This window comes from Mesocricetus auratus, unplaced genomic scaffold, assembly GCF_017639785.1.
Source record: "Mesocricetus auratus isolate SY011 unplaced genomic scaffold, BCM_Maur_2.0 Super-Scaffold_100026, whole genome shotgun sequence".
Taxonomy (NCBI): domain Eukaryota; kingdom Metazoa; phylum Chordata; class Mammalia; order Rodentia; family Cricetidae; genus Mesocricetus; species Mesocricetus auratus.
The window spans coordinates 4,043,138-4,115,226 of NW_024429207.1; positions in this window are offsets into that span (position 1 = coordinate 4,043,138).

A 72,089-nucleotide genomic window follows, 5' to 3' on the forward strand; every position below is an offset into this window, starting at 1 on the left:
TAATAAACGATCAATTTCATCATTGCCTTGTGCCAGAGGACCTGGCAGACCTGTATGGGATCTGATGTGTGTTATATATATAGGATGAGTCCTGTTTCTGATGGTTTCCTGTAATTATAAAAACAATGAGGTTAATTTTGTGCCATCAGGAGCAAATTCTGCAGTCTCAATGTGTAAGACAACCCTCTCTTCATACTGAGAATCTGTGACTATATTGAGAGGCTCTGTAAAATTTTTAAGTACCATGAGAATGGCATGTAACTCTGCCTTTTGTACAGAGTTGTAAGGGCTTTGAACTACTTTACTTATATTTCCTGATCTATACCCTGCCTTACCTGATTTTTTTGCATCCGTGTAGAAGGTAAGAACTCCAGATATAGGTGTTTGTCTTACGATACGTGGATGAATACAAATTGTTTTCTTTTTGAATTTGATTCTCTCTGATTAGGAATAGCTGTTACTAATAGTTCCAAAAAAGTCACTGTAAGCTATTTGCCAATGCTCATTATCCTTCCATAAGGAGGAAATTTCCTCATTGGTTAAAGGTACAATAATTTCAGCTGTATCTTTTCCAGTCACCTGATGAAGCCTTAACTTATCCTTTAATATCAAATCGGAGATCTTTTCTTTATATGTATTCAATTTTTTATTCTGTTTATGTGGCAGAAATACCCATTTTAGTATGATGTCTTCCCTCTGCATTAATATTCCTGAGGGGTATTCTCTAGATGGTAAAATAACCAGAATACAGTCCCGTTTTGAATCACATGGTCCACATGTGCATCTAATAATTTCTTTTCTACCCATTCTAATTCCTTTTCAGCCTCAGATGATAGTACTCGTGGGCTATTTAGGTCTTTATCTCCTTTTAAAGCCATTTTCAGGTGTTTTAAATCATGCACTTCTACACCAATAATTGTCTTAATTGAGAAATTTCTCCTAATAGATTTTGAAGATCATTAAGAGTCTGGTAATGATCTCTTCTGATCTGTACTTTCTGCGGTCTAATTTTCTGAGAGTCTATTTTATAACCTAAATAGTTAATAGAATCTGTTCTTTGTATTTTTGGGGGGGCAATTTATAATCCCCAGTGAGCCAAAGTTTCCTTTGCTTCTTCAAACACCTTTTCCAAAGTATCCTTATTTGAATCAGACAGTAATATGTCATCCATATAATGATATATTAAAGAATGTGGAAATTAGTTATGAATTATTTCTAGAGGTTTATGCACAAAATATTGACACAAAGTTGGGCTATTTAACATACCTTGAGGCAGCACTTTCCACTGGAATCTTTGTACCAGTCGGGAATTATTATAGGTAGGTACTTTGAAGGCAAACTTTTCTCTGTCATTTTCTTGTAACAGTATAGTGAAGAACCAATCTTTTAAATATATAACTGTAATTGGCCAATCCTTAGGTATTACAGAAGGTAGTGGCATCCCAGGTTGTAGAGACCACATAGGCTGAATTACCTTGTTGATGGCTCTAAGATCAGTAACCATTTTCTACTTACCAGACTTTTTCTTGATAACAAAAACAGGTGATTTCCATGCACTAGTTGATTCCTCAATATGTCCTGCATCTAGCTGTTCCTGAACCAACTTCTACAAAGCCTCTAACATCTCAGATGTCATAGGCCATTGACATACCCAGACAGGTTCATCTGTTAGCCATTTAAGGGTAGAGCTTATGGTTGCTCTGTAGGTTTGGCACTAGCCTCGTGTTTCTGTACAGCCTGTATGTTCTGTATCTGTTTTCTGTACTGCCTTACTATATTCTTTCTACCATCAAGAGCTTGTCTATAATTCCTATCTGATATAGGAGTAATGTTAATCTGTAATAGATCATGACCCCAGAGATTTATAGCAATATCTGCAACATATGGCTTTAACCTTCCTCTCTGTCCTTCTGGCCCAATAAAGTCAATCCTTCTAACAATCTGTTTAACTTGATATACGGTTCCAATCCCTAAGAATTGAACATTAACCTCTTTTAAAGGCCAAATTGGGGTCTAAGACTTCTGATTTATGTTGGTGACGTCAACTCCAGTGTCTAAAATGCCATTAATCATCATATTATTTACTTTAACTGGTATATTGGGTCTATGATATTGTATAGAATTTTGCCAAAATACATGCTTTGTATTTCCTCCTGATATAATTGATTCATCCTCTGTAACTAATGTATTATCCAGTGCTGTATTATTTACAATGGGCAGTGGAACGTCTAATTTTCCTGGGAGAGGCTGTCCTCCACTGTCACTTTGAATGACCGGACTACCCTGGGGTTTGGGCCTTTGTAAGGCCTCTTGACCAGTTTCCCGGCTGTAAAGACATCATTCCTTTGTCCTGCAGAGACCAGAAGGCTGAGGCCTTCTGTCTGAATCATTCCTGGTAGAAGCATTATTTCTAGGAATGCTTTGTCAACAGTTCCCACTTAGATGTCCTATTTTACCAGAGTTATAGCACGTGGCATCTTTATGTCTGTTGAAATTTTAGATTTCCTCCCCTACCCTGGCCTCTATATCGTCACTGGTAGGGTATTTGCCATCCTGGTGCCTCCTCAAACCTGTAGAAATCGCTTCACCTACCCAACCTCCTGAATCCTGACTTTTACATTCAAGGTTAGCTGTATATAGTAACCATTCCTCCAATGGTGCTGATCTTATCTTTAATGGCCAAAGTACCTGCTTGCATTGTGGATTTGCATTCTCATATGCCAAAGATTCTATAGGGAGTCGCCTAGATTCTGGATTTGTTACTTGTACTTCTATCACTCTGGACAATCTCCTAAAAATTCAATGAACCTTTCCCTTAGACCCTGTACAACTTTGGTATAGGGTTGCATTGTCTCTCCTGTTTCACAAACCTTATCCAAAGCATTCAAAGCAGCTGTACTGCACAAAGACAACATGTGCTCATCATATGCGGACTGAACCTGCGGGTCAGTGTAAGCACCCTCCCCAAGAATCTTGTCTTGGGGCACTTCATAACCAGTCTTTAATGCCTGAATCTCTAGGGATTTTGTCTCTTGCCTCCATAAAGCTCTCCATTGAATTTGACATGAATTTTCGAGCACTGCCAATGCCAATTGGGCCCAGTCTCTTGGGGTTACTCTATTTGCAGTGGCCCATGAAGTAATGAGCTCTCTGACATAGGGAGAATGACAACCATAGGAAACAATGGCCTCCTTGATTCCCTTTAGGTACTTCATCTGTATAGGTTCCCATTGATAAGCAATGAAACCTTTTGGGTTCTTTTTCATTGCTGCATTTTTGGTTACACATACTGGGAAAACTATAGGTAAGGGCATCACAACCTTAGGAAGATCTTTCTAGCATTTGAGAGGTGTAGGGAAACCCCTGTCCTGACCTGTTGCCTGTATGTCTGATTCTGAAGTATTAGATTGGATGTCTTCTAAGACTTGCAATGTATTTATCATTGTTTCTCTGAGCTCTTGAAGTTCTTGGGTCAGATAATTTTCAAAGGATGTCATGGAATCATTCACTTTTTTTGCATTCACCATTTATACATTATTCCAAATATTTAATATTGTCATTCTTGGAAAGTATCTCAATAGCATGTAAACTGCCTTCTAGAAATAACGGTCTAACAGCTAGTTTCTCATTGCTCTCAGACATGGAACAAATCTTTTCTGTTAGCATTTCAATCTTATGTTCTAGTCTTTGTAGTTTGCTAGTGAAATCATCAAACACAGAAAAGTTTTTGTTGGTTAGATGTTTCAACATTATTTTCCACTTTTTCTATTCTGCCTATTGAATAGATAGATATAGAACACATTTTTCCTGAAAGTAATTCAATTTTATGTTCTGTCTCTTTAAACCTATTTGTCATTTGTACATTATCATTTGTAATATCCTGAATATTTTTTTACCAAACCTTCCTTACTATCCTGCAAGAAAATTTCCATTTCCTGCATTCTTTGTCCTAGGATTTCATAACCATCCTGCAATGACTATATGACCTGGATAAGTTTGTCATATTTCACCATATTTTTGAACCATTTCTTTGGCAAAATTATATGGATTATGAAACTAATAATCACCCTTTCTAATATTCCATCCATACAATAAACAAGAAAATTCTTAACATCCTGCATTGTAATGTTAGTTGACATTGTATAAAGCAGTTAAGTTTGTTACCAGTGGAGTTTCATTCAGGCACAATTCAGCAGGACTCCAGTGAAAGAGAACATGGCCATGAGAGAAATGTCAAGACCACTTAACTTTATGAGCAGGTAGAAGGTGCTGATACCTGGTGGCAGGAATCGTGCCTTACTGAGCAAAAAGGTAGGGAACTTAGCAAAGGAGAATTCACGTGTGCCTGGGGCCAGCAGTAGTCGGTCCGAGGAGCAGCCACTTTCCGGATGCCTGGATCCAGGTTCCGGAACTTCTGACACCAAAATGATGCTGCCACAATAAACAGCACACTTATTGAAAGTATAAGTAAGTATTTATTGTAGAAATTACTCACTAGAGAAAAGCAAGCAACCCAGATGAGCTGAGTATTTTTCCACTGCCTAACTTGAAGCTGGAAATAGAGTGAGACGTTCTGCTGCTCAGTCTTTTATTCCTTCCTCCATGCATGGCCCTGGCCATGCCCAAAAGTGGGCCTGGCTAGTGACGTAGTTTACTGCGTACATCTGTATATGTCTTTAGTCACGCCTAAAGTGGGTGTGGTTAGTGGTGTGGTTAACTGCCCTTTTATTACCTCACCCGTATGCGTCCCTAATAAGTCACATGGCTAATAGCGGAGTACTGTTTCCTCCTACAATGCTGTTTATTGGCCCTTAAGTAACCTAACAAAGAATGTCACTCTTTATAGCTTCCTATCTTATAAACACTCATTCTCACTGATCTTCCCAACAACAAAGTATGTTCCTCAGCCTCTAACTAATACTCCACTCTTGAACAACATCCGCATCAGTGGGATGTGTTAGGAACATTTCATTTCCTAACTCTTAATTTCCTTCTGTCTCTGATGCTTAAACAATAGACCACCATCTCAGTGATGTACCAGCAGTGCAGACTTATTTCACACACTAAATAAAACTAAGATGTCCACAATCAAGATACTAATATATGATGGAGATATTGGTATTATGTCTTTAAATGGTAAAAGACAGAATGCAAAATGGGGAATTTCTTTCTTGACCAAACACATTTAGGATGAGGATGCCTAATCTCATTGATGAATCGAGTGGAATCATGGTCAAATCACTTTTGAAAAAAGCCTTTACTTTCTATATTATTATGCTGGTCATGTCTGAATTATGGGACAGTGGGGAGACACATTCACATCATAGCAGACCATTATGATATCCTCCAGGATCAAAGAAAATTTCTTCAATTTTTCTCAGCTGAATAGTCAAGAGAGCCTTTCTCAGCTAATCAGCCTGACAAGTTCTTTTTATGAAAAAATCAGTCATCTTAGGCATCCTGAGACCTGTGCTATGCATATTATAAATATGTAAAACAAGGATTTGTGGAGGGAGCTTTTTTTAAAACTCATTATCAAGTTCCCTATCGTTTTCTACTCTACCATGGAATCAGCTCATATCAATGGCAATCAACTGGTTATTTCCAGACGATTTCAGATAGTCCAACTGAGTAGGACAACCTTGCAATTTTACCACAGAAACTTGGCATGGTGTTTCTTATTTCTGTTCCTTGTACTCTTTATTTTATTCTTAATGGCTTATAGTTGTATAGCAGAGTGAATGTACATAACATACAACAGCAAGAATTTCTGGATAATCTTCCTTGTGCTAAATTTATAACTCATTTTTTTCATAAGTCACTGACCTTCCTCATTTCACTTTCAAGGAAACAAATAGATCTCTAAAATTACCAGATTTTAAACAATTCTCCTCACAAAGATATTTCTTAATAATTATTAAATCATTATTGTTTCTATGGTAACACATTGGGTCACTTAGCATTAACATATCTCTCCTCCATCCTTTAAATGTTTCTCTTAACAAAATTTGTTCCCTTAGGGCTAGCTAGCTATTCATGTAAGACATTGATATCTGAAGCCACAAAAACAATACTAATAGACCAACTTTCAAAAATATGGAAAATGAAAGTATTTCTGATAGACACACAAAAAAAACACAGTATTTATTGACTTACAAGGAAGAAACAGTCCTAACAGAGCATTGGAATATTTTCCATGTAGGTGAACTATCCAGAAGAATGAGAAATAAAGGGCTTAGATTACAATAGTCAATTGTTCCCAAACACATTAGTCTGGTAATTCCTCTTCCTCCTCTCTTATAGACTTGTGAGGAAGATGATAGACAGCATCCTGGTGATTATGAATATATCTGTTAATGGAAAGATTTTCCACTGAGAAGCACAAAGAAACGATTATTTTCATTTGATAATTGATCTACTATGGGAAAGAAAGCAGATCAAACGATCATAAAATTCTTCCTTTTTACATCTGTTTTTGGTAGTGCTGAGGATCTAAATAGCCTCACACATTTCAGACAAGGTGCAGAGCTTAGATACACTCCCATGCATGGTGAAAGAATGACATTATGGAGATGTGACTCCAACATTAATAAGGATGGCAATTGTATTTTAAGATCTAAATTAACAAAATGCTAGGTCACACAAAAATTCTACTTGGAACTCTGTCAACTACTGTTTCAGAGAAAGGATTCTATGGTATTTCATAACTATGTCTCTGTGTTCAGTAATGTTAATTCATTTTGCCTAACATGTAATCACCTAATATTGTTTTATTCTTATTTTTAACAACTCTTCGGGACGTCTTCACGGTTTGTCCTTTCCTTGTAATACTGGAAGCAACTTGCACAACTGTCCTCCTTTGAAGTTGAATATGGATGACATTCAGATCAAGGAAGTACATATTGGTAGACAGCTCTAAGTCACATGTGTATTTTAGGTGCTAGATTTGGAGTGAAGAAGTGGCTTAGTATTCTTCCAAAAATAATCAATCCCTCCTAAATCAGCAGTAACTCAATACGCTGGAATAATGGGTGCTACTGGACATGAATACCTCTATTTTTGTTTCCTCATGAATTAAGCAATATCTGCAAGGAATATGGATCTATATTTGACTACCAAGTTCCAACTGACAATATGGATATTGATTTTAGGTGTCTCCAGTTATCATTGCATGATAAAAAAAATTGCGGCATGAAAAATTTCTGTGAAATATGTGGTATAATTTCAAGAATTAACTGGTTTCTTTTTAAGAGCAGCAAGTGCTTTTAACTGGCAGGCCATTTTTTATGCCCCTCACTTCTGTTATTTATCATCTATCTATCTATCTATCTATCTATCTATCTATCTATCTATCTATCTATCATCTATCTATTAATCTATTAATCTATTTATCATTTATCTATCATCTATCTATTTAGATATCTAACATCTCTCTATAATCTATCTATTATCTGTCTGTCTGTCTTACTATATATTCATGTGCCAACTTATTTAATTGTATACCTATCTGGAAGATGTATAAAGACATACCATCATCATCTCAATCATCTCATCATCATCATCTTTTTCTTTTCCTCTCATTCATTATATCCCAACTTCAGTTACCCTCCATACACTAATCCTGATACTCCCTTATCTCGCCTCTCACAGATCCACTCCCTTACCATTTTCCTTAAAATAAAGAATAGGCTTTCCAGAAATATCAACCGAACATGGCATAACAAGATACACTAAGAACGGGCAAAACCCCTCATATCAAGCCAGGCAAGGCAACCCAGTAGGAGGAAAATGATCCTTTTCCTCCCTTTCCCTGATTCCAATTTTAGAAGTCACACACACAAAAAAACAACCTGCACAAATATAACTCATTTTCAGGTGACCTAGCTCAAAACCATACAGGGTTTGTGATTCTTGATTTAGTCTCTATGAGCCTGTATGTGCCCTTCTCAGTTAATTTCATCGGTTGTGTTCTACCAAGTCCTCAAGCCCTCTGACTCCTAAAATCCTTCAGCAGCATATTCTTAAAATAACAAAGCATCCCTCCCAAGGCATAGCAGGTTTATGGATGTTGTACTGATTTCTCAATAGTTCACCTGAACATAGAAGTAGTTGGAGTGCATCTCAGCTAAGGTGTTTAAACTGTTTTGTATTCTGACTTCCAATGAAGACTGGTAACAAGTTAATGATTTGTGTTTCAAACACTGTGGGAAGTTGGTTCCCACAACATCTGCACAGGCTGATTGCCTTGGGGAAGATATAAACGGAAACTATGTTGGTACATCCATATTGTAAGTGATTTTAGAGGCTCTCACCCCCTTTTGATAGTCTCCTTTGGGGAAGAAACTGTGTGAAAGCATACATAAACACACACAAACAATCACACAGAGAAAGAATTGTCGATCATGTCAGGAGAAAGTGAAAGTGCCATTTACCCCTGAGCATTACTTTAAGTGACATTTTTCATGTTTTTATGTGAACTGTGTGACAATAGAGAATCTGAAATAGTTTATATTTTAACCAGTTAAAATGTCTTCCCTATATGGTTGCCCATAGCTAGAATAAAATGGTATGACATTGGGATTTATTTTCAAACATTTATTTTGCTGAAATAAAACTTCCCTGAAGGTATTGATACACAGTAGCTGTATACACAGTTATATCAGAGTGAAGGAGGGAGATACACATTCCTATGTTATAGTTACAAAATTCTTAGGTGGATAACTCGGCAGAGCTAAATAGCATTTTAGTGGATGCTTAGCTTTGACTGTTTAATTTGAGCCCAAGTTGTCTTTGAATTCTTGGCTCTCACCCTGGACTCACTTCCTATGAGGAATTCAGAAATGTGAACATGACTCAACATTATAAACATATTTATAAATGTATAATAATACTGAAATATGCCATACCTTGATTGAATTAGTCACTATTTTAACATTGAAATTTTTTGTGTTTTCATTAATTTACTCCTTAAGATATGAGGCTAGTGTTTCCTTTACTACAGATGTATCTGACTTGCTTGGGATGTATAAAACTATTGGTTAACTAAAAAAAGTCTTACAGAATAATTTTTGGTTACCAACATTAAGCATTTATTGTAGAATACATTACTCCTTGCTTTAACAAACTATAAGCAGAAATTAATAGAATTAGTGAGTAAACTTCACAAATTCAGAGATTGGAGCAATATAATCACTTAATGCTTGGTCAGTTTTATACTTGGTTTTCTGTTAGAACTTGATGAACTGACTTAGTAGCGTAGAATTAATGATTTCATGTTTTTAATTAACATGATAAACACTGTGAACATTTAATATATTTCACTTGTGATTTACAATTTATGGGCTGAATATTTTTCCACTTATTAGTGGCTTGTTTTCTCTCTATGAAATTCTCTGCATACTTGTGTGAGTTTTCTAATATTTTCAACATAATTTTTAAATCCTGAAGCTTTTGCCACGCAGTCACATTATGGTACATATGGCAAGGATCTTCTAATACTGAAAACACGTTCATAGAATTTAGTGGCAATTTAAGGCAATAAACACTCTATTATTAGAATATTTACATTCTGTCACTGAACATTTTGCTGTAACTCATGGCTTGTCACTTTCAGAAACAATATCTTTAAGAGATCTTGTATGAATCTTACTTCCAGAATACAGTGTATATTATGTTCTAAATTGTAAAGAATTTAATTATTCCTGACATGTTCATACATAATTATGAATATTGTAGAGTCACCTAACAATATATAGACTATTAACTAGTGTACTTAGGACTGATCCTACTTCATAAAATGCTCAAACAATTCATTAGATCAAAGATGATACCACAGAATCTTACCTACAACAGTTACTGCAGAAGTGCAACAAGTTATTGATGTTTTGAGGAAACAAAATCTTCTGAAACAATATATATATATATATATATATATATATATATATATATACTTGTTTTTTCTAGATAGGGTTTCTCTGTATTGCTTTGGAACCTGGAACCAGGCTGGCCTCAAACTCACAGAGATGCACCTGTCTCGGCTTCCTTTAATGCTGGGATTAAAGTGTGGGCCACCAACGCCTGGCAAAACAGAACTTTTTAATGGAAAAATGGGAATAAACAACTGAATAACAATAGCAAATTAAAACCAAAGAACCTGCTGAACTAATTAATGTGATAGGCAATCATTAAAAATATGGCCAGGTGTGCTAGCTGGATCAATGGACCACTGGCTGAATATGAACAGAGGGACAGTCAATATGAGAAATTTCTCCTGTAAGAGTCTCACGCAAGGCTTTTGTTTCCACTGATGAAACTTCAGCGTAAAATATTTACTTAAACTAAATAATAGATCAAAATTTAACATACATGTATAATTTAGAGTTTGTACATGTATGGGGTGTGTATTTGAGTGTTTGAGTGCAATTTGATGCTGGGGAAGATGAGGGTGGCTTCTGTGTATTTATGTGGGGGATGACATTGCGTATGTGTGTGTGTGTGTGTGTAAGATTGTGTGTGTGTGTGTGTAAGAGTGTATAAGGTTGTGAGTGTGTGGAAATGGTCATGTCTCTGTTACACTGAATCACTTTCAGATAAAGGAATTAGGGCAATTATTGGAGAATGGACTAAGAACCTGGTTAGATGCTGTGGGTTCACAACAAAAAGAAACTAAAACCTAAGTGTCTAACTCCTAAGATGGAAGAGATACAAGAAGTAGTTTTGAAATACATTGCATAAATTCATCATATGTAGACAAATAAATTTAGGTCAACCTAATAAGATCTATTTGAAACCAGGTCAAGATGTTGAGATGAACACTATGGATGGGTCTCAGTGGTAAGATATTTACTCTTGTAATGTATTCATCCAAGTGGATCCTAGGGTAGCATAGAATAGGGAGTGAAATAAGGTATGATCAAAGAAACACTAAATTCTAGCAGAGTTTACTGTGCCAAAATCTAAGTAAGCATATCAATGCTTAGTGACAAAATATTTTGCCAAAGTGTGTTAAATATGACCTCACCAATACTTTACAATGAGTGTTATCTTTCACATTTACAATTCACTTTTTGCTATATCTGCTGTATGGTATACTATGAACGTAAATTGAGCTATTCACCCCTCTTTCCCTGCCTTTGCCATCATAAATATCTTTGCTAAGTCCCTCAGATCCTACCACATTGGTAAAGGTGTTTGCTTTTGTTTTTAATGTACATTTTTAGTCTGCCTGCTAGTTTATGTATAACAAGTACGATGCTACGTCCAATTTATGCTCTCTGATATTACTGTGTTTGATTCATGTGTGAATTATGTCTCCCTAACTAGAAGTACAATTTTTATGGAAGGGACCTAGTTTTTGAAACCCCTTGCAGCTTTTTTCACGGTGTAATGGCAGAATACCACAAGCTAAGCACACAAATTCAAACTCCTATATTTTCCTTTTTTAGTTTGCAACAAAAGATGAAACATTAAGAGAAGTGGTTCATTGTCTGATTTTTCACATAGATACCCCGAAGCAGATAGTAGGCTATGCTCTTTAAATAAGGAAAATAACAGCAGTGGGCTAGGCTCCTGACAATCCGATCTTCAGTCATCTCAGTTAAACTCTTAGTAGCTCTGTTTTCTTATCTGTAAAATTCTGTGATTCTATCTCCATCATTTCTGCATAATTGGATTTAAAGAATAACTGAATCATTGCTGGTATTAAGAGTTTTTTTTCAATTATCTATTTATTCCAATGTGTCTATTACTTGCCTCCTCAAACTCATACACTGGTCTAGGTTCCTAATATTTTACAGACAGGTTAGTGGGTTGCCTAACTAAGGAGTCCATGTTCCAGCCCTTAGGAAAGGTACAGGAAGGTGGGAAGGAGAATCTCCAGATAGCATGTTGTGGCACGGAGATCCTAAAGTGTGGCACGTGTGCCATCAGCAACATATCATCTATGAACTTGTTTAAGATAGGCATTTCTGTCTCTGTTCCCTGCCTGAACAACAGGCACGCTCCCAGGTGTTTCTGTGGTGAACAGGCCCCTCATTATGCTCAAGTGTAATTCTGTTGCAGAGATGAAATGGAGAACTGCTGGTTTTAGGAACGAAAGCATAAACTGATGTTGAAAATCTTCTCCCTAGTCACTAAAGTGAAGAGAGGTAATATTTCTTAGCCTGATTTTCTCCTTAGTTTCAGATAGAAACACTTTAAACACCTTAACCATAATTTTTCCTCATATTAAATTTTTGAAATTTCAAGTCATGTAATATAATGTACAACTAAAAATAAATAAATATATGTATATATATGAATGAACTTAAAAAATACAAAAGAACTGAATCAGTATAGATCTCAAAACTGCCCCCGTTTTATGTATGAATTGTTTCATTATTGAAATTGTTAAATTATTTCAGTAATGAAAGTGGGTTACGATTACATATTGTTTTGAAAATTCCAAGCACTGTTCCCTGAATTTATGAATTGTATATTAATTCACCTGAGTGTTATAAATAGATTGTCACTACTTGAAACAGCATGCAAATTGTTAACTCCACCACAGTCCATATAGGAGGAATATTTTATCTTTCTTCAGTGATTGTCCCCAATCATTTTAGGCAGTTTCATTTGATGTAATTTACATGCAAAAACAAGTGTGATATTTGAATAACTTTTTTCAAGCAATTGCACAATCAGCATTCTGTTCCTAAAGTGGAAAAAATGTCCATATACTTGTTATTTGTCCAGGTCCTCCAAGTTGATTCAGTGAGGATAAGCACAATTCTGCAGTCTAAACAAACAGCTTCATTTATTGAGTTCAAACCTGGTACAGCTATGATAACCAAGTTAGTAATAGTTGAATCTCACTTGTTTCACGCAACATGATATTTGTGAGATTTCTGCATACTCTTTGCATGGTAGTAAGAAGGCTATCTTGTTGCCCTTTGTGTCAGACTATTTCAATGCAGAATAAAAAAAGCACAGTTATAGAGAATTTAATACAAAAACTATTTCATGACAGGCTTAGAAATGAGCATATGAGAAAATTCAGGGTCCGAATAGATTGAAATTACTAGTATTAGACTTCATTCTAAACGGAGCAGTGCTCCATGTTGCTCATTCAAGGTTTGCTTCTCTCTTATCCCTTCTGTCCATTCTTGTTGACAGACTCAGACAGGGAAAACATGCTGCACTGCCAGGAGTCTCATGTGGATGTGAGAAACTTAGTGATGGTCTCAGAAGTCCCAATGCCCAGACTCACCTCAGCCAGTAAATTAAGTGTTTTAAATGAGATCCTTGAAAATGGCTCCATATCTCTAAAAATCATTAGCACCTTGGCAATAATATAAAACACTGGCTTTTGCCTTTATTTAACTTGCAACTAGATGATTCGGGTTATAGTAATTGAGGCTCTTACTAAATAATTGGTTCCACATTACCTAGGATTTAAATTTACTCCTGTATACCCACACAGCTCCCGTTCTGTCTTTCTCTCTCTCCTCCTTCTCTGTTTCATAAGCCTTACAAACGACCATTACTGAAAAAGACATCTTGAGGCAAATTGCATAGAACATTTGAGTACACTTGCCTCCTGTACAAATGGTCTGAGCATCAAATTTTAGTGACACCACTTAGCTTCTGTGATATCTGTGAGGTAAATGTGGATTTGGAACAGCAGTTCCTTCATGTTCATACAGCTAGATAATGTTATATCTTTGCAGTTTAGATTTAATGAGATGCATTCTCCTCAGTGCAGGGCCAAATGCTTTTCACTAGGTTTTTTTTCTGTGTTGACATATCAAATGTTAGCTGATTCCTGGGCTCCCACTGGCTATCAGGAAAGAAACTTGCACAGATCAGCATTATGAAGAAGGATATGCTACTCAAATTTAGTTTATATTATAAACCACAAATAAAATAGTATTTGTTATTCAAAATACTTGTACCTGGAGGTATTTTATACCTTATGATTAAATAACAAAAGAATCTGCTGAATTAAATTTCTTATACAAATATACTCATTATGGATTAAGTTATTTATAATTTTGTAATATGCAACTTTATAGACTAGAAAGTTGTACTTGTGCCTATTATCATTGACTGTTGAAAATTAAATTATGAATACATATTTTAATGATCTATTTGCATATTTTAATTTTATAGTTGAATTTCATGTCCTATCTCTCAAATCTTAAATAACCTCTAAAAGACAAATTTTATGCAAATACATGACTAACTTTATGTTAGTTTGCTTAACTGTCATATTTTTTTTTATATTTTATTTTCCAGTTTATATTTAGATAAGAAACGAGGTTGCTTCACAAGTCAGTTCCAGGTTCCTCTCCCATTCCCTCCCCTCCTCCTGTGCCCTCCCCCCAAACCCCCCCCGTTATCCCCTCATTCCCCCAGGGAGGGTGAGGCCCTCCATGGGGGTGTCCATAGTCTGTCATTTCATATAGGGCAGGGCCTAGACCCTTCCCCAAGAGTTCAGGGTGAGAGTGCACCTCACATTGTTCTATGGGAGTCATATTAATATATAAATATATATATGCATGACAAAAAATGCACCATCATTTTTTACTTGAATCTGCTTTCAACCTGAATTAAAAACTAACATACTGGTGTAGGTCTAATAGTATATTTTAAGGAAGAACTTGCACTCATATGAAAAATTCACAAAATTATAACAAAGAAGCTGAGTCTATTAAATTTTGTTTATTTAGAGTTCTGATATTCTTTAGATTTGTACTTCCCAATATTACAAGGAAACTACCTGCATAAATATTTAGAACTTTCTCAAACATTGATTACTATATTTTTTACCAAATGTTTTTTATTTGATCACTGCGCTTCACAGTTTCTAGCTAAGTCTAAACAGAATGTTTATCCCATATTTATTTAACTTCACTCAGAAACAGAGATAATGATGTGTATTTCTTATAACAAGAAGAAAAATAAGTATGTATTAAGTGCCAAGAATTTTCCTAAATCAGTGAAAATTTCCGAAGCTAGTTGATAGAAAAGCTAAGATTTAGTGACAGCTTTGCCCTAGTCACTCTTCTACTTAGAAGAATAGACAATATTGTCGGGAGTCATTGTATCACTAGCTATATATTTCCTACCCACCTACACACTTATTTTACCAATCTGTGTCATTTTTTTATTAATTAATTGAGATACCACTGGCACTGTGCCCATCAACTGTAGTGGAAAGACTTAAAACTATTATTTAATTAAAAGATGTACTTTTACTAACCTTCTTCTAATGATTTGGACAATGATATACCTAATAGGTAGTATACCTACCTTTTAGGAGAACAAATTTTAGTATTAGTCAGGAGATTCTTTTGCATAGCAAATATCAGATAAAATAAAATGTATAGGTCTTGTGCACATCTGGATACATGGTATAAGATCTTTATTTAGAAAATTGTTGGAGTTGTTCTGAAAGGGATTATTGTATTCCCAAAAGCTATATTTAGAAAATTTACACTCTTCTAATCCTTGTGCTGTTGAAAACAATAGAATTCCTATGAATATGCACGGACATTGATTCACTTGATTCACAACTATGTTTTTCCCATTGTGCATTTCATTGATAGCAGGGAATAGCAGTGTTTCATACTTACCACTGACTTCAGGCAACAGGTCATCTGATGGCTCAAATGCAGAGAAAAAGGAAAAGAAGTAACCTGTCAGTGAGCTATCATTTTTAGGGTGGTTATTTTTATGGTTGTATTTTGAGTAGCAGGAAAAGTCATGAAGAAGGTAACACTCTAAGCCAAATGCACAGGACAATACATAACTAGAACAGATGTTCTATACAGGAATGGAATCACAATGGAAAATCAGATGTTTATTTGGTAAACAGAATATTGGAAAATATCTCAGGTGTGTGGCACCTAAGAGGGTAATCTCACTTCATTATCTTTGATATAATTTCTGTTTGTCACAAAAATTAGCAAAAGTACAGGATTTATTGATTTCTTACACTTCTGTGAAGTAGTGATTTTTTAATAGCTAAAATAAGAATATTAGTCAGATATCAATTTAGTTACCATTGAAGATTTGGTAGATAGGTTGTATCCTTACACACACAGGGTGTTTAGAAATGTCTGTGATGCACATGGTTTTCTGAACGTAATGTTTGTGTACTCTTGTGGTATTCCCAAGGTCAATCTTCTAGAAAAGCATGTTGGCTAAAAACAATATATACTACTTGCATTTCTTTTTTATGTTTTGCTTTATTACATGATTTAGTGTCTAAGCTTATGAATGCCTTGAAATATAACACAAATTTTCTTTCTTGTATATAGTTATTAATGGCTCAAATCTTAGTGACAAGATTTATTTAGTACCTTCATCTATCATGTCACACATTACACCCTAAGATTTAACCATTAGTATTATTGCTTTTATTTCTGGAATACATACCAACAATGCTAATGAATACACGCTAAAAGTTTCTTGTGCTTGCTGGGTTCAGGGCTGGACTGTTCTACAGATTCTCATTTTACATCATGGACATTCTATAGGGAGGATGTAAGAAGAGGTTAAAAGATGAGACCAATGAAGTACACTATTGCTCTTGAACTCAAGCTCATTAATATACAAAGAAGGTTGTCCTCCTTAAGTAGAGTGACTTAATTGCACAAAAAGAAAATCAATTATAGGGATTAATTAAAATTCTGGGAAACATGAAAAACTATACATCATAGATCAATATTTTGAAATACAATTAGCAATAAGATTGCAGTATAATCGCTGATTATACCTCATTTATGACTGTGTTTTAGTTCAAGAAAGAGCTAATTCTGATATCTCATATTCATTGCGATTTAAAAAAAATAAATCCTCATTTTCTTCAGATTCTGTCATCTCTCTTTAATTATAACAGTAAACAGAGATTAAAATGATTCAAAGGCTGTATATTAGACAAAGAGGGGAAATCTAATTTACAGGAACTTAAATGAATTGGTTTATACTGGAATCTACAAACCTAGCCTATTAAAACATGATGCTTTACATAAGCTATGAGGCTTTTAATTTTGATTGAGTCTTATCACCTCAGTGTGCAAACAATTTTTTGTACTGTGCAGATAGCACATGTCTTAGGAATATGCTCTTGGAATGAATAGTGTCTCAACAATGACAGGTCACTCTCCTACAAAGTGACTGAAAGTTCTGTGTGTTTTGTGAGAAGATAGATTTATAATTTCTGTCAAGCAAAATGTCTCTGGCATTTTGTTGTGCAATATAATGGAATTCATTTTTGCAGCAATTTTAAGGTACACATGTGTAGCTATGGCAACATGGGGGTAATCACTCTGTTTTCTCAAGCACATATATTCCTGTAATGAGACCGAGGCATATTTCTTGAGATATGGTTGTGTTATGCCTGTGAAGCAAGAAATCAGTTTTGAGTCACGATTTTACTCTATCCAGAGGAAAACATAACTACGATATTTTAGCATGGAAAATTTGCCAAACTACCAGAGTATTGTGAAAGACTCTTCCATATTTCAGTGTCTCTCATTCCATTGTTTTTAATACCAATTGAGTGTGGTACAGCTTAATGTGTAAAGACATTGAATAAGTATCTGGGGTGTGTGAGTCGTTGGCATTAGAAAGTTGGTTTCTTGTCTTATCTAGTCTTTAATCATATGGAAAATATTTTCATAAACAGATTTCAGTTTTAGAGCTTGATGTGTTTTATTTGTTTAAAAGAAATGCAAGCAAGGAAAAACTTAACAACTTGCGGAATTTACACCCTCAAAACAGAAGAACCATATAGGCATGTTATAGAGAAGTCCCAGCATCAAATAAAACCCCTTTAGAGATGCCCTTGTCAGGAAGTACCTCCGAGCTTTTATGAATTAGAGAGTCATGGTTTAGTGATTTAGAGAAATGGAGTGGAACAGAGGGCACTGTTTGTTTTTCTTTTCATATTTAATGTCATGATTAGGAATTCAGATGAGATCAAATACATTCAGGATCTCATAAGTCATTGACCATACACAGGCACATTGCTTACTGCTTTTTTTTGTTTGTTTGTTTTTGCTTTTTAGAGTGAGGAGGTGGGCATATGAGAGCTTCTGAGTAGACATTTCCTAAGATCCATTAAGACTTTTTTACTTATTTTATATAACACTCGAGGGTTTTCACATATTTAATTTGAATGCATGTAAACACATACTTCGTACATTTTATTAGTATATCAACAAAGGTTCAGGGTGATAAAAGAATTTAAGATAATGATAGAGACAAAAAAGGAATGTGGGAAAGGGAAAGAGGCAGTGGGGAGGGGAGATGAGGTGTCTAACAGCAAAATAGACTCTCCCAGCTCCCTTTATCTTGGCACCTGATAGTCCCCCAGTGTTCAGCTGTAGGTCTTCTTAGCAACACAGAGGACATGTATGACATCAACATCACCCAGAGTCTGTCAGACTCTGTGCAGAATTTAAATCCGATAGAAGCTTGAGAAAATTCTTAAGACATTCAGCTTTTTAAAAAGTTCTTGAACGTAAACCTCTTTTGTATTTTCTCCTTAAGCTGTCACCATGAAAGGGCCTTGCCTAATTGCTCTTATTCTTAAAGAGAAAAGGAAATGATTCCTTCAATTTAAAATGCTAGCAATAATTATCAATAAAAGAGACATGTAAAATAGTAGAATATTTATGATGAAGTTAAAAAGAAACATATAAGAAAAAGTTTGAACTGAAACTGTCTGCTAGTCACAGTGTATTTTAAGTGCACACATTTAGTCAAATTCATTCAATGATATTTTCTCATTTCAAAGCCCTTATTGATATTGTTAAAATTTTGGAAATATAGTCACATAGAAGTTATTGCCACAATAAATCCACTCACACACCTAAATATCAAGTGACAGCAGTTTGATAACTTCTCAGATCATCTACATCTTTTTATCTGTATGAAATCTGATGAAAACCATAACTACCTACTCCATTAGTGATGAGGAGTCCTGACACCATATCGTATGGCAAATGTAGAGAACCATAGCCAGACATAATGAACAGAGAATCTAAATTGGAGCACTTCATCAGATCCCTCCTCTTAGAGACCAGGGAAACCTGTTGAAGTAGGGCAGCAGACTATAGGAACCAGAGCGGTTGGAACACACTATGAGAACCTGGCTCTCTGAGTCAACTAAACAGAGTACTATGGGGCTTACAGGAACTGAAGCTTCAAGAATGGAGACTGCATGGGTCTGCACCAAGTTCTCTGTATATACTGTATAGCTGTTAGTTGACTCAATAGTAGTTGTGGATTTATATCTGACTCTTTTGCCTCTACTCCTACTATTGGGTTGCCTGCTCCAGCATCAAAATGAGGACTTTTGCCTTTTTTTATTTCATCTGTTTTTGTTGTTGTTGTTTTGTTTTGTTTCCTGTCTGACTGTCATTTTCTTGGAGGCTTGCTCTTATCCGATGAGTAAATAGAGGGGAAGAAAATCTTGGGTAAAGAAAGGTGGTTGAGCTAGTGGTTGTGGAGGGAGGTGAAACTGCAGTTGGGATGTATTGTATAAGAAAATAATCTGTTTCCAATTAATTAATTAATTAAATCTAAAAATTCCTAGCAGGTATTATTCTCAACATACTTCAAAACTAGTAGCTTCTTATACTGGAGCATTAAATGAGTAAGGATTATCAAAGGTAAAAATTACAACAAATTTAGCTTAATTTCTAATTGATTTTTTTATTGTCACTGAATTATAGCTTCTTGGATGAAGCACACTGGGCAAGGGTGGAGGACCTGTGTAGAAATCTGATCATTATTCAGAAAGGACTGATCATGTAGATAGGCACAACCAAAAGCAGATTGGCAGTTACTAAGCTGCTCTCTTCATGGAGTCTACAGAATACTTTCTTATGCTGATTTCAGTACACTAGAAACTTTGGTTTTAAAGAAAACTGCCCTGTCTCAAAATTCAGTGGATTTTATAGCATTTAGCTCAAGTGACTTCATGCAAATTTGGACTAGTGCTGGAAGGATTGTGGTAGCCTGGGGATGTTAGGTACACCCACATGTTTTGTTTACAAGGTAGTAAAAGGAAGGCACACTATTTTGTGATTGCATGCTGTATCACAGTTGCTTATACTAAGGCAAGACTGTAACTTCCTTTATTCCAGTCTATTCAAATCCACTTATAGTTTTACCTTACTCAAATGTTTCTTTTTTTTTACATTTTTTTTATCAATTTATTTTTAGCCAAATGTTTCTTTGGTAAATATCCCAGAGTTTTAATCATCCCATTGCTCACAGAATATGAGAGAGTACTAGTTCCCCTTGTCTAACAGAGAACTGTTAAAGAAAAGGTGTCTGAAAATCTTAGGGAATGTCTGCTTGCTTTGTATGCTTGGGAACAACCTTTGAACTAATAGATATTTTTCCACTAAGTTATCTGACAGTAACCATTGTTTTATGTGGGTTTTGTAAAAGCTAGAGAGATCAGATGTTTTTAATGAAGCATTTCTTACTAGACATGACATGAACTCAAAGTGTCTGTGACTAGAAGCACTAGTTTTGTACTAGTTCAAGCCAGAACAAATCCTAGCAGAGTGGTGGTACCTAGAGTCTTGACAACTGAGGACAACCAAGGGAAGTCGAGTAGATTTCCTTCAATGATGAAAGCCAGAAGGACCTGCCCATTCTCAGTAGATGGTTCTACAACCATGCACGGGCAGGAAACATTAAATGACTCAGTGGGCATTAAAGAAAAAGAGACATCACACAAAATTGTGTGAGGAAAAAAATGGTGATGAGGAATTGGAGGAAATGGTGTGTGTATTTTATTCAAATATATGTAAATACAAATAGTAAACACAGTATATTTAAATTCAGAAGAAATTATTTACATCTTCATAGAGGAAATAAGGACTAGTCATCCAATAATTGATTGTTCAATGGAATCATTAAGTTTAGAAAAAAATAACAGGAAAAGTGTAGAAACTTGCCTGCATGTGCAGAGGGAAAGCATTGAATGTTTTGTTGCTAGTGTATGTATGTTATATGATTGGAAGCTTCACAGAGGTTTCTTCAGATTGTGTAGTGTTTTCTCCCAAACGATAATTTTTGATGTATGCATATAAGAATGTATACATCAAAGGTTGATTGTCTTCTAATATGAGACTTTATCATTCTGAGGGAGGTATGAGCCAGAGACTATCATCTTCTATGTCCTCTAAAGAGGTGTACAGAGCTTCTCTGCAAACTCAGAAATAGTGGAATTACCTACCAATCTAAACACCAGCTGTGTTTTAGCAGCAAAGAGAGTATGAAATCAGACCTTTGCTTTCATAGGGTGTAACGTCTTTCCCATGCAGTGAGGTGCTCATGTTTTCTGGAAACACAATCTTGCCTGTATGATATTAGAAGTACTCATGGACAGTGAAGGATTCAGTGGGTAAAGATGCTTACCAGAAGTCCTGCTGACCTGAGTTCCAACCCCGGGGACTCACATGGTGGAAGGAAACAATAGATTCCTGAAAATTGTTCTCTGACCTCCATTCAAATGAACAAATGTAACCAAATGAATAAAGTGTAATATAAAGAAAAGATACATTCTCATCCCTTTGAGATAATGGAAGATCAGTGGAATTAAAGATCTATGTGCCATCTCTGCCTAAGCCTTGCTTTTATTATCTTACTGGGTTTTTATCCTGGTTTCACTTAATTATCTATGAAAGGCAATGTCAAACAGAGACTGTGGATTGAGAAACCAAAGCTTAAAATTTCATGCAGGTAACTGATGAAAGTGAATCGGTCCAAGACATAGATATTAAAACTCATGACTCCCTTATTATTTTATGGATGAGGACATTTTACATTTTCAGAGTGTAGAGAGCATATTTTATTCACCATCTTAGTATCTGTTATATGCAACTGTTATGCTAGACTTTTCAAAGATTCATACAATGAGTTTATACTCATGATGAAGTTATTAATAAATTTTTGTTTAGATTTACTTTCTCTAGGCACTGTATTTAAATATAATTTTCTGACTCTTACAGAACCACAAATTTGGTGAACAACACATCACGTTTGCATAACTATACATGGAAGGAGACAAGAAAATAACTGCTAAGTCTCTCTCCAGACATCATAGCTAGTTATTCAAAAATGTTCAGCAAACTATGTACAGATATAAAGTCTGTGCTTTCAACTTATTGTTTCATGCCTGAAACTCTTCACTAACTGGGTAGGTGGTGCTGAACAATGGAACAAATGCAAGTATAGGTACAGCAATGTCTGAAGACACACAAAAAAGCTGTTTCTATGGAAACTGATGTTGGACAGTTAATCTGAACTTTGGTAAAAGAGGCTAAAGAATGTTTTAGAGAAACAGATTTACTTCTGAGACTGATTCTGAGATGTGATTAAAATTTCCATAGTGATAAAACATTGTGCTTTTCAGTGACATTGTCTGGTGAGAAGAGGGAAGAAAGGGTGAAGTTTGCAGAGCATTTCAAAGTGTGAGATTACCACTAACAATTCTGAGGGGAGGAGAAAGCATCCATGAGCTGCATAATTTATTCCAGAACTGATAAAGCAGACAGTCATTTTCTTGGTTAGGATATTTGTTGCTGTGGCAACATACCAGGACCAAAAATCAAGTTTGGGAGACAATTGTTTATTTTGCTTTAACTTCCATATTGCTTACTCAAGCATCGCAGGAAACTGGAGGCAAGAGCTGATGCAAAGGCCATGGATGGATGCTGTTTACTGGCTTGTTACCCCTGGCTTTTTCTGTCACCCTTCTCTAGAACCTAGAACCACCAGCCCAGGGATGCCCCCATCCACGATGGGCTGGACTCTTCCCTGTAGTGGAAAGTTCTGTTTTGCCAGGTCCCACTGCTGCTTCAAACCATTCCCCCGCAAAACCAAACCAAAACAAACAAACAAACAAAAAAAAAACCACAAGACACTATATTAGTTATTAATCTGTTGGCAGATGACTAGGTCTTCTTATTGGGTAGCTCCCTCTTAATTAGCAACCCATAATTACTAGTCTAATTATTTCTACGTGGCCTTACCTTGCCTGAGAATGCCTGCCATGTCCTGTCTTCCAGGTCTCTACAATGTATCTCTCCCTGCCTACCTCTCCCAGAATTCTCCTAATCTCCTAGTCCCGCCTATCTTCCAGCGTCTACTGGCTATTGGCCGAACAGTGTTTTATTAATCAACCAATAAGTAAAACATATATAAAGAAGGGCATTTCCTACCACTCCCCCATAAAGCAATAATTAGGAAACCTACAGGCAGAAGATTTCTCGTTTAAAGTATTAAACAAATAAAGCTATTACCCTTCACTCTGCATTTGTGTTTTGTGCACACAAAATTACGCTAATATTAGAATTTAGATTGCTTCAAATATTCAATACTTATTCCAGATCATTTGAGGCAAAATTTGATATTTTTATAAACATCTAGCTTTTTAGAACCTTAAAATGCACCGTAAATTACAGTTATTTTTTATAATCATCATTTGAGTGATTTTATTATTTATTACCCTGGTTATATTTTTATTGCTTTGTTTTATATCAGAGGACAGAGAATAAAGAGTAAAGTTGTAAAATAATAAAGCAGTCTTGCATGCTTTATACAGTGACAATATTCACTTTTAGTATACTAGCTGGGTTAACATTTTAGAGTTCAATTCCTTAGTTGACAGCAATTGTGATATATATATGAGCAAGATATTTTTAATTTTAACTTTTAATCATATATATCATATTAAAATTATATATATGCATATATATATATATATGTTTGTGGTTCTGTGATAGTTTCTGTACCGAAAAGGCCAGAAAAGGATATGGATTTCCATAGACCTATAGTAATGGGTATTTTGAGGCCAAGCTTGTTTCTAATTTAAATAAAAAATAGAAAAATATGTATATAAATGATTAATTAGATGTTTTCTTTTAGTAACTTAAAAATAGAAGAAAGGTTGGGGATATATATGCTATTTATGAATTATTTTAGTACTTATATGTATATATGACATATAAATTTTGCATTGCTTTAATCACCTGTAGATATGTGACAGTTTTTATCATTGTGAAAAACTGGTTGGGATGTATTATACGAAGGAAGAATCTGTTTTCAATTAGAAGTAGCTTGTGAAAAACAGAAGAAGAACTCCTTAACTGGAAAGAAACAGAAGGAATACTGTATTTTGATATTCTGAAGGCAGTTTCCATGTTTTATTTTCCTTAGGAAAAAACATCTTATGTATTATCTAGCAAATTGATGGTAGAACAAGGTAGATAGCTAATGGAGGCCAACTAACAGACATAGGCTGAGAATATTCCTTGAGTGTGCTCATGGAGTGTGTCTTAGTTAGGGTTTCTATTGATGTGAAGTGACACAATGATGACAACAACTCTAATATGGAAAATATTTAATTTCGGTGACTCTCCTACAGTTCAGAGGTTTAATCCATTACCATCATGGCTGCAACAAAAGGCAGCATGCAGGAAAATACATAGTGCTAGAGAAGGAGCTGAGAGTTATTATATCTTCACTCACAGGCAACAGGATGTGATCTGAGACACCGGCATGGCTTGAGCATAAATGAGACCTTCAAGCCCACCTCCATAGACACACATTTCCTCCATACTTTGTCCAGCAAGGCCACACATCCTAAGAGTGCTACTCCCTTTGAAGGCCATTTTCTTTCAAACTACCATGGAATGGATCATTGTGGAATTCTTCTTGATGTCTGGACATGTATATCTTTCACTTTCAGTTCTGACTTTGATAGAAAGGATAAAAATTTAATAATTTAGGGTTTCAAGATCTAATGGTTTTTGTTAGTGATTAGGGAACCTGATAGTTTCCAGTCTAAAAAATTTAAAAAGTCCAGAACTGTGTTACTCCCAACGGACATGGAGTTTGTAGCCTGAGTAGAATAAGCAGTCCATACAGGGACTGGAGTTAGCCCATGACTCCTTTTCACAATGGGATAGGTTGATGGGCATCTTCTGACTTGTTGCTATGAGTCTCCTGTATTATTTTGTTATATTCTATAGAAAACTGCCTTCTGGACATGTTTGGCCATTAGTCCCCATTTACTTTCATAGCAGGTCAATTCTAAAGAGTAGTTTGCAGTGGTAACATCTGGTTTGGTGATATGGAAGATGAACATACATGGACTCCACTTAGGTTTCATCTGCAACGATGGCTAGCACAGGAGTTCATTCCATACCATTGGCCTTACCATGCATGCATTGTTGTTTTAGTTATCTGTCATTCACTCAATTCTTATTGTGTTTATTACATTTTCTTTTTTTCTAAGAGACCATTGCTGTGTAGCTCAGAATAGCTTGAAATTCTCTAGGTAGCTGAGACTTAAAAATTTTTACCTTTCCACCTAAGTGAACACCACCACTCCAAGCTTTATTGCATGCTCTTTTTTGTGTGTGAATCAAATGCCTCTCGAAGATAGATTTTTATTCTATGGTGCATTTTCTCCACAGAATGCTAAGTGCACACTTCAGCTTAATCTTTCCTGTGTAATATGCATTTTATTTAATTGATGACCTATCTGGTATTCTTTTTTGTTTAATACACATTCAAACAACTTATAGCTATGTATTTCTGTTTCTATATACTTCTACAGTAGCTTTTTTGGTTGTAAAAGTAGAGGGAAAGTTTGCTTACAAGTATTAAATGGAGCATAACAGTAAAATATCATGACCTTCAGTTTTGTTAATTTTAAAACAACAATTTTGGGTTTCCAATAATGTAAGAAACATTGGAAAACTACAAATATATTATGAGGGACAAACATTTTTCTAAAGTGGCTTAAAGTTTGCCAAATAGATGACCTGCTTAGAACTAAACTTGCTACAATATTATTTAAACTCTGGAAGGTAGCTGTTACTTTTACTTAAATCACCTGTCTGAACATAGCAACAAGATAAGTATGGTTTGATGGATTGGTTTATTATGGGTAAATTGAGCATGGAGCAATTTAAATTGATCATTAAAGAGACAAAATCCTAAGCCATCCATGCTGTTACTGTTTGAATTCAGTTCTATATCCTGGCCAAAGTGGAAGGGTGAATAGAAAAGAATGACAGATTTTTCAAACATTTCAGAATCGTGCTTTCAAAGTGTTTTTGTTTGGGAAATAGTACATAAAGACATTTTCAATGGCCAGATAAAAACCAAATGTGGCAACTGACAGCATATATTATCCTTTGAAACACTTGAGGCTACAGTACTTCATTTTCATTTTCTGTTTGTCATAAATCTGTTGCCGGGGGGAAATTTTAAGAAGTTGTTTCTATTTTTATGTTAAATATTTCTTGTTATGCAAAGAGCTGGTGCTCTGGATCCTTTACTCAGGCCTGTTCTCTTTTAGCCATCTATCTCCCCTTGTCAATTACAGGCAGTATTCTCTGTAGATTTACAACTCTGACTCATCTGTTAGGACATATATTTTGCTTTAGCCCTTCAGCGTTTGCTGTCTAAATGAGACTAGAAATGGTCTATTTTCATTTTATTATTTTTTTCTTAAGTCAGATTTATTACTATTCAGTCTACATCTAAGGTCTCAATTTCCTATATAGTAGTGTGATCAGAGTTGACACTCCTCAGAACCAAACTGAGTTGGACAGTGGGACACATTGAGCACATTTTGTCATCTGTGTATCAGTAAGATGGAAAATTAGCATTTATGTCTATCTATTTAGTCTCATTTATTCTCTAAGTTATAATAATATGATTGCTTTATTTTGTTATCAGAGCATAATGATTTTAATTTTAAAACAAGCAAACATAATTTAGGAAGAAAATGAAATCACAAGCAAATGAAACACCACCATATCATCCACAGATAAACATGCCTTCCATTATAATGTTAGCATGTACATTCCATGGCATTATGTGAATGTATATTTTGATCTGATTTATGTTTTCAGTTGATCTTGAGTTACTTTGTATATCTAGCTGTCAATCTGATCTTCTGATGGAAACTCTATTCATTTTCATATCTGAATCATACTGATTAAATCATCATTTAATCAGCTTTCATAAACTCTGACGTTGTTTTCATTTTTCCAGTATTTTCAACAGTACTTGGAAAGGCACATTTTTATTATTAAGTTTTAGACATGTCATGATTTTTTAGTGTGGAAATTACCAGGTATATGGGAAATATATATACATATATCTATATCTACATCTATCTATCAGTCTATATCTTTATATGTATGTATATATACATATAAATATGTCATAAGAAGGCACTGCAATGCAAGAGGTCAACTTATCTGTTAGTGAGTATTGTACATTAAAAATACTTATTACAATCTAGGTAATCATATAACATTGGGTAAAGCAAGACAATCCTTATAAAGGAGAAGTTTCATTTAATTCCCTTCTTGACAATAGCCATAAAATCTTAATATAAATGTTACTTATTTATGTAATTATTAAGCCTGACAGCCTAGGGCCAAGCTAATTATGGGCTGTAGTCACAGGACATGTTTTATGCATGTCTTCTGAGTTTAGAAAACAGAGAGCAGGTTTTGCACCTTATAAAGAGAAGCTCAGTACCCTTCTAGCCTCTGTATTTTGGAGAGCATTGATTTGTTTGTACATGGTGCCTATACAAATTAAGGGTTCTTCCACTGTTATTCCTTGAATAAGAAGGCCCCATGAGCACATTTTTAGGGATCTTCAAATGTGGCTATTTAATTACATTGAATGTGACATGGAAATGACAAAAATGAGATAATTTTCTTACTATTTAGTAATGGGGACAAATGCATTTGTTGTTTAAAAGTACTTATGTCAAATGTATTAAAATATATTAGAACTGGGAAATGAAATCTTCATTAGAAAGGGCAATAAAATGTTGCTTCTTGCTCAATGTTATGACAGCTGAGAGGCCTAATTAACTGCTAACAGTGCAGCGTCCACCAGCATGATTGTTTGAGTAGGGATAGACCTTGGTAAGGATCACTAAGTCGGCTATTCAGACTTAATTTCTATTGAATAAGTGAATGTTTACCATAAAGAATAAAAATGTTTTCATTGCGCTCATAATTAATTATCCTGATAGCTTTTATGTCAAGGTTGTTTATTCCTCATATATAAGACAAAGAAACTGCTATAGAGACTTCCTCATGCCTTCATTACCTTTAATCGTTTCCACTTATGATAAAACAAGACTCATAATTGCCTTTAGCATTTGCATTTATTGCACAGTCATCAGCAGAGATCCTAATGACTCCAGGATATGCAGGTAAATTATAACCTTTAAATCCTATTCATCTACATTCTGATTATCTTTTTCCAGAAGAGTCGAATAGGTTTTTTTACAAACCTATTATTATGATCGTTTCTCCTTAATATAACCATTTCTTCCTCAGATTACTTATTTCTTTGTTACTGAACCTGTACTTTAGTACAAATTTTGCATCTTCAGGTAATTGGTTCACAGTCATATGCCTTCCCTCTCATTGGGCAACACCACATCAATTTTAGTGAGAAATCATATTTTCCTTCTGCCCATTCAATCTTAATGGCCACAGACAACACAAACAAACACTGTAGCTGAATACTAAGTTCCTGTGTACTTGGATAGAGTGAAGTCACAAATATGGACTATGCTATAGGTGGAATGTGATATATTCCCACTACACTATTTGAATGCTATGGATCATTTAGGTAGTGAGACCTGACCAGTTGATATAGGTCACTAAGGAGGTGGACTTTGAAGATGATACCTGTCCCTGGTTATGACCACAGTGTTTCTGTTCTGGATGTGTTACCATATGAGAAACATTCACCACATGTTAGCACAATATCTTCTTGCCTTCCCTGTCCTGACAGAGGGAGAGCTGTCTGAATGTTTGGCCTCAGAATGTAATTTGTCCTTCTGAAGGTGTTTCAGAGATTTTGATCACAGAGATGCAAACCTAGAAAGACATTGCATTTCATTGTCTGAGTGTAATAACTTGAATGCATACAACTTCAAGGTGAATCCCAGCAGCTGTTGCTATTTGCACTGCTTTGCTTTAGATCAGTCAAAATTCCCAGGTATCCACATTCAAGCATTCTGATGAAGCTATCTGTCTACATTACATTTAGCCCTCAGAATGATCCTAGCACTGTCCATTCAGTCACAGCTCTCTCAAATCTAACTGACTGTGCTTGAAATCAAGGTCATCATTTATGTGTTTTAAATTAATTATTTGTCATTTGTTCTTTGCAAGTGTACATGTGTGTACCTGTTCCTTTCTCTGTATATCAGAATGCAGATATGTCTGTGGGTACATTCATAAAGAGAGCTGAAGTAAATTTACACTGTTTTCCCAAGGGCCATCTAGGCTGATATTGAAGACAGTCTCTCAAGGGACCTGTGGATCCCCTATTAAACTAGGAAAGCAGAGCAGCAAACCGCAGGAACTTACCTTTGTCAAACTCCCTGGGCCTGTGTTTACAAATACTCCACTGTTCTGAGCTTTGGTATGTAGGTTCTGGGTACCAAACTTGTATCTTTCCACTCGTCTCCCAAGTATGTTACTAATAGAGCGCTCTCTCTAATTACTAGGAAATCATGTACTCTGTGAATTGTTTTGTTTCATCCTCATCATTCTTTATCATGCATAAGTTTGCAGGATTTTACTCCATTAATAACTCCATTAATATTACCCCATTAATAAAATTATATTTGTTAATGGTTTTTGATAATAGACAAGAAGAAGATTCACCCAGTAGCAGTTAGGTGAAATTGTTTTCAGTGTTTGAAAAGTCAGTGTCTCTGTGTTCCATCCTCTTGCGAACAAAAATAACATGACATGGATACAGAAGAAATTTTTTCTCATTATTTTCATACTTGAGTCTTTAGCAAATCCTCAACTTAAGGTTGCCCATTGCTGATGAAGGATGCTGAAGCACTGTGCTGGTTTTGTGGGAAAAGAGAGTTTTACTTTTTAAATGCCTAAGTAGTCAACATAATAGCAATAAAAATAACAAATAAACGAAAGTGAGAAAGTCATTGTGAATTAAAGAAATGGTTATTTCAGTCATCCAGGATTGACATTCTTTTTTTGAAGTACATGTTTAAAATGAATAAAATTTGGTTTATGAATTAAGCAAAAGTTTTTAAAAGACTAAATAATTCCTATTATGGTTATTGTTCTTAGTCATTTTAAGATGTATGTTTTTAATTTATTTAAATTACAAACAAAATTGCTTCACATGTAAATCTCAGCTCCCTCTCTCTCCCCTCCTCCCATTCCCCCCTCCAAACCAAGACCCACCCCCCATTCATTCCCCACTCAACTCTCCAGGGAGGGTGAGGCCCTTCATGGGTGATCTTCAAAGTCTGTCATATCATTCCGGGCAGGGCCAAGGCCCTCCCCCATGTGTCCAGGCTGAGAAAGCATCCCTCCATGTGAAATGAGCCCCCAAATGCCAGGAATAAATACGGATCTAGTACCTTAGGCCCCAAAGATTGCAGAGGCCTCCTCACTGACACCCATGTTCAGGGGGTCTGGATTAGACCCATGCTGGCCCCTCAGCTATCAGTCTGGGTTCCATGAGTTCCTCCTTGTCCAGGTCAGCTGTTTCTGTATTAGACACCCCAAGTTATAAACCCTTTGCTCATCACTCCTCCCTCTCTGCAAGTGGTTTTCAGGAGTTCAGTTCAGTGTTCAGCTGTGGGTGTCTGCCTCTGCTCCCATCAGCCACTGAATGAAGACTCTGGGATGGCATAAAAGGTAGTCATCAATCTCATTACCAGGGAAGGACATTTAAGGTAGCCTCTCCACTATTGCTTAGATTGCCACTTGGTGTCATCCTTGTAGGTCACTGGAAATCTCACTCGTGTCAGATATCTCCTCAAACCTATAATGACTCCTTCTTTTAGGGTATCTCACATATCTCTCTCCTCTATTCTTCCCCTGACTCAACTTTCCTGCTTCCCCATGTCCTTCTCTCCCCTTCTCTTCACCCCCTCACTTTACCCCAGCTCCATGTCCCCTCCTGCCATGGTCCCACTTGACTCAGGAGATCCAGTCCCATTCCCCTTCTCTGGAGTACCATGCATATCTCTCTTAGGGTCCTCCCTGTTTCCTAGACTCTCTGGTGGTGAGATTGTAGACTGGTACTTCCCTGTTTCATGTCTAAAATCCTTATATGAATGAGGACACACCATGTTTTGTTGTTTGACTGGGTTACCTCTCTCAGGATAGGTTCTTCTAGTGCTATCCATTTGCCTGCAAATCTAAGGATTTCATTGTTTTTTTTCCCACTGAGTAGTGCTCCATTGTGTAAATGTGCCACATTTTCTGTATCTACTCTTCAGTTGAGGGGCATGTAGGTTGCTTCCAAGTTCTGGCTATTAAAAATAATGCTGCTATGAACATACTGGAACAGATGTCCTTGTAGTAGGAATGTGTCTTTTGGGTATATGCCTAAGAGTGGAATTGCTGGGTCTTGTGGTAGACTGAGTCCCATTTTCCTGAGGAATCTCCATGCTGATTTCCAAAGTGACTGTGCGAGTTGGCACTCCCACCTGCAGTGGAGGAGTGTTCCCCTTTTTCCACATCTCCTCCAGCATAAACTGTCATTGGTGTTTATGATTTTAGCTACTCTGACAGGAGTGAGATGGTATCTCAGACTTGTTTTGACTTGCATTTATATAATGGCTAAGGATGTTGCATACTCTTTTAAGTGTCTCTCAGCCATTTTAGACTCCTCTGTTTAGTTCTGTACCCAATTTTTACTTGGATCCTTGGTGTTTTGGAGAATTGCTTCTTGAGTTCTTTGTAAATTTTGGAGACCAGCCCTCTGTAAGATGTGGGGTTAGTGAATATCTGTTCCAATTCTGTGGGCTGCCTTTTTTGTCTTGTTGACTGTGTCCTTTACCTTACAGAATTTTTTCAGTTTCGAGAGGTCCCATTTATTAATTGTCGATCTCAGTGTCTATGCTACACGTGTTATGTTCAGGAAGCTTTCTACTGTAACAATTTGTTCAGAGATACCTCCACTTTCTCTTTTAGGAAAAGGTGGCTGGATTTATTTTGAGGTATTTGATCTATTTGGGCTTAAGTTTTGTGCATAGTGATAGACTTGGATCTATCTGCAGTATTCTACATGCGAGAATCCAATTATGCCAGCACCATTTGTTGAAGATGCTGCTTTCCATTGTATAATTTTAGCTTCTTTGTCAAAAATCAAGTGTTTGTAGGTGTGTGGGTTAATATCAGGATTTTGAATTCGACTCCATTGGTCTACCTGTCTATTTTTGTGCCAATACCAAGTTGTTTTCAGGTCTATGGCTATTTAATAGAGCTTGAAGTCAGGCATGATGATGCCTCCAGAAATTCCTTTATTGTAAACGGTTGTTTTGGCTATCCTGGGTCTTTTGTTTTTCTATATATAGTTGATTATTGTTCTTTCAAGGTCTGTGAAGAATTGTGCCGGTATTTTGATGGGGGTTACATTGAATTTGTAGATTGCTTTTGGCAAGATTGTCATTTTTACTATATTGATTCTACCTATCCAAGAGCATGAGAGATCTTTCCATTTTCTGGTATCTTCTTTAATTTATTTCTTTAAAGTCTCACAGTTCTTGCTATACACTTGTTTGGTTAACTTTACCCAAAGATGTATTTCTAAATTAGTTAAGTCTTCTACACTAAATAACATGTTCAAACTGATATTAGATAATAGATAGTATTCTTCGTCATTCTGTCACAAATGATGAAGATACATAAAGATCAGTATCACATTTTTCGTTCATAATAACCTTGGGCAGAACCAAGGTAAACTGAAAGGTCCTTGAATTCCCAAACAAACTGAATTTACTCCTAGTGTTTTAGAGAAATGTAGGACATCACTTTATTTATTTATCCTCAAGAATCACATGGCAATTCTTTTACTGTCAACCTTTAACTGATATGAACAGAATTCAAATTCAATTTTGATCTGGTTTTCAGTATTTCAAACCAATTTATAGTCTATTAATTACTTCTCAGTAGGGCCTGTCTAGTCCTACTGACCCCACTCCCAACCCAAAATATTCTATGTATCATTTCAAAAAATTGTACAAAGAAGCACACCTGATATACTACCTTAGCTTATATTCAAGTTCAAGGGCAAATCAAAAATGCATATCTGTTATCATTAGAACTGTCTTCAAAGTATCATCTAAATGTTCATATAATGAATGTCATTAATTTCCCTAGGAGATTGACCAACTCACAATGACTCTTATGTTGAAAACTTGGCTTTGAAATGGATATTTCTAAACCCAAGGTCACATACAATATCCTGCTTAAATTCAGTAGACCACAAATAAAATAAAAAAGTATGCAGGGTTTGAAAACATTTGTAGTGAAGATTTTGGGCTGGAAAGAGGAGGAAGAAAGATAGGAGTATTCATTGAGGAAAGAATAATCACTATATATTCCTCTCTCTCTCTCTCTCTCTCTCTCTCTCTGTGTGTGTGTGTGTGTGTGTGTGTGTGTGTGTGTAACTGTCAAAAAGTTATTTAATTAAAAATGTACTTAAAAAGAAATAGTATTGCCAGGCATTAGTGATACATACGTTTAATCCCAGCACTTGGGGGGCAGAGGCAGGTAGATCCTTGTGAGTTTGAGGCCAGCCTGGTCTACAGAGTGAGTTCCAGTACAGCCTCCAAAGCCACAGAGAAACCCTGTCTCAAAACAAAACAACAACAACAACAACAAAAAAACAAAAAAGAAAAAAGAAATAGTATTAATTCCAGTGGGAGAACCAGGCAGTTCTCTGTGAGTTCAAAGCCACCCTCCTCTACAGTGCTACTTCCAGGATACCCAAGGCTACCAAAAGCACCCTGTCTTGAATAACAAAACAAACAAACATAAAACGAACGGTATTTATGGATATACTGAGAACAGTTTTATGAAAATGCTAGACAGTTTCCAGGGGAAATATTGACCCTAAATAATAAATCTTTTGTTCTCTAAAGGGAAATATCCCATTTATCAATCATTTATCATAATGAATATTGAGAAACTTTTAGAACTAAGTCATGCTTTACCATCTTCATTATCAATTAGATGCTATAATAGAATCATTTTAATTGAGGAGCAATACATGCTTTTCCATCGCTTTTTTTTTTTTACTTTTACACTTGGTATTCTTTTGGGTAGTTTAACAAAATAACTTATATTATCTTCCTTGATGTATGAAGACATGGTTGAATTCTGATTCTGGATTCATTCATAATGGATGATTTGTGGAATATTAGTTGAAGATGTGTTACATCCATTTATGATGTGGCATATTTGTTTAATGACACACAGATGTGTTTCATTCTTTTATGTTCCATTTGTTTAATTTTGTGAAGCTGTGTTACTTTGTCTGTCTAAAACACCTGCTCGATTTAATAAAAAGCTGAATGTGCAATAGCTAGGCAGTAGACAGAAATAGGTGGGGCTTCCAGACCAAGACAATAAATGGAAGTAGAAGAAGCAAAGAGGGAGGAGCAAGCGAGAAAAGGAGAAGGGGAGAATGTCAGAGACCAGACTCCCTTCCTACACAGGAGTCAGAAGGAAAGAAAGGAATATAAAACAGAGAAAGGTGAAAGCCCAGAGACAAAAGGTAGATGGGATAATTTAAGAACAGCTGGTTAGAAATAAGCCAAGCTAAGGATGGACATTCAAAATTCTCCATGTATTTATTTGGGAGCTGGGCAGTGTTCCCCCAAAGAGCAAAGAGTAAAGGTAACAACTACGAGTGATCTTAATTAAGTTCATTTCCCTGAGGTCTAGTTATGTTCATGTGTAAAATGGTATATATATATATATATATATATATATATATATATATACTTAATGAGGCTTTGCACCAATGAAGTACATAAAGTCTGAAAATAGTTTGGTATATACAAAAATGCATTAAATATTGTATAATGTTTAAAGTAAATGAAACACGTTATTATATGATCACAGTTTTTCCTGCAGTCTAGTAAGAAAGTTATCGAAAATTTAAACATGATATTTTGTAATTTGATGTCTTCAAGTTAATATTTAAATATTAATTAGAAAAATCAGCAACTCATTGAATATTAAATTATCATCTCATTTGCTTACTGTTTTATGCTTTATTTGTTGGAAGAGAAAAAATATTGTTATTTACCGGCAACTTGAAAGTACTAATGTTTTAAGTAATACTTATAGGCCTAAAATAAAATTAGGTCAATGATGTAAATTAGGCTTCTAGAAGAAATTATTGTGTTACTGTGTTACTGTGTTACATGTGTTTACTGTTTTGTGTGTGTGTGTTTGTATGCATGTGTGTGGGTATAATGCATATGAAGCTTAGAGGACAACTAGCAGGAGTCAGTTCTCAGCTTCCAGCATGCGTGTCAAATTCAGGCATTTATGTTTGGCAGCATGTGTTTTACATTCTGACACATCTCAAGTATCCCTAAAATACATTATTTACAAAGGTTATGAAAGAATATTTCCTTAACACCTTCTGCCTTTTAGGTTTGCTTTCAAAATCCTCACTGTTTAATGTGTGTTCTCTGTTATGAAACTCTGTAACAATTTCTCAGTGTCTTCTGCTGTTATAAAAATGTCAAGATGGTTTCCCCTAGGACTGTCAAGTATACATCCTCTCCTGTATTATTATTTTTGAATTCCTTCTTTCATCATTCCTTTCCGCAGACTTTTCATTCTTCATGATCTCATTCTAAATTCGATTATTTTTCTCCTGGATTACTCCTATCATGGGTAGGCAGTTTTTAGAAGGCTGTTATGAATGTAAACATATCCTATTTTTCCTATTTTTTATTATAATCTTAAAATCACCTGTAGCACCCTGTGCATTTATAACTATATAGTAAGAAAGTAATATCTAATAAAATCTATTGAATTTTATTTAGTAAAGCAATTGCAGTAAGTACATTAAGTTCATGTGAAATTAAAACAAAGTATTTAAAAAACCTTATGCATTATAACATTTATAATAAGTTTAATTGGTATTTGAATTCTGGTAGCACTGAATGATATAAGTAGAAATTAGATATATCAAGAAAGGATTATAGTACTGTTATGTAGATTGATTTGTGACTACACATAAATACTTATATATTTGTATGTCTTCAAACAATCAAATACATTTCATTTAGATGTTTATCGTGTTATCTTCAGTTCCATATTTTTCTATGATTAAATTGTATTTATGAAATTTAAAATGCATATAAATACATGAGTTATTCCTTAACAAACATATGTGAATGTGTACATTTCTTTTGTAATACTCAAATTATTGTCACTGATTAAAATTGTTAGGTACTGAATGATCACCAAGGCAAGCTGAAATCTATTGCCTGTAATATAAGTAATAGGCATGTCTTCTGTTTCTGCTTCATTTCTGTGGCAGTTAACACAGTCAGGGGAGTTATTTTTTTATTTTATATATTCTTCCCTGGTACATTTCATATCGATGGCAGTTTTCCATCCCCCACCCCTCCCAACTTCCTCCTACCCAGTCCACTCCTCCTTCTTTACCCTAAGAAAAGTGCAAGCCTCCCTAGGATTTCAACCAAACATGGCATATCAGGTTGCAATAAGACTATGCATCTCCCCTCATATTAAGACTGGACATAGCATCCCAGTAGTAGAAAAGGGGTCCCAAAAGATGGCAAAACCATCAAGAATGTATTATCTCAATCACAATTATTTATTATCATGCTTTCACTTCATAGAGTCTGTCAGTTCTTTAACTGGTTGAAGAAACACCATATAGAGTTATTTTAACAGAAATTTAGACATATGCAAATACTATAATAATGGCCTATAATGTCTTATATTCCAACTTTTGCATTACTAGTATTAAAATCCAATTGCTTTAGAATTTCCACAATGAAAAAATATTTATTAGGTCTCTGTTTCCAATAGAAAAATAATCTCTAAATTCCTTAATATGCTTCATATGTGTATGAAGCTTCAGTCTCATTCATGCGCATAACAGAATTATTGACAATTTTCTATCTACAGTGTATTACAAACAAACTGATTTAATTTGATTTTGATTCATTAAATTCATCATACTGTTTATCATTTACATAAACTGCCTTCTCTAACTGGTATCATTTTTAATTCCTCAATTATATTTTGTATTCTTTAACTCACTCTAAACTTTTCATTCTTCAGCTCAGTCTGGACTTCCATTGCAACAGAACAACTCATCATATAGAATAATCTCAGTCACTCACCTTGTAATTTTAGAATGATACAATCAGGAATGTTAGTCTGAAATACCTTCAAGCCTCCAAAGCAATAGTTGTATTTAATTAAGACTTTGAGTTCCACTCCTTACAGATTGTACTGAACAAACTAAACAGTAATACTTGATTAAGTGGGATGAGAAACTTGCCTGAAAAATTCAAATGTATAAATGTTTGCTTCTTTTCAAAGTATTATTTATTCCATCAGTAATAATTGATCTTTTGAATAAAATTGTCTTAATAAAATATTTGACCAACAATAATCATTAATAAGGGCTTGAACTCTGACCCCTGCACATGTAAACAGTGTTAATGAAATTTATTAGGTATCAAAACAATACATACATGACGAAGGTCAGTAGGGAATAGGATTAATGGCAGGAAGATGACAAGAGAATGAAATGGGGATGAAGAAGATGACATGAAAAATATAATATGAACATTGATAATAATGATGAACATGATGAAAACCTTTATTATATACCCTTTACACATACCAATGACATTTTACGAGAGAAAGAAGGAGTGAGAGAGGTCTTTAGCAATGTACATGTTAGAGGTTTTAAATTGTTAGACATATTGAGGAAACTACATTTTCTTTGTAATACAGATTAATGTAATATATGTTTACAATATAATATAAACTGTTATTAAACACTAAAAATCTTACATTATATGGCATTATGTATATATAAACATTAAAGTTCAAATTTATTGTAGTTTTTCTAAAACACCTACAATATTTCAACCAGCCACCCTCCATTCTTAAAAGGTTAAGATATTTCCAATTATGAATGATAAAAGAATTAGAATGACTCTTGATCCTATATTTAATGCTTAAATTCTCAGATGCACAATGGGATATTTGTGCATTTTGCAGAATGTGATATTTCAAGGATTTTTAAAGATTTTAGTGCATTCAGTTTTTCTAACTGCTGTGAGAAAATTTCATCTTAGTTTAATATTCTAGTTTTAGAAACTCATGGAAATTCTCTGTAAAGAGCAAAACAGCAACAGGAAAAAAATAGCTTAACAAGAATAGGCTGTGACTAGAATTGGGGTTTTTGGAATAATACATTAGATATGTAATCAATTATGGATGAAATGTCTGGTCCATATTTTTCCACATCATCTACTAGCACAGCATCCCTCATGCCAAAATTGATTATAGAAATAGCACCTTTTCTGTCATAACTGTCTGGACCAAGGAGAATGTGATACCTGCTGAATGGCAATTAGCATCAGAAATCAATCATTCTGAGACTGTGTTTTCTAGGGTTCATCTAGAAAAAAACCCTCTAATTGACTCTAGGAAAGCTATGTGTGTGTGTGTGTGTGTGTGTGTGTGTGTGTGTGTGTGTGTATGTGTGTGTGTGTGTGTGTACTAATATATATGTATGGTCTGTTGAACTGACAATTTGACATTTTCTGATTGTGTCTGAAAACAGAATAAATTCTCTTAAACCCATGTAAATTGATGTGGGACTTAATAACACAGTGGAAGGCATGCATGTTTGGAGTAATTTTTAAGTTATTAGTTTATGATGTCTCTCCAATGTAAACATATTAGTTATGTTCACTTTTTTCTTGTTTAAATGTCCTAAAATATGACTTAAAAGTATAATTCAATTTTTTTCATAATAAAATTATATATTACCATTTGTTTAAATGACATGAAATGTATATATCCATACATTTATAAAAAAGTTTTTATGTGGCCATAATTAGGTTCTAATTATCTAACTAGATAAATAAATGTATAGGAGAATTTTCATGATATTTTTTAGATATATAATAGCATTAATATTTCTTTGACTTATATGCATGCCCCAAAATATTAAAAGTTTAACATACAAAACTCTATCCTTTGGTAATTGGCTTTCTTAGTTTTCTGCAATCTTGCATGATCTTTATAAATAAAGAGTATTTATTCTTAGTGGATTCTAGGATTTTCACAGGAAAACTGGCTAAATTCAACAAAAATACTTTTTTTGTCAGAGCTCTAATGTAATACTTAAAATCCAATCTTTCACAAGTATTATTTCCTTAGACAGGTACTAGATGTGATTATAGTTTATAGTGCTAAGTGTATATGAGGTGAGAAAGACAGGTGGGAAGAGATTTACATAGATGAAACATAGGGATAAATGAATGTGCAGTAGCTTAACTTTCTGGCTGAGATAAATGGTCTACTCTTTAAGAATCTACAGTATGGAAGAGAGCAAATCTAAGCATCTGTACATGTGGTACAGGACTCACCACAGCCAATGTAGAGAGTTTCTGAAACAAGGGAGGTCTCTTCTGCTTCAAAGTCAAAGTACAAGAAATGTGTTTCGTCTGTACATGCTGAATTGTAATAATAGCTTCAGGGTTGTTTGATAGCGAATTCTGCAGAACTTCCCTTGGAAGGATTCTAAAGCTGGTGACAGATCCAACTTACATCTAGTGGATATCTGTACTATTATGTCTTGAGTTTAGTACAAAATCTAATTTACCAATATGCATCCAATATTAGGGTTTTTTGTGACTGTGCGCAAAATAGATGACTTCACAAATCATCATTTTTATAATACAATTTATACTTGCCAGTACTGCCTATTCCTCATTGTAATTAAGTCATTAACTTAGTCTGCAGTTTTAATAATTGACTACTTATGGCAAATTTATATTATATTTAAAATAATACCAATCTTGGACATTTGGTTATAAAACAATCCCAGGTAAGCATATTTATTAATTTATTTTAATTTTTATTTATTTATTTGCTATTAATTTCTTGAATACAACAAATAGATAAAGTATTATTAACAAAAAGCTCACAGATGTTCATAATTTGAAATGTGGATGTACCTTTTGAAACTCTGTGGTGATATGCATAGAAATACTTAATAAGCCCCTGTTATTTAATCATAAGATAATTTTTATTCACAGCTTATCTATAGGCCTCAAGTTCTCTATGGTGCTATAGATAATCATAGAAAATTATTTGCTTTCTGAAAGTTAGGTGTATAAGTACTATGCTCATATAAAAATAGTACTTATTTAGTTTTTATTGCCACATATGTGTACCTACTATGATAATCAAGCTCTCTTAGAATTACTTCAGATTGACATATAAGCACAACTTTTTCAATACAAATCCTTACCTCTTTCCCAAACTTAAATCAACCTAACTTTGCATACACTGAAAGAACACATTGTATTTAATCACCCTTTACACTGAATACTCAACTATTCCATCGAATTTTACATCCTCTTGAGAGTGCTTTACATTACGGAAATACATCTGCTGGAAATATAAAAGCAGCATCTTCAAAATGAATGGATAAGATTCTTAAATACCTTGCTTTTGTCTTAATAATCATGATGTAACAAGTTCCACTTGATTCTCTTAAGTTGTTTCTATGACATTTGCTGCAGTGGTCATTAAATTAGATAATAATAGTCCAATATGTGTATCTGGATCCATTCCATTTTGCAGAAATAAAGAAATTCTGTTGGCTACTTTTCTACTTTATGAGCAACTGTAGGAACAAATGTGCTCATAAAATGTACATCAAGAGCTCTTCAATTATATCCCCATTTCCTTTTGCATCCCAGCCTCTTAATAAGCTTTTTTAGGAGTTCCTTACTCATTTAATTTCTTCAACATCCCTCAAAAGCTTTCATCATAATTTAAGTGAAATCCTTTTACAAGGTGCAGTTGAAGTACAAACGAATGTGTTCAGTCAGGGCAATCCCTCCACAGTGGAAGAGGAATCACTGTATATGTAATGCCTTTGCTTCTCTTGCAATTTGTGGGATATATGTTTTAGTGGAAATAGATATTATATCATGTCTCCCCTCCCTTTTCTCTGTCAGTCCCTATCAGCTACCCTTCATCAAATCCCTTCCACAATCCCCACTCTCATGTTAAAAGCCTTCATTTCTTTAATAGTATTGGCAATATATGTGTATACACAAATCCTTACAAACCCAACCAGATGATTCCATTTTTGACGTTTATGGGTATATAGAGGACACGTGTGAAAACTGATAAAGATGTGCCAGGTTCTTTGATCCTGAATTTTTCCCATGTCTTTCTAGTCCAACCCTCTCATATTATGTACTGCCCCAGCTAGCTAGTGATATATTACAAACCGGATAGGAGCAGGTCTAGTGCAGGAAATCTTATCTCTTTATGTGTAGCTAAATTTGCAAACCTTTTGACACATTATACAGTGAACTACATTAGCTTGAGGGAACATTGGAACTGTGACTGGATTTTCTTTTTTGTTGTTGCTTTGTTTGTTTGTAGTGCTGAAAATAAAACTCAGAGCCTGGCACAAACGACAGCTCTATCCTTGAGCTCCATCTACATTCCTAACCTTGCTTTACATCTTTATGCTGTAGAAGTAGATATTCATAAAGCTACTATTTAAATTGTCACTGTGACTTGTCACTTTTTGACACTCTGGAAACTCAGATCTCACGTAGTGTCAGTAGGGAAAAACATGATTTTAAATTAAATGTTTTTTGAAAATTATTATTAGATGATGTACAAACGAATATAATGATGAATGTGAATCGTATTGAATGTGGTTCTGTTTCTGGGTCTCTTATTCATGATCCCTTTTTCCCCCAGTGGTTAAATTTTTCCCTCTAAAATGATATCCATGTCAAGATCTGGATGCTTTCATCATTTGTAATTAATTTTCATCCCTTTCTTTTCACCTTTTCTTTAAAATCCCCAATTTCATTAGTTCTTTTACTTTTACAGTACCTCTTTTTAGTTCTTGACCTCATTTTCACATGTGGGAGCTTTATAGTCAGATTTCAGTATTACAGTTTTCTAACTCTGGCATAAAATCTTACTACACTGCTCCAACTCGGAGAAGATGATCAAATCCAGGATCTCTCCTGTCGTAAGCATGGGCTCTGCTAGTGAGGTACAGGGCCAGCTAATACCTCAAATTATCTTATCAAATATTCACCAAACCATTAGTTGAAGACTAATAAAAAATAACGTGTGATTGATGATCTAGTGTAGTATTTGAAATCCGGAAATGAGAAGATTAAATCTCAAGTCTGTCACATGCAAGCAGCTGTGAGTAGCTGAGAATGTAAGGTACCTGCTTACTAAGTTTAATTTTCTCCTTTTTGCACATAAGACAAGGGAATATTATTACAGGAATTTATAATGCGGAAAGACTTAGTGATTCAGGGACATGGTGTCTTCTTACATTATGCACCTTACTTTTCATTAATTTGTGTCAAAACTGGTACAAAAATGTACAAAATCTACACAATAAGTGTAGATATTAGTCCTTATAATAAATCTTTCCTTAAATATTTTAAAATTCTTTGAAAATCTCTCTCTTGCACCCCAATTATGTTCACCTCCAAGTCCCTTCATATCTGCCTCTTATCCATGAAGTTTGAATCCCTCCAAAATTAGTTAAAAACAAAACAACAACAACAAAATCTTGCTCCTCGATCTTTCCAACACCATTTTATTCCCCACAGAGGCAATTGAGCTATGGTGTTTAGGGCAGTGCACTCATTTTGCACAGTCAGCACCACCCACAAAATATGCATTTCAATGAGTCATTAGTCTGGTACAAGACCTCTGGCACACTATCATCACTGAGCAGGATCCCTGTGGACACTCCTGTTGGATATCCTGTTGTTGCACCAAGTCATGGAGATTCAGCCATTATAGTTCTGTGGGACCAGTCCCTTTGCAAACTACAGCAGGTCAAAGATGGGGCAGCCTTTATTGTGGGCCAACCCAAGGCCCATGATATGCGTCTGGGTGGTGGTCAGTTCAAGCCATGGGGACCACCCTGTCAGGTGAGGGACAGAGCCAGGTATTGTAGGTCCATGCGTTGAGGCCAGCTCTCCCATGCCTATGGTGTGAGGTGGGGCCATTTTTCCCCTGAGTGATACAGTCACTTTCCCATGGCAGGTGTGGGGGGAAGTTGCACAAGTTCTCTGTTATATTGTCCAACAAGTGCCAGAGCCAGCTATCCCTGGGCTAGTGAGGGACAGGGCTGACTTGTTAGGAGGTGGGAGAGATACAGAAGGTGTTAACTATTATTAACTCTTAATACCTTCTTTGTTCTATTACTCAGACTACTGCACACAAGTAGCTCACTTTCACCTCAAAGCAAGTTCCACTTGCTTCTCCTGCTGAGTTCTGGGATTAAAGACATGCACCACCACTCCCCAGAAACACCATATTTTCTTACTATGACAATAAATGCATACCAAATGCATTGTGTTCTAAAACACTAATATCTAGGAATATAGTAGGACTTCTCATATTATTTTTAATAAAAAATAACTAGATACAATAGTTGAATTTTATAATAGGTAAATTAAAATGTGTTGAAATAATAAACACTGCATAGATTTCCTTTATTTATAATTATTTTCACATTATATAATGATGTATTTAATGAATTAAAATCAATTTATTAATAAAGCAATGTGAAATGTATTTTTCAACAAAGTTTGAGAGCTATGGTAAGCTTGGATTATTTGAAGTGCTTCCAACATTTCATATATTATCAAATTTGAGCACCTGTGCTTTCAACTTTTACATTTGGAGAGTCAGTTATTTTGATGTTTAAGTTTGTAATACATAATTAATGGATAAATGTTAAGGAATCTGTGAAGGACATTAAAGTGTATCTCTGACATCCTAGTTCAATTAATAATCATCCCCATGTATAATCTAAGGTTATTCCTCAATTTATGCTGATTGAGTAATTGATGAATTGATAAATTCAGTATTCTAGATTATTTCCAAATAACTAATATTTTTCTAAATAACTAAACTTTGAAACTCATTTTAAAAATTATAGAATCATCTATTTAAAATATTAGACTGACTGACACATTTGTAACCACTTTCATCTACAAAGACTTATTGTCCTTATTATGTCATTATAAATAGCTTATACAAAATGACTATATGACTTAAGTAATAAGTAGTAGCATTTTTTGCTTTCAAATGTATTTTATTAGCCGGGCGTTGGTGGCGCACGCCTTTAATCCCAGCACTCAGGAGGCAGAGGCAGGTGGATCTCTGTGAGTTCGAGGCCAGCCTGGTCTACAGAGTGAGTTCCAGGACAGCCTCCAAAGCCACAGAGAAACCCTGTCTCGAAAAACCAAAACAAATGTATTTTATTAATCCTCATAAGATAAGCTGAATGTCAGGATCACATGAAAATACAGATGCATGAGTATCTTATGTTTCCTCTCTCATGATGCTTTCTGTTTTCTTTTTAATATTCTTGCAGCTGATGAGTTTATAATTTGATATACTGTTGTTGCACAATTCTACAAACTAGACGGAGAAAATGAATAATTAAAAGAAAAGAAAGCTATACAAAACTAGAATGTTCTTTTGGGATTGGATGTGGATGTTTGAATGAGCCCCTTTCGCTACGATTTGCTCGGGAGTGATTTTCAGAAATGAAAAGAACAATAAAGTCTCTGATATGCAGTATTCCCATGAGAACATTCATCTCAGAGTTCTCATTCATATAAAAAAGTGCTAGGGAAGCCAAATTGGGTCAAATATGTCCAAGGAGGTGCTGATGCAGCAGCTTGAAGTCAAAGAACTAGTGCATTTCTGAGGATCCCTAGCACACAGATAGGTGTGTGGCGGCATACTTCTATAACTGAGGGGCGTGGGAGACAGATGGATGCCAGTTGCTCACTCTCCAGCCAGCATCATCAATCAGTGAACTCCATGTTCAGCAAGAAATGATGTGACAAAAACCAAGGTTTGTGAGGGCGGGCACCCATACCGCCCTGTGGCATCTAATCATATGCATAGGCATGCATATACAGGTGTAACATACATATACACAATAACAACTATTAAATAAAAACACGAATATGCATGCTCACCCCACTTCTCTCTCACTTTGGGACAGGTTTTCCTCATGCATCCCAGGCCATCCTTAGGATCCTCTCCCCTCCTGCCCTCCAATCCTTATTGCTAGTGTTAAGGATGCTTGGTTTGCTCGGTTGCTTTTAGTTTGCCTTGTTGTTGCTTTTGATTAATTGTTTGGCATAGTTCTTGCAGTTCAGCATATTGTTATGTTGTTCTGGTCTGGCTTTAATCTTCTGGGTTCATACCTGCATCAAGACCCTGCCTTTGACCGGCTTGTATTGCAAGTTCTTCTTAGCTATGGAAATTAGAAACTACTCAGAATTAGATACAAGATGGACCCTGCCAGACCTTTGTTGCTTGCCTCATTGCTTACATTTTTTAAATTCATTTTGTTTACTACATATTTATTGACAGACATTTTAGGGGTGAAAAATTAATTTTATTTTCTTAGTAAGCTGTATGTCTTATATATAAAATACTCATTTACAACCTTATAAAACTCCTTTCATTGATTGTGTGTCCCCATACAGAAGTGTTTATCATCTTGGGGCTAAGTGAATTCCATCTGGGATCTTTTTGTTTGGTTGATAATCTGGTTTTTGCAGTGGCCTCGTGGTGTAGCCTATGCTGCTGTCAAGCTTGCTATGTAGTTGAGGTGGACCTTGACTTCCTGAATCTACGATTATTTTCTATAAAGTACTGGTGTTGCAGACATGAGCCTCCAAACCTCCCAAGCACACAACAGAAGTTTTGCTGTGGAATGGAGGTAGCAGCCTGTCTTTGGGAGGACTGTACTGACTAATATCAAACAAGGCATATGAGGAAATGTCCTGACAAAAGTAGTCCATGACTAACAAAATATTTTTATATTCTATTTTATTTTCATTCTTTTCAGCATTTCCTTTCAGAAAGCCTTTATTCTCACTTCCTTCCAATGTATAAAACCTGCTAACAATCAGACTTATATTGCGTAGACTCAGGTGAGTACACATGACCTGCTCATAGACACTGTTGATGTTCCTAGTGCAAGGTCTAACTTGCCACAAGCCTTAGGTTCTTCTTCTTAAATTTCTGTACATTATTGGTTGAATGCTAACTTACTCTCAGTGATATAGGAAATATTAATAAAAATATAAAAGCAATCTTGGTAGTGAAAGCTTTGAAAGTGTAATTAAATATTAGCAAAAAATAATATCTTCACCTTGCTTTGCAAGTGATTTTCAGATATTTAATTTATTCATAGGTTCTCTTGTTGCAGAGTTCATTGAGGTAAGCACTAATTTATGAAGGCACAATTTATTTAGCGTTGACAAAGATACAAATAATAATCCTGTCAATGATTCAGAGAGGAAAATAGATACCTTGAGACAAGGCAATTGTGTGCTTTTCATGCTTGCAAAGAAAAATACTGCCATGGTGCATGAGAAGCAGAAAGTTTAATTTCTAATTTATTTTCTAAATCTTGACTCTTTTCACTCAGTTACAAAAGCTAAGTGGCTGATTCTCTTGTGGTTTTGCATCCCATGGGCTCAAAAAAGAAGCTTTGAAATCAGCTGGAGATCCACATACAGACAGTGGTTTCTTACATTGATCACAATAGAGAAATGATTCTCATTAGCTAGGGAAATCATACTACAAAGTTTGAAGCAGGGTTATAAAAGTTTTCTACATAAAATAGTTTAGCAGAGTGCAACAACAAATACATAATGAAAAATAAAATGCTTCAAAATAGTTCATAATATTTAAGGTAAAAAGCATATCTATATTGTACCTATGGTATGTTTCTTGTTTTTCTTCTTTTTAATGAAAAATGAAGGCTACCAGTATGTGCACATTTTTGTCATTTTAGAAAAAGTGAATGGTATAGTTTCCTGTCCTATTAATAAAATAGGTGTATGCTAAAAAAAATTGTCCCACTAACTGTGGCCCCTGTTTGCTTCTATGTGAATCTGAAGTTAGGAAAGACTTCTACATATGTGACTGGTTAGAAAATATATCTTATGAATAGTAAGAATGAAACATATCTCAGGTCCTGAACCTCTAATTAAATTTTACTTGGGTCAGACATACTTTCTTTTGTTCAAATTTGTCTTCCCACTGTGCAACACTGGAGATGAGTAATTGGGCCAGATGTACTGTATTCTATATAATCTGAGACATTTATTGTATAAACCTTCACATTTATTTGAACACACAAACATCCACACCCTACACACACAAACACACACACACACACACACACACACGAGAGAGAGAGAGATCAATGATCAAAGTTTGCATTACAGTAAACAAAAGTATTAAGAGATGATTAAAATGGCACATTAGAATTCAAAGTAAGCCAGGTGGTAGTGGTGCAGAGGCAGGAGGATCTCTGTGAGTTTGAGACCAGTCTGATCTACTAGAGTTAGTTTCAGGGCAACCTCCAAAGCCACAAAGAAACCCTATCTTGAAAAACCAAAAAAAAAAGGGGGGGGGATTTAAAGTAAATTGACTTTCATTTCATTTCCCATGTTAAGTTTTGGTTAAATCTCAGGTAAGAAAATTGGCATCAACATGAGTAAGACAAGAAGCCTATTTTCTTTCTTGCCAATTTTTATTTTCATATGTGCCATGAAATATGTTTATATCACGCTATTTCTGATTCTCATTCCAACTCTCTCCATATACTCCAAGATGCCTCTCTCCAAATTTTGTGTCCCTAGATTTGTTATAATCCAGTAACTCCAAATTGTGCTTCCGGTAGTGGATGCAGTGTGGGGCCACCAGGTGGAGCACGGGCAGCCTACCAGTGGCCATAACTTCAGGGAATTACTCTTCTCTATGTAGCAAGCAACTGCTATACCTGCTTGAGGGGTGTGTCCTTCTGAGAGGTCTCCCCCGCCCATTCTTTCTTGATTTTGGATGCCTGGTGTTTTTTTGTAGAGCTTATGCATGCGACTGCAGCCTTCTGTGAGTTTATGAAACAAATGGCCAAGTCCCACCCAGCATATAGTGTTCCACGGCATTCTTTTCTGTCTTCTGGTTCTTTTACATTCTATCCTTCTTATTATCTTCTATTATGTTATCCAAGCAGGTTGCTGAAGATATCACATTTAGGGCTGAACACTCATAGTGATTTTTTTCTCTGATTTTGAGTAGGTATGAGTTTCTACACTATTTACTGCCAAAAAGAGTACAAACAAAACAAAGCAAAATCAAAACAAACAAACAAAATCCCTATAAACAAGGAGGAAAACAGGCCACGATTGAGCATAAATATATTTAGAAGCAATTCAACAACAGAAATGCATAGTTACCTTACAACCGTGAAGTCCTACCCTAGGACTTATGACCTCCTCTTTGATAGAATTTTAGTCAGGTTTACGTACAAGATATGAACTACTTCAGGTGGAGCATATCTCCAAAGGAAACTACTTGGTTTCCCATAACAGTGTACCACTATTGCACTTACATTTTCTGGTATATCATTATTATAGCAGAAAGGAACTGTACTGGGTAAGGCCAGATGCTTTTACTCCCTAAGTGGCCTGCCTAGCAACAGACAGCATGCAGGAAAATAGTATATCTTGGTTTTATTCGATGTTGAGACTGTTTTTAGAAAGTATCATGGGAATGGGCAAGGCCAATGTATAGATTTAGTAAAGTATGGGTGGTAGCAGTTTAGTAGGAGGAGAAGTGAACTAATTAAAAAAAAAACAGCCAGACGATTGATCACACTGGCAATACTTAGAAGAAATGCCAAGAGTTGTTCACCATTTTCCCATGGTGATTTTCCAAAAAGTTCTGTTTTATAAATTACAGAGTTATAATTCACAAATTTGAAGTAGAGATTGCCACTTTTATAAATATTTAATAAAGATAGAGGCTGTTATCCTCTTTGAAACAGAGCTTAATTGTCAGATATTCAGAGACACGATGCTCCCTATTGAAACGCAAAGCAGTTTTCATAGTGTGAAAATATGTAGTTTGCCCATTGGCTATAAAGTTGATAGAACATGACAAGCAAGCCCATAAACAGCACATTTTCTTTAGTGTATATATTTTGTCAAGTAAAAGAATGTATGTAGTAGTACATTAAAAAATGAAATTCTTAGTGTGTCTTTTTTATAGTTAGAACAATAAAATAGTACCTAATATACTCAGGCTAAATTTCTATAGTAGAGACTGCCTGTCTGAAAACCTGAAGTCGGAGTTTCTATGTTTTTGTTTATTTTGTCTTTTTGCAGTGCTTTGACTGGATTTGCCTATAACTGAATTTCTGTACCACTCAGCTATAACCCAAATGCCTACACTTTTTTTCCTATGCTAAATATGAAGAGAAATTACACTGCTTCATACTAGAGTTGTAAACTCTACTGCAATCAAGTGATTATCTTTTGATGCATTTTAAATTTTGACTACCTCCCTATCCCTTTCAAGAAACAGAAAGTGAGGATGTGGGAGGGGCTAGCTTCACAAATACTTTTAGTTTAAAATCCTCTCTGCAAAATGACACTCTGCATTTTTATCCCCTCTCTCCTTTGCTTTTCCCATCTAGCAGCTACTTCGAAGATCTGGTTATCAAGTATCTATCCACTCTGGTCTTTGGTTTCTAGGAATACACATTCCGTTTGTTTCACATTTATGCTCCTCTGAGCACACAATGGACATCACTGAAGCAAAGAATCAGCTTCCTCTGCTGCTTCAGGGACAAATTCCTCAGAGAGACTTGTGAAAGCTCCTGAGATCATAGTGATTTTTTGAAAACCAGACCTGCAGGGGAAGCTGCTATCTTGATACTGCCCAGGGCCTTCATTCTTCAGAGAGTTGTTCAACACCCACACAAATAACAACAAGCAAACCCAACATTACTTTTCTAAAATTAAAGAACTCACAGTTTACCCATGCCCCCAGTATGTTGGTAGAATAGTATCATCACTGGATAAGATATCAAATTGGTATTATTTTAGCTATACATTCCAGCATTTTTCTATTATCCCACCTGCATGAGTTGCATGTCTTTATTAGAAACTCACGCATGTATAAAGGTATTGGGAAAAAGTCATATTTTGATCTCATGTGTCCACAAGGGGTCTGTAGTAATGGGAATACATGGGAGGTAAACACAGAAACACATAGAAAAATGTGTCTCTTTATCTTCACTTTTACAGTAATAAAAAATCTGTATACTCACTTTACCCTAGCATTGTTGTGCTGGGATGAGGAATCTGCATGGAAAGCAATTTAATTGACTCTTTGCAATTATGCCAGTGGAGCAAGGAGACTGCTTCCTTTAGAATGTGTTTTATTTTGGGGCCAGGGAATGCAAGAATTTGATGGTGAATTAGTGGGAGGAAAGCTGAATGCTCTTTGGAAGTCTTTTCTGCACATTGCCTCTCTCAGCATGCACCTGCTGAATAATCACTTACAGAAGCACTGTGAAAACTGGAGTTACTGCCACACTGCCATAATATATAGTGCTGATTTTTGTCTAAGACATACTTACATTTTTATTCCTGCAATTTAGATCTATGTGGCTATGGCCTGTGATGGTTGCATCCTTTAAATAATAGACTATACTAATGTAGGAGGACCACATTGTAAACTTCTGCAGTATAGCCTGTACACCAAGTGTGGAGAAATGTATTTTAGCTTAGTAAAATAACTCTTCCACAAGAATATATACATTTTTTCTTACCTATCTTACATTAACACTGGACTTCTTTGTTCAGAATTGTCCCATAGGATTCTATGCTAAGAAAATTTATGGTAGACATCCAATTATATGAATTGCATATAAAAGAAATAACATTCATGATTTATATATGATGTTGCTTCAATTAAAACACATTCCAAATTTTTGAGGCAGCTCTGTTCTGTAGAGCTCATTCTAAGTCCCTAATATAAAAATATTTAAAATTTGTAATAATTTTGACTTTAATTTTATATATTTTAATACACAGATAAATGTTCATGAAAATATGCTGTTTATAAGTTTTATTATATAAGTATTAGTTTTTTATTTCCTGTGTGATCGTTAATAGTGATTCACCAGTAAAGATTTCTTAATGTACTATATACTATATAATTTGTAAATATTTGTCAATTTTCCTGTCTATATATCTTTTACTTTTTTTGACCTATTCTTTCTAATACAAAGTTGGGATATGTAAAAGTGACAAACTACAAGAATGGTATTCCTAAACATTACTATGCAGGATTTTTCTCTTTTCTTCACTGTTGATAATATTATTTATTTTTTTCATAAATTGCAGTTAACTCACAGTCATTTCTTACATATTTCACTAGAATGTTCTCCCATGTCATCTTTGTCTTTAAATTCCAGGTCTTAAATTCAGGTATCTTTACTTAGTTTTCAATTGGTGGTTTTGGTACATGGTAGGAGGGGGTGTTTCATCTACTATGGCCATCCAATTTTATTAGCACTACTTGTTAAGAAGTTGTCTTTTCTCTGGTGTGTATTTTTGATATCTTTGTCAAATACAAAATACCAATTCATAGTCTTAGTCTCATCAGGACATTTATCTAGACTTAAAGTATTCTTAATTTAGTTAAAAGTTTCTTTTTAATTCATTTGTTGACATGATCATGTGTTTATTATCCTTGATTCTATTTATTTGCTTCAGTACAGTTGTTGATTTACAAGTATTTGACTAACTTTGAACTCCAGAAGTGAAATCAACTGGAGTTTGGCATGTTTGTTGTTGTTCTTTGCTTTCTGAGAAAGATTCATGTAGTCCAGGATGGCATTAAACTCACTATGCAGCTGAGTGTATCTTTAAAATACTAACTGTGGCTTCTTCATCTAAAATGTTGCATCATAGTGTATGACACCATGAGTGATTTGATTGTGACATGATCTTCTAGTGTGATGTTGCATTCAGTTTACAAGTACTTATGAATGAGTTGTTCATGTATATTATCAATGAAACTAACCTGTAGTTAGCTGTTGCACCTCTCAATTGAATTTTGGTGTCATGGTAAAGCTGGTTTGTAGGATGAGCTTGGTGTTAGGGGGAGGTGCCTTGGCAGGTCAGAACTAAGGAAAGCCACAGAGATCATACCATGGAACAGAACAAATCTTGAACAAGAGATTTACTGGGATCAGTGGGGAGCAAAAGTCCATCTTAGCAGAGATGAGAGAGAGAGAGAAACAGAGACACAGACAGACAGAAAATGGAAAAGACACAGGCTAGGAGGATTTCATTATTGTCTGCTTTAAAACTCATCTTTTTGTCTCATATTTTATTAATTTTCATATTTTCTCTTTTTCTTTTGGTTTGTATTGGAATGAGCTTATCAATTATATATATATATTCACTCATTAACTCTTTGTGGTTTTTTTGAAGTTATTTTATATGTATTATTTTTTTTAAGTTGGGGCAGCACATGTGTTCCAAAGCTATCCCGTGCATCTTTGTGGACATCTTGCTGGAGAAGTATCTCTCCTATCAGGTGTATTTGGGGATCAAACATGTAATTAGACTGGCCTTAGGGATTATTAATGCTAAGCCATTTCATCTGATCCAGAATCAATTTTATTGCACCATTCCTTTGTAATTCTTATTATATTCTTTTTTCTTTTTTAAATTAATTTTTATTTAAATTGAAAACAATCTTATTTTACATACCAATCCTAGTTTCCTCTCCCTCCCATCCTCCCATGCACCCCAACAACTGCACAATCCACCTCCCACCACTCCTCAGGGAATGTGAAAACTCCCAAGGGGGATCATCAAAGTCTGTCACATCATTTGTGGCAGGACCTAGGCCCTCCCCCATGTATCTAAGCTAAGAGAGTATCCCTCCATAGGGAATGAGTTCCCAAAGCCCGTTCATGTACTAGAGATATATAGTAGATCCACTGCCAGAGGTTCAATACACTGCCCAAGTCCCCTAACTTACACCCAGGTTAAGGGGGCCTGGTTCAGTCATGCTGGTTCCCTAGCTGTCAGTCTGCAGACTGTTAGCTCCCACTTGCTCAGGCCAGCTGTTTCTGTGCGTTTACCCAGCAGGGTCTTGACCTGTTTGCTCTTCACTCCCCCCTCTCTCCAGCAGGATTCCAGGAGTTCAGTTCAGGGCTTAGCTGTGAATCTCTGTTTCTGCTTTGATCAGCTAGAGGATGAAGGCTCTTTGATGGCATTTGAGGTAGTCATCAATTTCATTATAAGGGAAGGGCGTTTAAAGCAGCCTCTCCACCATTGCTTAGATTCTTGGTTGGGGTCATCATTGTACATCCCTGAAGATTTCTCTAGTGTCAGGTTTTTTGTTAAGCCAATAATATCGTCCACTTTTAAGGTGTCTCTTTCCTTGATGTCCGTCCCTGATCTTCCCCCAACTTAACCTTCCTGATCTCTCATGTTCTTCTCCCCCCTCCCCTTGTCCACTCCTCTTTCTCTTCCCTCATTCTGCTTCCATCTGTACTGCCAATTTACTCAGGAGGTCTTGTCACTTTCCCCTTCTCCGGGGAGGGGATCCTCTTCTTTCATTCTTTGTCTTATATACTTCAAGCTTGTTCCTTACTTTGGATTTCCTGTTTTCCATTAAGAGAATTATTAGTGTATTTCTGTTAATCAGTCTTATTTTTACTGTGACATGCATAGCTATGAACTTCTCTCAGGCAGTTTACTTTTGGTTTGGAGGAATCAGCAAAGTCTGTTGACTTCTCAGATTTAGCTAGTCAATGCTTAGTCTCCTAATTGAAAACTTCATGTCAAGGAAAGTTTATTTTCTTGGATGTGTTCTTCTAGGTTATCAAAGGCAAGTGTATACACTAAAATTAAACGTAATCTTAAGTTTAAAGAAATGCTATTTTAATTTTTTTTTTTTTTGGTTTTTCGAGACAGGGTTTCTCTGCGGCTTTGGAGGCTGTCCTGGAACTAGCTCTGTAAACCAGGCTGGTCTCTAACTCACAGAGATCTGCCTGCCTCTGCCTCCTGAGTGGTGGGATTAAAGGCGTGCACCACCAACGCCCGGCTTGCTATTTTAATTTTGAAGTCAATTTTTGCACTATATTATTGATGGCAGTGAGAAGACTGCACAATTGTTAAAGGCACTCAAAGCCCAAACTCATGACCTAAGTTTAATTCCTGGGATACAAAGGATGAAAGAAGACAATGCAATTCAAATATTGTCGTCTAACTGTCGACGCCACAGGTGTGACATAGCATATATGTACTCACACCTCTCTACATATAGTAAGTAAATCAGTAAAGTATACACACAAACACAATTACACATATAAGAACAACAACAAAAAGACCAACAAACATATGTATATAATTAATGGACCTGATATTTTTATGTGAATTTTTATTTTCCTTTCATTTCTAGTTATAAAATCTATTGGAGTATTTTTGCTGTTTTCTTTATGAGATTATATATTGAGAGTTATAAAATAGTTATTTGATGTTAGCTACTATGAAAATTCTTATCAAGGGTATAGTTTACCACACTCAATATTATTAACACAAAACTAATTTGTGAAAATGAGCGTAGTGAAAATTTTTTGATCAACAATTTTAGAGTAATTTCAATCCTTAAGATATAAGAAAGCCAGGAAATACTAAGGGGTGAAGAAACAAAAGGATCTCTGTGCGTTCAAAACCTACATTGAACTCTACAGATTGAGTTCTAGGACACCCAGTTTACACATAGAAATCCTGTATTGAAAAATCACACACACACACACAAACACACACACACACACACACACACACACACATATATATATATATATATATATATATATATATTTGTGTTAGCTTAGATAGATCAAGAAAATAGAATCCATATTTCCAGACCTCAAAATTATTAAGACTTTGGTGACATGATTCTCTGTCGTGCTGGATTGTTTTGAGCATTATTAAATCCTTGAAACATACTTAGTAGATATTAGAAATGCAGTAGAACTTACTTCAATAGTGAAAAATAATTTCCCTCTGTCTCCATGGCATGGAAATTTGGCTTCAATGGAAAACTATTGATTAATACATAAATAAAATATTTCTTCTATGAATCCCTTCTTTAGAGTGTATGTGTCAGGGCATATTTTCTTTTTAAGTTATTCTCCTTTATTTATTTTTTCTCTTATTTTTGTTTATATTTCAAAATTCAGTATACTTTTCTTTCTCACAAACCTTTTATATCTAAGCTAAAACTATGTAAAAGAAATACCAGTACCTTGATTCTAGAACACTAAATATTTATAAAGCTCCATGTGCTTAGTAAGTGACATTATACTCTAAATTATACTTTGAAGAATTATTTTAAAGAAATGATATGTAGTCTGTTTTCGTATTCTTAGATAAAACTCTTATAATTCCTCAATGAGATTGAGCTTATGTCCAGGATGCATGAATAAGTAGAAAGTCAACTAAGCACCAAATTGAATTATAAGAATGGTAATATATAAATGTTTTGAATTAAACAGCAAAGTCTCTTTATTCACAAAGATTATATTCACGTGAGAGATAAATGTACATGTCATATGTTAAATGATGAAATAGGCCTTTCAGGAAAAAAATCAAATTGTGTAACCGAGTGAATTTAGACCTAGATTTGTTTGTGTTTTGTATTGTGTTTTATTAAGCATGCCCCAAGGAATTGTGCAATGGCCTTTGAGTAGGGAATTGAAGGTTATGAAGTTTACTATATTGATACACAGAAGAAAGTGTTAGGCTTGATACTCTTTATGCTTAGAAATTTTTAAAAATAATTAAGTATTCTTTTAATTTCATTTTTACATTCCAACGGCAGATCTCCTTCCCACTACTCCTGACGTGCCCCTGCCCAGCACCCACCCTCAGCCCACTCACAGTGCACTCCTCCTCATGGGAAAGGGCTCCCATGAGTAGCCAAGAAAGACCGGACAATGGAACAGCACAGGGCCAAGCGCCTCTCCTATGCACTAAGGCTGATGTGTTTAGAATGTTAATAAATATTTGTGCTGATTCTGAGAAACAGTTCTTCCCTGAACACAAATTTCCATTACGCCTCAGAGACAAAAGACAACACTTGGTGACACTTCTGTTTCCAACAGAATTAAATTTTTATGTATTTATTTAATTCTGCTTATTAAGTGTGTGATTTGTGCACTGGTGTTTGTAGAGGATGCATGCCAACAATCCATGTGGAGACCAAAGGACAACCTCCAGGCATCTATACTTTCTGTCAGTAGGTGATACCTGTTGATTGAGAAAAGGACATCACACTTGCAGCAAATACCTCTACCTGCTAGGACACATTGTGCACCCAAAAAGTAGCTTTAATTACAAATAAATGTTATTGCTCTAAAACACAAACATATATTGGGATAAAATGAATTTACCCCCAAAATAGGAAAGATCTTGTAATGTGTACATCAGTTAAAACACTAAATTAACCAATGCTATAGAATTTAAACTTCATAAACTTTTAATCAATATACTTATTTAAGCTAGAGATTAAAAATGAAAATCTGAGATAAGGTAAAACTTTAGATAGTATCTGAACAAGACATTATTTGTAAAGGGAAAAGAATCAGCTAGAATAGTTTATTGCTATGATGGCTTTCAAAGCAAATATTAGAAAGGAAATACAGCAGTGAAATAAGATACTTCATTGCTTAGTTAAACTGTTTCCTTTTTGATATATCTTCTTTTCATGTGACTGAAGGTTAGCTGACAGGGTTGATTGACAAAGGTTACATTCTGTCTTTCTCTCACAATTTCCTATAAATTACCAAAATTGTGTTTTCCTACTATTTAAAGCCTAAATAATATTAAGGCAGATTCTATAGCTGGCTGGTTGTTTTGTTGTTTTGTTTTGTTTTTTATTTCTCTGCAAGAACTTTTTGGTCTTGTTTCTGTTTTTAATTTTAGTTTAACAATGAATAAATCTAATTCATCTGCTGAGCCTACATATGTGAAATTTGTACTTTTTCTCATGTCTCCAGTGAGAACGACACTGTGGAAGTTTGGCTTGTAGATTCATGATGTATCATTATAGAAAACACAATGACATTTCATTTGGTTAGCTGTGGTATCCTTTCTGTCACTCAGCACTGTGCTCTTCACTTAATAGAAGTTGATCACTCCGGGCTCCAACTGTAGGACTAAAAAATGAATCCCGGAAATGAAGTGATCAGACCTGGAGTGGGCATATCATCCAAATTAACCTCATTGAAGTAAAGCTATTCTGTTGGATAGTGTTGAAAGAACTACCTGCCAGGAAGTGAGGATGCCTTATGGCTACAAGAGGAGTTAACGAATGCAGTAAGTGTTAAATAAATTAATCTCTTTTCTGTTTCTGTAACTAAACACCTGCTATTGGATAATTTATAGAAAAAGTGAGTATATTGTTATTTTGGAGGTTGAGAAATCTGAAAGTAGTACTGTATTACTTGGTGATGTAATCATTGTTGGATTAAGACATGACATAAAGCATCACCAGGAATGATTGCTCTTCATTGCTATAAGGAAAATTATCCAACAGAGAGTGACATGGAGGAAAAAGAGCTCATTTCACTGCTGGTTTCACTGCGTTTGGGTTCAAAATTTGGAAGACCATCATGGAAAGAACTATGAGATAGACTGATGGAACAAATTACATACCTGATGGTTTGAGAAAGAAGGCAGTAGAGGAGAAAGAGAAATATGCAGCAGGAGCAGAGATCAGTATAGATGTTTTTTTCTCACCTTTGAAGATTTAGGCTTCATAGTCAAACTTCCAGGCATTTTATTTTATTTTATTTTATTTTTCATTTTTTATTTTGATTTTAAATAGCTTGTTTTACATGTCAATCCCAGTTCCCTCTCCCTCCCCTCCTCCCGCACTCCCCTTCCCTCCCACCCTCCCACCCTATTGCCAAATCCTTCCACATAGGGGATATCTAGAGTCTGTCACTTCACTCTGGGTAGGGTACAGGCACTCCCCTAAGAGTCCAGGCTGAGAGATCATCCCTCTTTGTGCTATAGGCACAAGATGACTGTTTGTATTTCAGGGATAGACACTGATCCACAACTCAGGGCCCCATAGGTTGCCCAGGCCTTCTCACTGACACTCATATTTGGGGGGTCCAGATCAGTCCCATGCTGGCCTCCCCACTGTCGGTCTTAGGTCCAAGAGCTCTCCCCTGTTCAGATCAGCTGTCTCTGCTGGTTTTGCCAGCTCAATATTTGCCAATTTGCTCATCACTCCTCTCTCTCTGTCACTGGGTTCCTTGGGTTCAGTTCAGTGATTAATCGTGTGTTTGCCTCTGCTTCCATCAGTCACAGGATGAAGGTTCCCGGATGGTTATAGACATCAAGTTCATTATCAGGAATGGGCATTCGAGGTGGTCTCTCCACTATTGCTTAGCTTAGCAATTGGTGTTATCCCTTTAGATCACTCAAGGTCACTCTGGTGCCTGATCTGTCTTCTATCCTATGATTCCCTCTTCCCCCTATTCTACCCCCACCCACTCAACTTCCTGATCCCCCATGACCAACTCTCTTCCTCTTCTCCCCCTCTCTTCTTCCCAGCTCCCACTCCCCCCCACCCCTGCCGTGTTCCCCATCCATTCAGAGGATCTTGTCTCAATCCTCTTCTCTTGGGTACTATGCATATATGCATATCTTTTAGGTTCTTTCCTGTTTCCCAGACTCTCTATCAGTGGAAGTGCAGACTGGCACTATCCTGATCCATGTCTAAAATCCATATATTAGTGAGTACATACCATGTTTGTCTTTTTGCGACTGGGTTCCCTCACTCAGGATGGTTTCTTCCAGTGCTATCCATTTACCTGTGAATTTCAAGATTCCATTGTTTTTTTCTGCTGAGTAATACTCCATTGTGTAAATGTACCACATTTTCTCTATCCACTCTTCAGTTGAGGGGCATCTAGGTTGCTTCCAGGCTCTGGCTATTACAAATAATGCTGCTATGAACATAGTGGAGCAGATGTCCTTGTTGTATGAATTTGCCTAATTTGGATATATGCCTAAGAGTGGAATTGCTGGATCTAGTGGTAGATTAATTCCCATTTTCCTGAGGAATCTCCATACTGATTTCCAAAGAGGCTGTATGAATCGGCACTCCCACCAGCAGTGGAGGAGTGTTCCCCTCTCTCCACATCCTCTCCAGCATAAATTGTCTTAGGTGTTTTTGATTTTAGCCATTCTGACAGGAGTAAGATGGTATCTCAGAGTTGTTTTGATTTGCATTTCCCTGATGGCTAAGGATGTTGAGCACTTTCTTAAGAATCTCTTGGCCATTTTAGCCTCCTCTATTGAGAATTCTCTATTTAGTTCTGTATCCCACCTTTTAATTGGATCCTTTGTTGTTTTGGCGACTTGTTTCTTGAGTTCTTTGTAAATTTTGGAGATTAGCCCTCTGTCAGATGTAGTGTTAGTGAATATCTTTTCCCATTCTGTGGCCTGCCTTTTTGTCTTTTTGACTGTGCCCTTTGCCTTACAGAAGCTTTTTAGTTTCAGAAGGTTCCATTTGTTAATTGTCAATCTCAGTGTCTGTGCCAATGGTGTTATGTTTAGGAAGTGGTCTCCTGTACCAACTCGTTGAAGAGTATCTCCCACTTTCTCTCCTAAAAGTTTCAGTGTGGCTGGATTTATGTTGAGATCTTTGATCCATTTGGACTTAAGTTTTGTACAAGGCAATAAACATGGGTCTATCTGCAGTCTTATGCATACCAGTACCCAGTTATGCCAGCACCATTTGTTGAAGATGCTTTCTTTTTTCCATTGTACAGTTTTAGCTTCTTTGTCAAAAATCAAATGTTCATAGGTGTGTGGGTTAAAATCAGGGTTTTCGATTCGGTTCCATTGGTCTACCTGCCTTATTTTTTGTGCCAATACCAAGCTGTTTTCAGGACTATAGCTCTATAATAGAGCTTGAAGTCAGGTATGGTGATGCCTCCTGAAGTTCCTTTATTGTATAGTGTTGTTTTGGCTATCCTGGGCCTTTTGTTTTTCCATATACAGTTGATTAATGTTCTTTCCAGATCCTTGAAGAATTGTGATGGAATTTTGATAGGGATTGCATTGAATCTGTACACTGCTTTTGGCAAGATTGCCATTTTTATTATGTTGATCCCACCAATCCAAGAGCATGGGAGATCTTTCCATTTTCTGGTATCATTTTTGATTTCTCTCTTTAAGGACACAAAGTTCTTGATATACAGGTCTTTCACTTCCTTGGTTAACATTATCCCCAGATATTTGATGCTGTTTTTCGCTATTGTAAAGGGTGATGTTTCTCTGATGTCTTTCTCAGTCAATTCATCATCTGTATATAATAGGGCCACTGATTTTTTTTTTAGTTTACCTTGTATCCTGCCACATTGCTGAAGGTGTTTATCAGCTCTAGGAGTATCCTTGCGGAGGTTTTTGGGTCACTTATGTAAAATATCATATCATCTGCAAATAGTGAGTTTGACTTCTTCTTTTCCTATTTGTATCCCCTTTATCTCCTTTTGTTGTCTTATTGCTGTAGCTAGAACTTCAAGTACAATATTGAAGAGATATGGAGAGAGTGGACAGCCTTGTCTTGTTCCTGATTTTAGAGGAATTGCTTTGAGTTTCTCTCCATTTAGTTTGATGTTAGCTGTTGGTTTACTGTATATTGCTTTTATTATATTCAGGTACGTTCCTGTTATCCCTGATCTCTCTAGGGCCTTTATCATGAAGGGGTGCTGGATTTTGTCAAAGGCTTTTTCAGCATCTAGTGAGATGATATTGTGGTTTTTCTTTCGCAGTTTGTTAATATGATGGATTACATTGATAGATTTTCTAATGTTGAACCATCCCTGCATTCCTGGGATAAAGCCTACTTGATCATGGTGGATGATTTTTCTGATGTGTTCTCCGGTTTGCGAGTATTTTATTGAGTATTTTTGCATCGATGTTCATGAGGGAAATTAGTCTATAGTTCTCTTTCTTGGTTGTGTCTTTGTGTGGCTTGGGTATCAAGGTAATTGTAGCCTCGTAGAAAGAGTTTGGCAGTGAGCCTCCTGCTTCTATTGTGTGGAATACTTTGAGGAGTATTGGAATTAGCTCTTCTTTGAATTTCTGGTAGAATACTGCACTGAAGCCATCTGGGCCTGGGCGTTTTTTGTTTGGGAGACTTTTGATGACTGCTTCTATTTCATTAGGGATTATAGGTCTGTTTAGATTGTTTATCTGTTCTTGATTTAGTTTTGGCAAGTGATATCTATCCAGGAAATTGTCCATTTCCTTTAAATTTTCAAATTTTGTGGAGTACAGATTTTCAAATTATGCCCTGATGATTCTCTGGATTTCCTCAGAGTCCGTTGTTATGTCCCCTTTTTCATCCCTGATTTTGTTAATTAGCATGCTCTCTCTCTGTCTTTTGGTTAGTTTGGACAAAGGTGTATCTATTTTGTTGATTTTCTCAAAGAACCAACTCTTTGTTTCATTGATTCTTCTCAGTGTTTTCCTGGTTTCTACTTGATTGATTTCAGCCCTCAATTTGATTATTTCCTGGCGTGTGCTCCTCCTGGGGGAGTTTGCTTCTTTTTGTTCTAGAACATTCAGCTGTGCTATTAATTCTCTAGTATTACTGTTCTGCAGTTTTTTCCTGTGGGCACTTAGTGCTATGAACTTCCCCCGTAGCACTGCTTTCAAAGTGTACCATAGGTTTGGCTATGTTGTATCTTCATTCTCATTGAAATCGAGGAAGTCTTTAATTTCTTTTTTTATTTCTTCTTTGACCCAGGGATGGTGCAGTTGAGCATTATTCAATTTCCATGAGTTTGTAGTTTTTCTGCAATTTGTGTTGTTGAATTCTAATTTTAAAGCATGGTGGTCAGATAAGATGCATGGAGTTATTCCAATTTTTTGTAGCTGCTGAGGTTTGATATGTTGCCAAGTATGTGGTCAATTTTAGACAAGGTTCCATGTGGTGCCGAGAAGAAGGTATATCCCTTTGTATTTGGGTGGAATGTTCTATAGATGCCTGTTAAACCCAGTTGGGTCATAACTTCTATTAGTTCTTTTGTTTCTTTGTTAAGTTTCTGTCTGGAGGTCCTGTCTAGCGGTGAGAGCGGAGTGTAGAAGTCTCCTACTATTAGTGTGTGAGATTTTATGCGCATTTTGAGCTTTAGTAATGTTTCTTTCACGAATGTAGGTGCCTTTGTATTTGGGGCGTAGATGTTTAAAATTGAGACTTCGTCTTGATGTATTTTTCCTTTGATGAATATGAAGTGTCCTTCTTCATCTCTTTTGATTGATTTTAATTTGAAGTCTAATTTGTTAGATATTAGGATTGCTACACCCACTTGTTTCTTGGGACCATTTGATTGGAAGATCTTTTCCCAACCCTTTACTCTGAGATAACGTCTGTCTTTGATGTTGAGATGTGTTTCTTGTATGCAGCAGAAGGAAGGGCTCTGTCTTCGTATCCATTCTGCTAGTCTGTGTCTTTTTATAGGCAAGTTGAGGCCGTTGACATTGAGGGATATTAATGACCATTGGTTGATGATCCTTGTTCGTGCTTGATTTATTGTTAGTGAAGTTATTTTGTGTAGTTTCTCCTCCCTTTTCCTTTTGGTGTTTTGTAAAGTGGGATTATATATTGCCTGTGTCTTTGTGAATGTAGTTATCTTCCTTGGATCTAGGTTTTCCTTCTAGCATTTTCTGTAGAGCTGGATTCATGGATATGTATTGTTTAAATCTGGCTTTGTCATGGAATATTTTGTTTTCTCCATCTATGGTAATTGAGAGCTTTGCTGGATATAGTAGTCTGGGTTGGCATCCTTGTTCCCTTAGTGTTTGTAGGATATCTGTCCAGGATCTTCTGGCTTTCATCATTTCCATTGAGAAGTCAGGTGTAATTCGGATAGGTCTGCCTTTGTATGTTACTTGGCCTTTTTCTTTAGCTGCTCTTAATATTTTCTCTTTACTCTGCAGGTTTGATGTTTTGATTATTATATGGCGAGGTGACTTTTTTTTCTGGTCGAGCCTATTTGGTGTTCTGTAAGATTCTTGTACTTTCATATGCATATCTTTCTTTAGGTTAGGGAAGTTTTCTTCTATGATTTTGTTGAATATGTTTTCTGTACCTTTGAGTTGTATTTCTTCGCCTTTTTCTATACCTATTATTCTCAGGTTTGGCTTCCTCACGGTGTCCCATATTTCCTGGATATTTTGTGTTAAGGATTTGTTGGTTTTGAGATTTTCTTTGGTTGACGACTCTATATCCTCTAATGAGTCTTCAACACCTGAGATTCTTGATTCTATCTCTTGTTTTCTATTGGTGATACTTGCATCTGTAGTTCCTGATCGTTTACCCAGCTTTTCTATTTCCAGCATCCCTTCATTCTGTGTTTTCTTTATCGTTTCTATTTCAGCTTTCAATCCTTCAACTGTTTGAGTTGTTTCCTTAATTTTTTTGGTTGTTTTTTCTTGGTGCTCTTTAGATTCTTTGAGAGATTTGTTTATTTCTTGAATTTTCCCCCCATTTCATGGATTTTTTGTTTGTTTTTTCTTCTATTTGTTTAAGGGATTTCCTCATTTCTTCTTTGAGGGTCTCCATCATCTTCATGAAATAATTTTTAAGGTCTGTCTCCTCTTCTTCATCTATGTAGTGCTTTTCGGGTCTTGCTGGTGTTGGATCCCTAGATTCTGGTGGGGTCATGTTGGTGTTTCTATTGCTGAGTGAGCTCTTATTCTGTCTTCTTCCCATCTCTTCTTCCAGTGGGTGCTGGTGGGGTCTTTCCGTCTCCACTGGTCTCCTTCCTTCCTGCAGCTGAAGCTGGGGATGCTGACACGGAGTTTGGGGCCTGGAAGGGCTGATGTCTTTCCTGAAGCTGGACTCGCTGGGGTTGGGGTCCTGGAATGGCTGATATCTTTGCTGTGTGGGCGGGTCTCCTGAAGCTGTACTCGCTGGGGTTGGGGTCTTGGAAGGGCTGATGTCTTTCCTGTGTGGGCGGGTCTTCTGGATGCCTGGAGAGGCCCGGAAGATCAAGGGGATGGGTGTTGGGCAGGCAGTCTCTGCTAGAGACCCAATCTCACATGAAGCTGGACTCGTTGGGGTTGGGGTCTTGGAAGGGCTGATCTCCAGGCATTTTTTTTCTCTCTAGCCTGGCCCCCAATTCATAATATACTGTTAAGCTATGTGGTAGAAAGGACTTAAAGCGGAGACATTCACTGGAACCACCAGGGGACTCAGCCATTACTGTTAAGTCATACCTCAAATCAATATTGATCAAATCAAGGCTGATTAAACTCTTTCTAATCATGAACCTTTTTCATCAACTTATCTTGAAATTAATTACAAATATATAATCTTACTATGTTGGTATTCCAGCCAACCATTAGAAAGCAAGTCAGTAGAAAACAAATGATTAATTTATTTAAGAAATCCTTTGATATAAATGAAATGTTATAATTTTAAGAAGCATTTGTGCATACTTAAGCATGAATGTGAATCTATATTTTTACATAAAACATTAAATCTTGATCCATTTTTCAATACTATAGGGGAGAAAACATTTTTAAACCTTGTTCAAAATCAAAATAATTTGATTTTGTAATTCATAAATAATGTGAATTATGCTTCAAAAGAATACATAGTACAGTGGTTAAAGTATGTTTGAGAAGACAATTAAGAAATTTCTGGAAATTATAAACAATAAATCTGTTTCTGAATGCTCATTTTCAAATTCCAGATGCTTCATGTCCACTCTCTGATTGATGGTGGTGCATTACTTCAGTTACATTAAAATTCAGACAAGCTTCCCCCTTTGAATCACTGATAATAAAGATGTATCGTATAAAGTACTTTGCTGATCACAATCTACTGGATCTTCATTGAGCAGCAGAATATGACAAGAACCATCTCTAAAGTGCTAAGGCTATGAAAGGGCCAGTTTCTGAACCACATGTCTGTGCCTTTTGAGTCCTATTGCCAATGCTTTGTGAACTGACTCTAACAAACCCACAAGGAGCCACACTCAGCCTCACTACCATGCATAGAATGAAATAATCAACTTACTTATATGAAACTTCTACATAATAAAATACATAAAAATGCTTGGTAGAATGGACATTTATTGCAATGTAGCTTTTATTCAAAATATTTTTGCTATTAGCAGAAAGACCATAGATATCCCTTTTGTTTAATGTCAAAGGATAGACACAATACAGTTTATTATATCTGCTTGTAATGTTAAAATATAGGACCCAAATTCGACTATAATTCACTAGAGTAAAAGATTCAGTTTCCTAATGTATCTGCATAGCCCAAAATGCTATACATTTAGAAAAAATGTAATGTCTCTTGTGTCATCATATACATTGCTCTTGAACTCCCATGATGAAATATTTATCACCAACTATTATTGCTACACTATCAATAGATTAAAGAAATTAATGGGGAAATAATATTAAATAAAAATATTCCTCTAGATATTTATATCATTTTTACTCTATTTGCTTCTCCAGTCAATTATATTTGTGTATCCTAGCATCCTCGTTTTAATTGTATTGTTGATTACTCTTAATGTTATGTCTACAATATAAAAAACATACATGGTCAATTTAGAGGTTAAAAAATGGCTTCATCTTACTTAAAGGGTATTCTGAACTGGAAATGGAATTTTAAGCATTCTTAATAATAGGGGTAAAATAGTTACAAAACTCACATTTCAACTATCCATCTATTTATACAAATCATTTGTACAAACCTGTCAAGTTACAACTGGAACTATAAATTTTTCAGTACATATTCTATCTCTAGGATAATTCAAGCCCTCAGATTATCATTTCAATTACAATGCAAATGGACGCATATATACAATGTAATTTTATTTAAATGCACTCCCCTTTTCCTAGTGCATTGTCATGGTGCCACTCTGTTCAGGTTTCATTTACGAACTAACATTTACAGTTATAGTGAATGAGAACCTGACTTGGCACATAGAAGCTGGCTTCTATTAATATTCCACTCTTGCCATTAAACACTGAATGATGTCATCATTTCTATTTCCATCATTTATATTTTTTATTATGTATGTGTAAGCAATTTCATATATTTCTTTTTCAGCATTAAGAATCTTCAGGGTTCTTTCATAATTATACATGTCAAATTTTCCACACTTCTGGTTTTTATATTTTCTGTCACTGGAAGGCAATGAATACACATTCTGAAAAAAAATCATATTATATGCCATATTTAAGTTTTTCAATCATCTAGTTCAATTCCTCCTTTCTTATTCTGAGGAGCGCTATATCTAGGTTATGGGCTGAGGAAATTTTAATAGCTACATTTCTCCTGTAAATGTTCCATTAAAATTGTGTCTATGCTCTTTCTTCCTGGTCTCATAGAACTTTTGATTTTTAACAACTAGCTTGGAAAACAAGATGGTCGGTTGTACACAGAAGTAGTGACCTCTTTAAATTTTTATCCAGTGTGCCATAGATAATTAAGAGCTAAATAATTATCTAAATAAACTCTGTTTTTGACTCCTAACACTTGCCCTTTTCCTTCCTATAGGATAAAGCATTAATATGTCTACATCTGAATTATTTTGAATAGCAAAATACAGTTGTTCATGTTTTTGTTACCTGAAATATTATAAGATCAAATTGTCTCTGACACTTTGATCTGACAGTATTCTGATATGCACTGAGTATTTTCCACAGAGAGAGTTCTACGTGAGGGAATTATCCAAAATTTTTGTATTTATTACTGTTTTATCATACTGGTGCCATGCAAGCTAAATGTCTGTTATTTTAAAGTTTCCTGAAGATTGATTCAATGCCAAAAACAAATTCCATAGATAGCTGGATGCTAAATGTTGTCTAATCCAGCATAAATCCTCATTTTGATCTTGCTATTATGATCAAGTCACTTAATATCTTTTTGTATCCTTCTATTGATCAAATGAAAATAACAGCATTCTCACCTCTCTAATGTAGGCAATTTAATGAATTATTAATATTTATCGAGTATCTTAAACTGGTGCTTTAAAATGTGTACACTAATAGATAATGGAATGTGAGAAAAATGCTTCAAGGATGACTTCACCTGTGTTACCATGCTGACCCCTGAACAAACTCAAATAATGGCTGGTGGCTTTTCCCACATAACCATAGTTAATATATGTTCCTCCAGCCCCCTGCTCCTAACAATCTCCTTTGCTTTTCAGGGAAACCCATTAATATTCTTCAGAGTCACTCCACCATTATCTTTCCCTACTCTTATAGATAGATAATAGGAATAAATTCCCGGGCTGCTAGTGCTATATCCATTTCCTTTCCTCTTAAATTGTCTCTTTCAGTTAAATAGACAGAAGTAAGCTAGCTAAGCACTCAATTTGTATGTACTTAATGAAAACTAAAATTCAACTTAACTCTTGATTATCTAGGCTTTGTAGGGAGAAATTCAGAGATATGGCAGTTACTGTTATAAATTACTGATAATCATATATTAAATGCATATTAAAAGTGATATTTTATATATATTACATATAATTTTAATGAAAATTTTGCATTCTTAGCCCATGTAACTATAAATAAAAATTTCATGGTAGCTATTGGCCATATAAAGACTATAAGAATAAAATAGATATGTAACATAAAACAATAACTTATATGAAGCATATATTATCAACATTTAGATTGAGACCAGTCTTTCTGATATTGTATTTGCTATAGGATAAGACTGTATGTATTCCTAAAGCAAACTTCCTATGAACAGATTTGATTTCATTAATCAGTATCCTCCCAATTGGACATACAAAGGCCAATGTAAAAAATTCTTCAGTAACTGGGTAGCCATTATATAAACATTCTATAATAATCAAATATTAAAGGCTACAAAATAACTATTGAAGCATACAGGGGACAGAAAAAAATCACAGAGATTAGGGCAAGTGAGATGAAAACCAAGAAATTTTTAGATATTTTCATAAACTGAGAGGAGGAGGATCTAAAAACAAATAAATATGGGATAGATTATATGGTATAATCCAATTATATAAAGATTTTTATTTACATCACAGTAAGAGAGATGTGTGAAAAAGAATCAATAAGCAAATACTGGAAACAGGTAAGAATGGGCATGTGTGCCAATGACAAAATAATGATGTACAAATACCAAAACTGGTGTTTGAGATTTCTATGGGATCTCGAAGTGATGATATCAGAGAGAACTGAGAGATAAAATTGATATTCTGAAAAAATAAGTGTTCGGTAATTGTGGAAATAATTAAACATTTTTAATAATTTAATCAAGGAATACATAATCAGACTCAAATAAAAATTAACAGATGTTTTATAATCAGGGAGGAAAATGTAGTTATAGATATATAAGTCTATGATTCATTTTGCTTAGAACTTAGTAACCAGTTTTTCTTATATTTTCATTTTCAAAGTATAAAAATATTAACATTAAATGAAAATGGAGTGATGAGTTAGACTGTCCTGTACGCTTCTGATGGGAGTGATGTTAAACATAACATCTGAAATACGAGTTAGTCAGTACGTTTCAGATCTGTATCATTTAACTACTGTATTCATTCCGTAAGAAATATTCAGAGGTTAATTAAATATGTTGGAACACATCTATAACAACATCAATTAAAGATGCAAATGGATTGGAGCCACATCTATAAACCTGATTTGCTACATTATCTGATCACTATAATTTTATGGATATTCAGTACAAACAGACATTAAAGAAAGTATTAAGAATGTCCACTATTATAGAGAAAAATAACCCAACTCTCATTGGAAACAGTATATTAGTTATTTCATTATATCATAAAATGATGTGAATGAAAATAATGTTGAAGTTATCAATGAAGATGATGATTAGATTAAAATAATATAACTACTCTTGCTATGGTATGTAACATTTAAAAATTGATCAGATTTATAAAAAAAGTTTTCCACATTTTGTTTATCTGACTGGTACTTAAATATATAATCCACTGAGGGCATTTAGAAACTGTGAACAGTTAAACAGTAATGTAACAGGAGTAATATCACATACTCATATATGAAATCTCACTTTCCATCTTTCATATAAAATATATGTTTGTGAATCATTTGCAAATCATTTCATTTTTTAGGAATTGACATTTTTATTTTTAAATTTAAATTGGAAACAAGGTTGCTTCACATGTCAATCCCAGATCCCTCTCCCTTTTCCACCCCTCCTCCCACACCCTCCTACAACTCCACTATCTCTCTTCCCTAATCCCCACTCCTTTCCCAGGGAGGGTGAGGCCCTCCATGGGGGGTATCTGTAGTCTATCATTTCATCCAGACCAGGGCCTAGCCACTCCCCCAGGAGTCCAGGCTGAGAGAGCATCTCTCATTGTGGGATGAGTACCCAAAGTCCATTTGTATTTCAGGGATAAATACTGACCTACTACACAAGGCCCCATAGATTGCCTAGACCTCCTCAATGCCACCTACATTCAGGGGACTGGATTAGTCCCATTCTGGATTCCTAGCCGTCATTCTGGGATTCAAGAGCTCCCTCTTGTTCAGGTCAGCTGTTTCTGTGGGTTAAACAAGCCCAGTCTTGACCACTATGCTCATCAGTCCTCCGTCTCTGTCACTGGGTTCCTTGAGTTAAGATCAGTGCTTAGCTGTGGGTGTCTGCCTCTGCTTCCATCAGTCATTGATTGAAGGTTCTGTTTTCCAGACTCTCTGGCAGTGGAATAGTAGTGTCACTCCCCTAATCCATGTCTAAAATCCATATATGAGTGAGTACATATCATGTTTGTTTTAGGGGGAATGGGTTACCTCACTCAGGATGGTATTTTCTAGTTCCATCCGTTTGCATGCCTAATTCAAGATTCCATTGTTTATTTCCACTGAATAGTACTCCATTGTGTAAATGCACCACATTTTCTCTATCCATTCCTCAGATGACGGGCATCTAGGTCGCTACCAGGTTCGGGCTATTACAAATAATACTGCTATGAACACAGTAGAACAGACATCCTTGTTGTATGAATGTGCAATATTGGATATATTGCTAAGAGTGGAATTGCTGGGTCTTGTGGTAGGCTGATTCCGATTTTCGTGAGGAATCTCCATAGTGATTTCCACAGTGGCTTTATGAATTGGAACCCCCACTAGCAGTGGAGGAGTGTTCCCCTTTCTCCACCTTCCCTCCAGAATAAACTGGCATTGGTGTTTTTGATTTTAGCCATTCTGGTAGGAGTAAGATAGTATCTCAGAGTTGTTTTGATTTACATTTCCCTGATGGCTAGGGATTTTGAGCACTTTCTTAAGTGCCTCTCAGCCACTTTAAACTCCTCTATTGAGAATTCTCTATTTAGTTCTGTAGCCCACTTTTTAATTGGGTCATTTGGTGTTTTGGAGACTTGCTTCTTGAGTTCTTTGTAAATTTTAGCGTTCAGCCCTCTTTCAGATGTGGGGTTAATGACTATCTTTTCCCATTCTGTGGGCTGCCTTTTTGTCTTGTTGACTCTCTCCTTGGTCTTACAGAAGCTTCTCAGTTTCAGGAGGTATCATGTATTAATTGTTGACTTCAGTATCTGTGATACTAGTGTTATGTACAGGAAGCAGTCTCCTGTACCAATTCATTCAAGAGTACCACCCACTTTCTCTTCTAACAGGTTCAGTGTGACTGGATTTATGTTGAGGTCTGTGATCCATTTGGACTTAAGTTTTGTGCATGGCGATAGACATGGATCTATCTGCACTCTTCTATATGTCAGCATCCAGTTATACCAGCACCATTTGTTGAAGATGCTTTATTTTTTTTTCCATTGTATAACTTTAGCTTCTTTGTCAAAGATCAGAGGGTCATACATGTATGGGTTAATATCAGGATGTTCAATTCGATTCCATTGGTCTACCTGTATATTTTTGTGCCAATATCAACTTGTTTTCAGGACTATAACTCTATAATAGAGCTTGGAATCAGGGGTGGTGATGCCTCCATACGTTGCTTTTTTGAATAGGGTTTTTTGGCTATTCAGAGTATTTTGTTTTTTAATATAAAGTTGAATATTGTTCTTTCAAGGTCTGTTAAGAATTGTGCCGGGATTTTAATGGGGATTGCATTGAATCTGTAGATTGATTTTGGCAAGATTGCCATTTTTACTGTGTTGATCCTACCTATCCAAGAGTCTGGGAGATCTTTCCATTTTCTGGTATCTTCTTTAACTTCTTTCGTTAAAGACTCAAACTTCTTGTGATACAGGTCTTTCACTTGTTTGGTTAGCATTACCCTAAGGTATTTTATGTTTTATGGCAACTGTAAAATGTGATGTTTCTCTGATTTCTTTCTCAACCCTTTTATCATCTGTATATAGTAGGGCTACTGTTTTTTTTTAGTTGATCTTGTATCCTGCCACATTGCTGAAAGTATTTGTCAGCTGTAGGAGTTCCCTGGTAGAGGTTTTTGGGTTATTAATGTAAACTATCATATCATCTGCAAATAGTGAAAGTTTGACCCCTCCTTTCCAATTTGTATCCCCTTGCTCTCCTTTTGTTGTCATATTGTTCTAGCCAGAATTTCAAGTACAACATTGAAGAAGTATGAAGATAGTGGACAGCCTTGTCTTTTTCCTGCTTTTAGAGGAATCGTATTGAGTTTCTGTCCATTTAGATTGATGTTGGCTATTGGTTTATTGTATATAGCTTTTATTATGTTAAATATGTTCCTGTTATCCCAGACCTCTCTGAGACCTAATCATGAAGGGGTGTGGATTTTGTCAAAGGCTTTTTCAGCATCTAGTGAGATGATAATGTGATTTTTGTTTTTCAGCTTGTTTATATGGTGGATTATATTGGTGGATTTTCATATGTCGAACCCTCCCTGTATCCCTTGGATGAAACCTACTTGATCATGGTGAATGATTGTTTTGATGTGTTCTTGGATCTGATTTGCCAGTATTTTATTGAGTATTTTTGCATCAATGTTCATGAGGAATACTGGTCTGAAGTTCTCTTTCTTAGTTGT